The sequence below is a fragment of the Leucoraja erinacea genome, chromosome 15, assembly GCF_028641065.1.
Source record: "Leucoraja erinacea ecotype New England chromosome 15, Leri_hhj_1, whole genome shotgun sequence".
Classification (NCBI taxonomy): domain Eukaryota; kingdom Metazoa; phylum Chordata; class Chondrichthyes; order Rajiformes; family Rajidae; genus Leucoraja; species Leucoraja erinaceus.
This window is the reverse complement of record NC_073391.1, coordinates 16,293,310-16,365,398: the sequence shown is the minus strand read 5'-3', so window position 1 is coordinate 16,365,398 and position 72,089 is coordinate 16,293,310. Positions and strand designations below refer to the sequence as shown.

General features: G+C 44.0%; 1 protein-coding gene across 1 annotated transcript; it reads left to right on the top strand.

Annotated features, from left to right (window-relative positions):
- Positions 1 to 37,946: 37,946 nt before the first annotated feature.
- Positions 37,947 to 40,004, top strand: LOC129704386 (histone H4-like). Its single transcript, XM_055647470.1, has one exon. It carries the CDS (start codon positions 38,718 to 38,720, stop codon positions 39,027 to 39,029), a length of 312 nt encoding a protein of 103 aa, XP_055503445.1. The 5' UTR covers positions 37,947 to 38,717; the 3' UTR covers positions 39,030 to 40,004.
- Positions 40,005 to 72,089: the final 32,085 nt, after the last annotated feature.

Here is a 72,089-nt window from a genome sequence, read left to right as displayed (position 1 = left end):
TGACGAAATCGGCATGGTGTAATGCTATCTAATTTAGTGTGGGCTCCATCTACCGCACAATAGACTGAAAAAAGTATATGTAACAAATTGAAAATTTGCAATTGAAAAACGCAAGTAGGAAACCCAGTTTCACTTTAATCTTGCGTATTCACACCTTACAAATAGGGAGAAGAAGACGATTAGCTATCGGAAATAGGAAAGGTATTTTCAATAACATTTTAATCCATGCCCTGTGGATGATACTCAGGAGATGATCTGTCAGAATAAGCAAACAGCTGGGCCCAGGCTTTGTTGTCATCTCAGAGTACTGTCTTCTGAAGCTGGTAATCCATCAGGAACAAAGAATGCCATAATGCTTCTGAACTTGCCTGAGGATACGATAGTCAGTTATTAAGTTAAGATCAATTCTTAATATTGGGTCTTTCCTGCTCAAAGATAAAGCCATAATGCGTACTTTAGGGAATTATAGATTGAATTCAAAATAGAACAATGGATTTTTTGTGATTTGTTTTGAGTAATTTAATGCAGGAACATAGTCATCCAAGAAATGGCAAATAATACGTTACATACAAATTTAATGTAACAGCACTGTCTGTGGTCTGAAGAACCACCCGCAGGGTTCATAACGGCAATAAATTACATTAGATAATATGTTTCTGAATTGTTTGGTGTTTTAGAAAATCTAAACAAGAATTTTCATGATAGAATTCTTACAGTTAAACAAGAGAGGAAATGTTGGGCTGCAGGGAAGGCAATTGCTGTAAACTAAAGCACTGAATCCATTTATAAAGATTTATGAAGATTTATAAAATCATAAGATATAGGAGTGGAATTAGGCCATTCCGCCCATCGAGTCTAGTCTGCCATTCAATCATGGCTGATCTATCATATCACGTCATCAAAATTATAATTAAAATTATAGTTAAGTGTTGAATTGCCGATAGCTTTGGCAATATGTCAGAAAAGCACCTTTGAAAGGATTACAGTATGTACAAAATATCAATCTCAGGACAAAAGATGAAGTTAACTGCAAAACGTGATTCCGCTTTGCACGAAATTAGATCTGTTTTATGGAATTTAATGCAAGAATATTGCCATCTATGGAACGGCAAATATTATTTTACATTGAAATTTAATATAACAGCGCTGTCTGTGGTCTGAAGAACCACATTCTTATCTTAAAATAAAAAAGGGAAAAGGACATAACGAACATGGTTCATCCTCTACATGGTTTTTATTCAAAAAAGCCATGTCTATCACACTATTCCCCGTTTTAATTTGTCCTTTACATTTTTGAGGCCTTGAAAGAAGCCACTTTATGGCAAAAATCATAGAATCTGGAAATATGAATAATAGATATAGGTATGTGTGGGAAGGAGCTGCAGATGCCGGTTTAAACCGAGGATAGACACAAAAAGCTGAAGTACCTCAGTGGGTCAGACAGCATCTCTGGGGAAAAGGAATAGGTGATGTTTCAGGTCGAGGCCCGCCTTCAGATATACAGGTATGATTCTTAGTTTGAATGGATGATTCCCAGGAGGTTATAATATTGGGCCTCCCACGTCAGTGTCTACAAACTGACAAGTGCAACCGGTGGAAAGGTTTCCGCAAGCAGTACATGCAAGGGCACCTCAGGCAGAAAAGTGAAACAGAAATGGAGTGATTGTATCTGATGCCTTCATCACAAGCTCAGCAGCCATCGCCCCAACACTAAAGCAACATGACTTTGCAAAGGAAGATGACAGAGGTGACAATTTGTCAAGTTCACAAAAAACGCTCCTTTATCCTCTGTTAGTGAGAACAAAGGGAGCTATGGTGTAATACTTATAACCTAAGTATTAAGAATAAGGGGTAGGCCATTTAGAATGGAGATGAGGAAAAATCTTTTCACCCAGAGAGTTGTGAATCTGTGAAATTCTCTGCCTCAGAAGGCAGTGGAGGCCAATTCTCTAGATCCTTTCAAGAGAGAGTGAGATGGAGCTCTTAGAAATAGCGGTCAAGGGATATGGGGAGAGGGCAGGAACGGGGTACTGATTTTGGATGATCAGCCATGATCACAGTGAATGGCGGTGCCGGCTGGAAGGGCCGAATGGCCTATTCCTGCACCTAGCATCTATTGTCTAATGGTATGAACATTGACTTTTCCAATGGACTTCCACCCTCCTTTTCCTCCCCCCTCTCTTCCCACTGGGTGCACACTCACTTCTCCCACTATCCTACCCACTTTCCCCAGTCTCACTCCACCTACATCCCTCCCTCTAGATTCACATTTCACTCCTCTTCTCTCCTTATCTGATGCCTCATTCTCTCTTTCTCATCTTTAGCCTATGGTCACACATTTGCCAATCAAACCCGCTCACCTATATCCACCTATCACTTGCCAGGCCTTTTTCCGCCATAGCTCTTTTCCAGCATTCCCCCCCCCCGCCCCCCTCCACTACAATCAGACTGAAGAAGGGTCCACATCATGTCCTTTCCATGTCCTCCAGAGTTACTGCCTGACCCGTTGAGTTACTCCAGCACTTAGTGTATTTTTTTGTAAACCGGTATCTGCAGTTCCTTGTGTCTTCAAGCCATACACCTTACTGATGAGAAGATATCTATGTCCTTCATTGTCATTGGGTTGTATTCCTAGACCTCCCGCCCCAACACTGCTGTGGGCAAACCTTCACCGTTAAGACTGCTAACGTTGATATCAGATTTGCCAATATAACAAAAAATGTAACGAAGAGAAAACAAGAAAAAAAAATCAAATGTTAGGAATCTGAAATAAAATCAGTGTTTAGGAAAAATTGTTGCCCGACTAATTGTTTTTTCACACAATCTGTTCATATTAAAAATAAACAACGTTGCTTTGACCTTTGAGCCATATCTCACTGCATTAACATATTGTTTCTTTAAAATGTGGAATGGTATTTTCTTTCCATTTTTTCTCCTGTTCAGGTCTCGTGAGAATGATGGTAAAGTTATAGCAATTTTAACATTTAGATTGATGCAGTGTCTCAATTCCTCCAGCCCCTGTGCAGGCAGCTGTGGCAAATGCATTGGTGTCACTGCTTTCTGTCACATTCTTTTCTCACATTATGAAAATATATTGCCACTCCATTAAATTGTGCCACAAAAATATGAAAGAAGAACCTTGTGGTATGCGGTAGGATTGTTGGAATGAAAGCTGACACATGATCTTGGACTCCGCAATTGTAATGGCAGTGAAGCTGTCAGAATTCACCATCATTACTTCTCGAGACTGACAGCAAGGCCTGGAATGTTCAACATCTGCAGCACATGTGGAAACCTAGAAGCTTCTGACAGTGATTCCCAGCTCCTCCATAGCAGATGCAGCTTTGTAACATTGTTCAGAATTATCTGAAATTAGTGAACTGGTAAAAACCTTATTTTTGTGAAACTGTGCAGTTTATTGTGCGATGGCGCTGAGATATTATTAGACAACTGAATCCATAATTACTGCTCAGCAAATTCCTTAGACCTGAAAATGTTAATTATTTGAATATGTGAATAGTAATTCCTTCACATTTTTATTTCAAAATATTTCTTAATGATTTTACAGTTTTTATCTTAAAATATATTCTTCCAAATGGTTGAAAACTTTTGTTAAAATTGTGCTTTTTCATTACCGTATATCGACCATAGAACATAAAACAGTACAGTGTAGGAACAGGCCCTTCAGCCCATAATAACTGTGCTAAATATGATGCCAAGTTAAACTATTCTCCTCTGCTTGCACGTGATGTATATCCCCCCCATTCTCTGCATTTTCATGTGCCTATCCAAAATCCACATGAATGGCACCATCGTATCTGCCTCTACCCTGCTGCATATTTCCCTGAGAATGCAATTTGTTGACTGTAATAAAAATAGAAATTATTCCATAATTTCCGGATAGCACATGGAACAGAAAACAATACAGCGCAGGAACAGGCCTTTCACACCACAACATCCATGCCAAATATGACACAAAGTTAAACTAATTTAGACTTTAGACTTTAGAGATACAGCATTGAAACAGGCCCTTCAGACCACCCAGCCGGCGCCGACCAGCAATCGTCCCGTACACTAGCACTATCCTACACACGAGGGACAATTTACAATTTTACGCTAGCCAATTAACCTACAAACCTGTACGTCTTTGGAGTGTTGGAGGAAACCAGAGCACCTGGAGAAAACCCACATGGTCACAGGGTGAAAGTACATACTCCATACAGGCAGCCCCTGTCGTCAGGATCGGGGCCGGGTCTTTGGCGCTGTAAGGCAGCAACTCTACCACTGCGCCACTGTGCCACCTTAATCTCCTCCGGCTGCAGGTGATCCATATCCCTCCATTCTCTGCATATTCATGTGCCTATCCAGAAGTCTCTTAAAGGCGACTATCGTATCTGCCTCCACCCGACAGTATATTTCTGTGAGACTTGTTAACACTGTAATAAAAATAGAAAGTACCTATAACAAGTACTCAGCAGGTCACACTGCACATGTGGACAAAGAAACAGAGTTTATGTTTCAGGTCAATGATGTTTCATCAGGTCAATGGAAGGTACTGATGAAAGATTACTGATCTGATATGTTAACTCTGTTTCTTTCGGCAGAAATGTACGCCAAGTTATTCAGCATTCATAGCATTTTTTATTTTTATTTCAGATCTTCAGCATCTGTAATTTCCTGGCTTCCAATTGCATTTTGACAGCATAGTTGATGGATCACTTGGAATTAATCGTGACAGTAACCAAGGTCAGAAAAGGGAGAGGAAGGGTTTCTTCATACTCAATGAGAATTGTTTCCTAGGCAATTAATGCAATATCTAAGCCAAATCTCCAAAGGTTAAAAGATTTTATTTGGATTTTATTTACACAAATATTATTCAATTTAAATTAACCGTTAAAGCAAAGTTTAAAACAAGGGCAAGCAAAGATAAAATGGGGCTGAACAACATTATACTTTCAGTAAAATGTTATATTCAGAACTAATAGGTCATAAATTACAACTAATGGCTTAAGAGCAGTAAATAGGGGATATCTAGTCAGTTTTTAAATACTACTGTATTTCTTTATGCAGCTATATATCCATGGGCATGTGTCATTTAATGAGGCACTTTTGACCAATTTAATTTGGATGGGGACATGTGAGTTATAACTAAGTGAATGATTAGTCCCATATTCCTCCTCAGCGTTTTATTTTATTTTAGTAACTGAATACATTCGTAAATTCATTTCTGGAGCGTGAAGGGAGCAAGAGAGACAGCATTGGTTCATACACTGCCAACCACTTTTGGAAAATGTGCCATAAATGACAGCAAGTGACAACCGTGTGACGTGGATCAGAGTGATGAAGACTTAAAGTTCAATTGAGGTAGCGAATGGTTTCCATTAACTATTGCAACATATATTGACGTCTTGGATAAGAAAAGTTGGGGATAACGTTTGTTTCTCAAGATTAGTTTAGTTTTGTTCAGTTTAGTTTGGACATACAGTGCGACAACAGGCCCTTCGGCCCATCAAGACCAGCGCTCCCCTCACACTAGCATTATCCTACACACTAGGGGCAATTCACACTTTTTTTTTTTTTTTTTTTTTTTTTTTTTTTTAATTTTATTAGAAGTTAATACAGCACAAAACAGTACAGTGGCACCTAATTTTAGGTGCCAACTATGTAATACCGTAATCCATTCTATGTACAACCTCTAGTTTTATGTTATAAGAAGGAAGTAAGCAGGACAGGGCAATTCACACTTATTCCAAGCCAATTCACCTACAAATCTGTAGGTCATTGGAGTGTGGGAGGAAACCGAAGATCTCAGAGAAAACCCACATGGTCACAGGGAGAACGTACAAACTCTGTACAGACAGCGCCCATAGTTGGGATCAAAACGGGTCCCTGGCACTGTAAGGCAGCAACTCCACTGCTGTGACACTGTGCCACCCAGAGATAACTATTTTTTGCCAGCTAACACAGGGAGGTAATGAAGCATATATCACTCTGTGCAGTAAGTACGCAAAGGGAGACTTTAGGCTCTAAGAAAACCTTGGAAAGTGAAGCTGTGGTGAAGATCAGTTATGACTGCATGGAATAGTGGAGCAGCTAAAAAGGCCAAATAAGAATGAAGGATCGAAAAGAACATCGTTAAGCAACGGGGGAGAGTGGAGGAAGAAGGATGCCATCTTCATTTTGTCCAATCAGCGCCCCAAAGGTATAAACAGTGAATTCCCCCTCCCACAAACCTCCTCCCTCCCACCCCCACAACTTCCTGCAGCTTCATCAGCTTCCTTCTCTCCTCCCAAGTTCTGATTCAGATTCAGATTCAGATTCAATTTTAATTGTCATTGTCAGTGTACAGTACAGAGACAACAAAATGCATTTAGCATCTCCCTGGAAGAGCGACATAGCAAATGATTTGAATAAATAATAATAAGTGTCCGGGGGGGGTGGTGATTGGCAGTCACCGAGGTACGTTGTTGAGTAGAGTGACAGCCGCCGGGAAGAAGCTGTTCCTCGACCTGCTGGTTCGGCAACGGAGAGACCTGTAGCACCTCCCGGATGGTAGGAGGGTAAACAGTCCATGGTTGGGGTGAGAGCAGTCCTTGGCGATGCTGAGCGCCCTCCGCAGACATCGCTTGCTTTGGACAGACTCAATGGAGGGGAGCGTGGAACCGGTGATGCGTTGGGCATTTTTCACCACCCTCTGCAATGCCTTCCGGTCAGAGACAGAGCAGTTGCCATACCATACTGTGATGCAGTTGGTAAGGATGCTCTCGATGGTGCAGCGGTAGAAGTTCACCAGGATCTGAGGAGACAGATGGACCTTCCTCAGTCTCCTCAGGAAGAAGAGACGCTGATGAGCCTTCTTGACCAGAGTAGAGGTATTGTGGGTCCAAGAGAGGTCATCGGAGATGTTGACTCCCAGGATCCTGAAGCTAGAAACACGTTCCACCTCTGTCCCGTTAATGTGGATGGGGGTGTGCGTGCCGCCTCTGGACTTCCTGAAGTCTACAATGAGCTCCTTGGTCTTCTTGGAGTTAAAGGCCAGGTTGTTGTCAGCGCACCATGCTGCTAAGTGCTGGACCTCCTCCCTGTAGGCCAACTCATCGTTGTTGCTGATGAGGCCAATCACCGTTGTATCATCTGCATACTTGATGATGGTGTTAGTACCATGTACAGGTGTGCAGTCATAGGTGAAGAGGGAGTAGAGGAGGGGGCTCAGCACACAGCCCTGTGGAACACCAGTGTTCAGGGTGAGGGTTGAAGAGGTGTGCTTGTCTAACCTAACAGACTGGGGTCTGTTGGTTAGAAAGTCCAGTATCCAGTTGCAGAGGGAGGGGTCGATGCCCAGGTTACTGAGTTTGGTGATCAGTTTTGATGGTATAATGGTGTTGAATGCTGAGCTGTAATCGATGAACAGCATTCTTACGTAAGTGTCTCTGTTGTTGAGGTGGGAGAGGGCGGTGTGAAGTGCCGTTGAGATGGCATCCTCCGTACCCCTGTTCTTGCGGTAGGCAAACTGATAGGGATCCAGTGTGGGGGGTAGGCAGCTTTTGAGGTGTGCCAGGACCAGCCGCTCGAAGCACTTGGTGATGATGGGGGTAAGTGCAACTGGGCGGAAGTCGTTGAGGCTTGCCGCAGTGGAGTGTTTTGGCACTGGCACGATGGAGGTGGTTTTAAGGCAAGTGGGGACAACTGCTTGGGCAAGTGACAGGTTGAAGATGTCAGTCCAGACGTCTGTCAGCTGCGCAGCACAGGCCCTGAGCACGCGCCCGGGGATGCCGTCAGGGCCAGCAGCCTTACGTGCATTAGTCCTACTCAGTGCCACGTATACGTCGTAGGGGGTGAGTGTGAGGGGTTGGTGATCGGCAGGGAGCGCAGCCTTGATGGCTGTCTCTAGATTGTCCCTGTCGAAGCGGCCATAGAAGTGATTAAGCTCCTCAAGGAAGGAGGCGTCGCTGGATGTGGGGGTGGTGTTGGAGGGTCTGTAGTCGTGATGGCCTGGATGCCTTGCCACATGCGTCGGGGGTCAGAGTTGTTATTGAAGTGCTCCTCAATCCTGAGCTTATAGCAGTGCTTGGCCTTCCTGATGCCCCTCTTCAGGCTAGCCCTGGCTGAACTGTAGGCTCGAGCATCGCCTGACCTGAAAGCGGTGTCCCGTGCTTTCAGCAGTAGCCTGACCTCGCTGTTCATCCATGGCTTCTGATTTGGGAATATGGTCACCTGTTTGAGGGAGGTGACACTATTGATGGTGGAGTTTATAAAGTCCAGAACAGAGGATGTGTAGGTCCTCAACCTGAACAATTAGACATAAATTGCTGGAGTAACTCTGTGGGTCAGGAAGCACTTCTGCAGAACATGGATAAGTGATGTTTTAGGTTGGGCCTCTTCCTCAGATGGATTGTGGGAGCGGGCGAAGTTGGGAGAGAAGAGCGGCAGAACAATGCATGGCAGGTGCTAGGTAGGTACAAGCAAGGGGGTAGTGTTGATCGGCAAATGGTTGGAACAAAGATTAAAACCAAATATATGAGATATAGGATTGAAGAGTTGCGAATTGTGAAGCCAGAGGAAGGAATGTGGGTGGAGGGGATATGGGGAGGGTAGAAATAGGTGCGGATCCAGGTGAGCACAGGGGAGAGGGGCGGTGGAAGAAAGGGGGATATGGGTGAGGAAGTGGAGAGGGAGGGGGTTGTGGGGGTTAGTTAAAATTGGAGATTCAATGTTCATACCGTTGTGATATGAGGTGCTGTGCCTCCAGTTTGCCTGTGATGGAGCGATGGAGCCAGGACACAAAGGTCAGTGTGGGAATGGGAAGGGGAGTTAAAATTATTAGAAACCAGGAGATTCAGTTGGCCTTGTCAGAGCACACGTCCGCGCTTCATCTCATCTCACCGATGTACAGGAGGCCACAACAGGGACACTCCAAGTGCTCCGGTTTCCTCCCACACTCCAAAGCCATACAGGTTTGTAGGTTAATTGGCTTTGGTTAAAAAATAATACTATATTGTCCCTATTGTATTGTCCCAGTGCTAGTGTTTTGGGTGAATGCTGGTCAGCATGGACTCAGTGGCACCAAGGGCCTGTTTCCCTGCTGTATTTCTATAATAAAGTAAAGGAGACACGGATGTTGGAACAAACTCTGACAACAGTGGGGAAACCACATTTACTAAGGAAAGAGGACATCTCAGATGCCCTGGAATGGAAAGCCACATCATGGGAGCAGATGCGACAGAGACAGAGGAATTAAGAGTGGGGAATAGCATATTTGCAAGGGACAGTGTCATCCACATAACTGTGGTAGTCAGTATGTCTGCAGTAGATGTCAGTTCATACTCTGTCCCCTGTGATGGAGACAGAGATCAGGAAAAGGGGAGAGACCTCTCTAAACCTTTTTATTTCCAAATGTTAGTGAGGCATCAACCATAACTACATTTTGTCTGCTTCAACCTGAAACATTGACTATTTCTCTTCCAATAGAAAGTGGTGAATAGTCTGAAGAAGGGTTTCGGCCCGAAACGTTACCAATTTCCTTCGCGCCATGGATGCTGCTGCACCCGCTCAGTTTCTCCAGCATTTTTGTGTACCTTCGATTTTCCAGCATCTGCAGTTCCTTCTTGAACACATTTATAATAACGTCTGGTGAGTACGTACAGTGCTTTCATGTTCATCTTAGATTTTTAGGTCTCCTGATTTTTTTCTGATTTTTTAGATTAGTTTGTAGTGGGAATAAGACGACACGGAAAAATGTAATTTGTGTTAAAAGCAGCTTCTGCTTACTGTTCACAAAAGCATGGGGTGAGGAAAGGCCCCGAGGGAGGGGGTGTACAAGGCATGAGAAACGCACGGCAGGTTTTCGGCAGTGATGTTAATAGCCACAGACCTAGTCCTGGGATAGTGAGAGTCTTGTGGGATGTTTTCAGAACGCAGCTGTCGCCATGAAGTGTCAAATATTATGTGAGAGTTGTGAAGTGAAAATTAGCAAGGTCTCCAAGAGTATTGAGAGCGTGTGTGTGAAGACCAGGAGATACATAGAAGCGCAGAACAGTGCCTGTCAGAGACTGAGAGGCGGAGAAAATCTCCTGGGTGCTGGTGGAGTATATCTGAGGCTGCAGATGCAAAGTACGAAAGCAATCTTTCTTACCTTAACAATTGCAGTTAAATTATTTCTTGCTGCCTTTCAGACATGTTCCATGAAACTGCTTCTGGTATTCACGTGCCCATCTATCACGTTCTAATGTCAAACGGTCAGAGATCGGCATGATTTCTTGACCTCCCACAGGGTAGGGTGAGCTGTGGTTGTCAGCGGGTTCACAATGTTTCCCCTGCCCTTCACTATCTGTCCCAACACTGCCAAAGCAGGGCTACAGATCACCAGCCTCGCTCAGACATTTTTTCAACATTTTGCCACAGTTAGTGTCAGCTGCCACAATGCACGCACTCTTTCAGAGATGCTGATTGCTATTAAATGACATCATAGATATCTGCATATCTAGTTCACAAAGAGTAGCAGGGGTTGTGTTGCCAGCATTAATGCAAAAAGTGTGCTATATAAAGCCACGTTAACAGCTATCTACAGTGTGCAAGCCATCTGTATTTGTATTTTATAGTCATACAGAACAGACACAGGGCCAACTTGCTAAAGCTGACCAAGATGCCCCATCTACACTCATTCCACTTGCCCGCATTTGACCCATATCGCTCTCTCTCTGACTTTCCCCCACTCTAATTGTCCTGCTAGTTTTACTGTTCTCGTCCCCTCATTATCACCTCCGCCACAGCCAACAATGGAACATTGTGGGCTCTTTGGTTATTGGTGCAGGTCCTGGTCTGTTCCATCCATATCTCTAGTTTCCCTCTCCTCTGGCTCTCAGTCTGAAGAAGGGTCTCAACCCAAAACGTGACCTATTCCTTTTCTCTAGAAATGCTACCTGAACCACTCAGTTACTCCAGCATTTTGCATCTATCCCTCTAAACTTTACTTATCCGTTTTTTAACTCTATTTTAATTTAACTATTACTTATTCTCTTTTGTTGCATCCTGCATTTTCTGCTTTATTTCCAATTCCAGTTTAAAAAAAATAAAATACATCTCTTGATGCTCCTGAACACATCATCAGTGATGTAACCTGGGGTCATTGGGTGTTTTGGGTCTTTCAACATCAGACACCCTCACCTAGGCGACCCAGCCGTGGTTGATCAGACCACGACTTGTGTTCAGGTGTCATTCGCTCCTCCCCATGGATCTCTCCTGATCCAGAGCCATCTCAAGGCGCTCTCCACTGCCTCTGTGGTGTTCTTGATGGCTCTTCTCCTCGCCACTCCGTTGATACCCAGTGCGCTCAAGGCTTTGTAGAGCGATTTCCCTGCTAGACCTCTGCAGCCAACTTCGATGGGCGTAAACCTTGCTTTCCAGCCCTGCTTACGGCAGTCTATGACCAGCTCTTTGTACTTGGTCATCTAACTCTCGTGGGGCTCCTCCAGACGGTCCTCCCATGGCACTGCATTTCCAACAAGACGATGTTTTTGGTCGCCTCTGAGACCAGGAGGATCTCTGGCCTCAGGGTGGTCATGGCAATGTGCTGTGGGAACTTCAGCTGTTTCACCAGGTCTACAGAAAGCTGCCAGTCCTGTGCAGTCACCAGGTTTCCTGACGGATTCCTGGCTGCTGTGGTTCTTGGCAGCTGCACTCCGGCCTTCACGAAGGTGATCATCTGGGTGGTGGGCCGTGCTCTGAGCTGTTAATTCCTATGCTGATGGTTTCTGTAATGGGTTTAAGAACCTGGTCATGACGCCAGATGTACCGGCCCTGCCCAAGAGGGCTAGTATGGGCATGGTGGGCCGAATGGATTATTGGGCTGGCAGCTCAGTCACACAGGCCTGGTGGGCTGGCAGCTCAGTCACTCAGGCCTGGTGGGCTGGCAGCTCAGTCACTCAGGCCTGGTGGGCTGGCAGCTCAGTCACACAGACCTAGTGGGCTGGCAGCTCAGTCACTCAGGCCTGGTGGGCGGGCAGCTGAGAAACTGCCAGAAATTCTGCCCAATCTGATTGAAATCTCAGTGAAGCACTTTTTCTGGACTTTTCCTGGCCTTGCACAGGCTTTTTGGGCCAAAATGCTCCTCCTGAGCTAATACGGGCATTTTGAGCAAAAGAGACTGGTTTCTCGGCCTTGTGGGCCGATATTTGTGGTTTCACGCAGGCCAAACAACTCATTTAATTTCATTTCTATTTCCATTTCAAGCACAGGGCGGGCCAAACAACGAATTTCATTTTGTTTCATTTCCATTTTGCATTGCAGTTTCAAGCACAGGTCAGGCAAAACAACCCATTGTATTTTCATTAAGGGGTAACAAATCATTTATTGCAAGTATATTGCAGACTAACAGTTCAGTTAATTCAGATATTGATTAGTAGGACCAGATGTTACAATCCCTAAGGTTCTTCACCACAACTGACACCTGGTATTCTTGGGGGTGACCACTAGGTGATTTTGCTACCAATCAGACACATCTTCAGTTGTGTACCTCAACATCACTGGGTGTTTCGGCCTTTTATCACAAGACACCCTCAGTCGAGGCAGGCTTGCCGCAGGGTGATCAGCCCTGGGTGTGTGTCTTATGGTTAGCCTCTAGACAGTCACATGGCAGTCCAGACAGCATCTTTTCTCTTCAGCCACAGCCAGTGACTGCTCCATTCTGCTTCTTTCCTTCCATCTTCCTCTCTACCACTGGTTGGGTTGGGCTCTGGACTTGTGGCTGTTTGGGCTCTGGATTTGTGTCTGTTGGTGGGACAGAACTTGGTTGAGCTTGGCCTGGGGTGCTGATACCCTGTGGACTATGGTGGTTAACCTGGCACTGGGCTTCACTTGACTGATTTGACCTACCTCTTAGAAGGTAATGGTCAATGTGAGGCCCCACACCAAGCTCTCCCAGGCACTTTTCCTTGTCCTGGTGGATCTTGAGACCCTTCTCTGATGTTATTTTTCCCCAGCCACAGATGCAGCTTCGTAGGTTATGTCCTGCCGTGGCTGCTGCTCTATCAATTGCTGTGCAAGTTATCTTATTCATAGTCGATTCCTTCCGCAGCTTAGAATCACAGTTGTGGCCTCTCCCTCGCGATCTTCCAGATCTTCCTGACTCACGTCCAGGCATCCGGGGTTTTATAGTCCTGCCCCCCCAACCCCTGGGAAAGGGCGTTACCTTCATCATGGTGATTGACAGGTGAGAGGACCAATCAGCTGATCTCAAGATTTTTTTAACATTCATAACATTTTTATTTTTCATCGATCGGAAAAATCCTTGGGGCTGCCGCAGCGGAGGGTGACTGTGAGTAAGATGGCAAAAAATCATAGCAATATAGGGTAGCATTTTATCTAAAATTACTTAACAGCATAGACAGCAAGTGGTCAAGATGAGACTTTTAGTTGTAGAGATGTCTCACTGAAACACAATGAAACAATACTATTGAAAGTAGTTGCATGTTCCATGTTTTTATGCTGAAAGGAAACCAAAATAATCCCATTGAGGCAGTGCCAGAGTATTTGTCTGTGAAACTACCAACTGCCAATTGCATGAGAAATCATTTTGTCCCAGCAGACAGAATTCTAAACTTTAATTGCAGTATTTGGAGACTTTGTGTTCAGACCACAAACCAAGAATTCCCTTTGAACTTACACACTTTGCTTTCCCTTCATCAGAAATAAAACCCTCCTGCAATCAGTCTCCACAGAGATTTAAAGGCTTTACTTAAACACTTAAATTCCAATCCAATTGTAAACATACACAAATTTAAAAGGCTTGTTTGATGAAGGAAAGTAGGATTAAAAGTGCCAGGGTATAAGCAGGACATTTGTCAGTGGGGTTAATGAACAATGGGGGGATATCCTAATGTCATCAGCAATTTCACTGAAACAATAGAAACACATTAGATGGATAAGTCTGTATATGGTTACACTGCATGCTCAGTATCTGCAGAAAACTGATGGAACTTTGTTCAAAATCTCATATAAATGTCAACTGCCACAGTGGCTATCAGCACTACTGTGCTGCAAAACATCACCATTCATGTATGCTCACTCTCACACGGACCTGCAGTATTTTGCAGGCTTCTCCCCTGTGATGGATGACATACCAAATGTTTGGAGCAAGTGTTCATTGCCTCCGCTCTCTTTCTACCTATCTTCAGTTTGGCCAGATCAGGACATGCTTTGCACATTCCCTCACTGAAGAAAAGCCTTTTGTTAACATTACCCACCTATTAACTGTTCATAAGCAAAGCTCAATGGAAAACTGGAGAGCAGGACCTCGTATTCCGCTTTGGAAACTCACAACCCAACGGTATGAACATTGAATTCTCCAATTTAGGTAATGTCTAATAATCCTCCATTCCCGCTCCCCTGCCCCTCTCTCCCCAATACCTCCAACCCCCTTTCACCCCCATACTGCACCCATACAGCTAGACTTGCACCTATTTCTCTCCTTCCCTTCCCTTCCCTTCCCTTCCTATCCCCATCTTCCTATCCCCAACTCCCCAGCCTCCCCCTCCCCCAGCCTGTGTCCACATTTCCTGCCATACTTTGCCTGCTTCTCCCTTCTAGCTTTCTCCCTCGTCCCCACCCCCTACAATCAGTCTGAAGAAGGTTCTCGACCCGAAACAACACATATCCATGTTTTCCGGTTGAGTTACTCTAGCATTTTGTGTCCTTTTTTCAAATGAAAACAATGACATTTGCTCTATAAAAAATAAAAAAAATTCTATAACATTGCATTCCCTGTAATCCTTTTTATATAGTCGTCATTTTAGACAGAGCCTATTTCCCCATCATATGTCCCTATCTACTCTGGATCTCTGAAGAGAATGCATTGTCAGATGGTGCTTCTTCACAGCTAACCCTGCCAAACAGCCTTGTCTATTTTCTCAGTATGTACAAAAGAAGCTTTTTCCACAAGGATAGAAGATAGATTCCTCACATTAGTTCTGAAAATAACACCAAGGCTTATATTCAAATAGAGACAGAAAATACACAAAGTGCTGGAGTAACTCAGCAGGTCAGGCAGCATTTCTGGAGTATATGGATAAGTGGCATTTCAGTTTAGGACCATTCTTCAAATTGAATGTAATGGAGGAAGGGGGAGGGGGGGAGTTGGAAGACAGTTGGGGACGGAATAAATCCTGACGAGTGATAGGTGGATGCAGGTGGGGGTTGATGTTGATTGGTAGAAGGATGGCCAAAGGCCAGAGATGAAAAGACAAACAATGTAAGGTAAAGAGATAAGGAGGAGTGAAACGTGACACCAGAGGAAAGAACATAGATGGAAGGAAGGGGAGAGGGAGAAATGGGGGGCACGGGAAAGGGGGGGGGGGGGGGGGGGGTGGGTAGGGGGTGGTTGTTTGTAGGTTAGTTACATAAAGCTGCATAATTCAATGTTCATTCCATTGGGTTGTAAGCTACCCAGGTGGAATATGGTGTGCTATTTCTCCAATGTGTTCTCACTAATGCAGTGATATTTAAATAACATATGTCATGACCTCAACACCCAGACAAAATGTAGCTAATGAAAAAAAAGTTGACCCATTTGATTCATCATATACTAATCCTTGCCTATAGGGTCAGCATCAAAATATGAATTTCTCTGTACACACATAATTGATAGCGTTTGGGTATCCATAAAGGGGCTTACTCCATGTTTCAGTACTCTCTTCTATAAACATAATCCACGCCAGTATCTGTGTAGATGATCTCACCGTGAGTACTCTAGTTTCCTCCTTCATCCCAAAGACCTGCTTCTAGTTACATAAAACGCTGGCTCTAACAGAGTGGGGAGGTTGAGGAAAATGATGGGCAAATATCTGACAGGGAAATCAGTGGGGAAATGGGATTGTTCCAAGAGCCAGCTCAAACTCAATGGGCACAATGTCCTTTTTCTAAGTTGTAAAGGTATATGAGAAATATGAGAAATACTGTGCAACTTTGTTGATATATGAGAAAGATTTTGTGCGTAAGCAAAGACAAAATGAAGTGGGATTGAAATATTCAGTTATGGATGTACTAAAAACTCGACCTACGGCTGAAAAACTTTCAAATTGTTCATGTGCATGTGCTAAATTAACTGAAACATTCATAATATCTTTTTCATGAAACATCTTAAAGCATTTATTTGCCAATTAGTTCTTCACAGAATGGGTTGGATGTGTCTGTGAATAAAATAACTACATGTTATGATTTATATTGCAGGGTGAAGCACTCACTCACTCACAAAAGACAGTGGAACATAAGGTTTAACTGTTTCTGGAAGAGGTTTGATTTATATTGAAAGGGTGAGATTTCTGCTGTCTAGCCAAAAGGGATTTAGTGATGAGCTCCTGAATAAATAAGCAGGTTACCCTACATAGAAAGATCACTGATGAAACATCACAGTCTCTGCAGTGTATCCACATAGAGTAGCTTGAGTGTGTGTCAGAGTACGCAAGGGGTGACTCCTGAGTTTAGACTTTAGATTACAATGTGGAAACAGGCCCTTCGGCCCACCGGGCCTGTGCTAACCAGCGATCACCCGTTCACCAGCATTTGTGCTGTGATTAGTGCTTTGGGGTGCAAGGGAAACAGATGCAATGATTTGCAGTTTGTGTCGAGGGGTTAAGGGGGCAGTTAGGAATCAGTAATTGGCCGAATTAGGGTCAGCAATCTCTGACAGGGGATGGTGAGGATTGAGTCAGGGTTTGCATTAGGTTGTTGAATGGGAGAGGAAATAATCAGAGTCTGTGATTGGCTGAAGAAAGACACAAAATGCTGGAGTAACTCAGCAGGACAGGCAGCATCTCTGGAGAGAAAGTCGAGACCTTTCTTCAGTCTGTGATTGGCCTTTGGGGTGGGCAAGGGATGAGACAGGGGTCTACAATTGGCCTTCAGGAGTGTATAGTCTTAGCTAGTGTAATGTGCTTGAAACATTTCATGGGTGTGAAAGAGTCTACATTACTGTTGACCAGAAATTGCGTCAAATTGTTCAATTCTTTGTAAAGAAAATTACAAAGTATAAATCATCCATTGCTGCAAGTTTGAAACATCCACAATTTTACCTCCAGTGCATCTGATTAACAAATGAAAGACACCGACGAGCTCAGTGATGTTTGATGTCATGCAGTTCCTGAGGAGGTTCCATGACATGGATGCCAGCACTGACCCTGCCTCAAGAACATTGCTCAGCTATTGAAACAGCTAGACCTTGCATCCATCCTTACTCATCATATCTGCACTTCTACTGCCCCTTACCGCTCTACTACAGCTCAATATCCCACCTTACGTCACCATTAATCCACCAGTCTTTGGTGAGTGAGTCCTGCACCAATGACTGTCCATCTGTGTGTGTGTGTGTGTGTGTGTGTGTGTGTGTGTGTGTGTGTGTGTGTGTGTGTGTGTGTGTGTGTGTGTGTGTGTGTGTGTGTGTGTGTGTGTGTGTGTGTGTGTGTGTGTGTGTGTGTGTGTGTGTGTGTGTGTGTGTGTGTGTGTGTGTGCGCGCGTGTGTGTGCGTGTCTTGTCTGTTTTCTCATGTTCCAAAATGGTCTCCAAATGCACAGAGAGTGCAAAATCGATCCAACAATATACAATACAACGGTCTCCACCAACAATAGAATGATGCCACAGCACCACATATTTGACACATTTTTCCTAGTTGCAGCTGATTTCTAGACTGATATTTCTTTCAAAAACTGATGATTTATAACCATGCCTATCAGGCAATTATATACAAAAATGATCATGGAAGTCAGTGGTAAATTGACAGCTACATTAATCACCTTCATAATAATGCCAAATTTTCCAGGAAGATAAGCCTTTGTGTACACACTTGTGCACGTGTGCACACATTCTTCCAAGTGGTTGGATGGTTGGAAGAATTAATCTACAGTGTATTATCGAACACAGAAGGATTGTGTGAATGTGTGTGCGTGTGCTTATGGGACCTGTCTTTCTTTACGCCTTTGATGTGTGTGTTTGATTTGTGTGAGCACGTGTGTCTACTTGTGTCTGTGCTTGTATGTTAGTGTGAATGTGTGTGTGTGTGTTCAGATTTGTGGGTTGGTGGGTGCCTGGCAGCGGTCTGTATGTGTGTGTGTGTGTGTGTGTGTGTGTGTGTGTGTGTGTGTGTGTGTGTGTGTGTGTGTGTGTGTGTGTGTGTGTGTGTGTGTGTGTGATGTGGGTGTGTGTGTGTGTGTGCGGTGCGCTTGTGTGCGTGTGTGGCGCGGCTGTGTGTGTGTGCGCGCGCGCGCGTGTGTGTGCTGCTGTGTGGTGGCTGTGTGTGTGTGTGTGTGTGTGTGTGTGTGTGTGTGTGTGTGTGTGTGTGTGTGTGTGTGTGTGTGTGTGTGTGTGTGTGTGTGTGGTGTGTGTGTGTGTGTGTGTGTGTGTGTGAATGTGTGTGTGTGTGGGTGGCTGTGTGTGTGTGTGTGTGTGTGTGAATGTGTGTGTGTGTGTGTGTGTGTAAGTCAGTCTTTATGTGTGTGTGTGTGTGTGTGTGAGTGTGTGTGTGTGTGTGTGTGTGTGTGTGTGTGTGTGTGTGTGTGTGTGCGTGTGTGTGTGTGTGTGTGAGTGTGTGTGGTCTGAAGATGGCTGGGCCCAGAACACTGCCCAGAGGAACCTGGAAGAGCAGCAGCCACTCCAACCCCATCCCTGAACTCAGAAGCATATGTGGTTAGTGAACTGCAGGCCATTTGTCCTTTCTGCAGAAGATCTTTAATGAATCCAAACCTCCTTATCCTTTCGCAGTGATTAGCTTATGAACTAATATTCTCCTCAATAAAGCTGAAAGGCTGGTGCAAATCTGAATGAGCCTACTGTCAATATAACATTTTCAGCATGTTTAGCAAGAAAATGTGTTGTAACTCTTGTTTTTAAAACATATTGAGAGTTCCAGATAATTGGATAACTACAATGGAGGAAATTGTTTAAAATCAGCTTTAACTGTTTGTATCTTTTGCTTTGTAAGCTGGCAGATAGAGAAAATGACCAATCTCCGAAGTAGTCAAAGTCCAAGAATTAGTCTCTGGATAAAGACAAGTGCCAGCAAAGAGCTAACAAAGTACTTTGGTTACTTAGGGGTGAAGGACTTAGCTGATGATGGAAATTGGTGCACCCCATCATCTCTGATGGGTTGTTCGAAGACTTGAAAGCCGATAAGAAGGAAAGGATGGTTTAAGAGTTGATTTGTAAAGATGAAATATATTGTCAGGTGCTGGTCTCAAAATGTAATTGAAAAGCTGCCAGTTATTAGTATTTTGCAGGAATAGGAGTACCAGGTGACACTATTTTTAGACATGTATGTGGATTCTCATTTATTTCCAGATACTGTGAATCTTCCAGCTTTGAGATATGAGTATTTTGGATTACCGCATTCACATTGATTTTATTCCTTATCTAGCAACATGGACCATCTAATATTGACAACCCAGGAAGCATCCAAACTAAAGATATGAGAATGTGATAGATTTCTGACTCATTAGATGGGAGTTACAATTTCTCGCTAAACCATCTTCTTAGTTTTATCTAAATTGTGTATATTAACCGCCGCATTGCATTAAGATTTAATGCTAAGTCAACATGAGTGAAGTGCATAGAATAATCCTCACTTCCCTAAGGCTTCTATTTTGGTAAGATGATAATAACATTTGAATGTGCAGTTTTACTTATTGGATGCAGGTTTGCATATTTGCACCCGTTTTATTAAAAAAATAGATTAAAGGGCCTGTCCCACTTGGGCGTCATTTGCGCGTCATGCAGATGGCGTGCAAAGATTTTGTACATCCCAAAGTCCTGGCGCGCCACGTGCGACCATGCATCACTGCCTATGTCACCACACACCATGTGCGCGTAAAGCGCACCATGCGCACGTAATGTGCACCATGTGCGCATCACAATGCGCGCGTCGTGTGTCGTGACACGTAAATGATGTTGCGTAAATGATGCGCAAATGTCGCCCAAGTGGGACAGACCCTTAACCTTCGAGTTTAAAATCACACAAGATTAAGGAGCGGGGGAACTGAAGGAGGGGGTACAGATTCAGGCCTTTCACATACCTTCCTTTGCAGCTTTCAACTACATTGCATTTGAATCTGCTTGCAGAGTCCAATGGCAAAAGGCAGGAACAATATAAAGTATCTGACAGTGAAAAGGATCCTGTACTTCACACATCATGTGCGATTAGTGAGTTATGAAAGATCAGCCGCTTCAGCAAGCATGACCCACACCTTGCAATATTGCAACTAAGTAAAAGGATAATGTTCCCCAGTAACATCTTAAAACTTCTCATTCACTACATGAACTTCATTTAAAATATAGCAGTAAGTTAAGATGCTATCAATCATTGAATCATGTTGAAAAAGCTTTTGAATTGATCAAAAAGCCATATTCATTTCATCAGCTCATAGAGTTTGACAAATGATTGTTAGTCTCCAGAGAGTAGTGAAAGTCCATTAATTTTTATTACTGCATTTGCCTTCAATTCTTTTTATTCAGTGAGGTATAGATTACAAATGGAGACACAAGAGACTGCAGTTTCTCCATTTTATCGCTCCACTGCAAAATCTCCTCAAAGCTTGCCTACTTTGAAGAGGTTATCCTTTTTGCTCATACGTAGATTATAAAACGTAATATCATTACTAAACCAGGCTCACAAATTACAAGCAATTTCTCCACCCACAGTCATCTCCCAGATGCCCTATCACTCTGCATGCAGCCGGCAAAGATCTGCAAGGCCAAACCTGTTAGTCAAGGGCTTTCTGAACGATGCCGCCCTGTGCAATATCTTTCGGCCAAAATTAGCTTCACAAACTAAACCATGTATTAACCATCCCCTCTCCCTCTTCCCTCCACCTCCTTTCACCTATATCCCTTCCTCTGGCTTCACATTTAACTCCTCTTCATACCTTGCACTTTGTTTAATCTATTTTTCATTTTTTGCCTTTGTCAACTCATCTGCCAATCACCCCCCCTCCCCCCCCCCCCAATCCCTTCAGGATTTTGTTAAATAATTTTAAAATACATTATTGCAAATTTGACGGTATTTCGGTAAAATCTCAATTGAAATGAATGGGCTAGAGAGATGTAAGCAAACCCCACAGTTGGGCGGCACGGTGGCGCAGCGGTAAAGTTGCTGCCTTACAGTGAAAGAGACCCGGGTTCAATCCTGACTATGGGTGCTGTCTGTACAGAGTTTGTATGTTCTCCCTGTGACCTGCGTGCGTTTTCTCCAGGAGCTCCGTTTCCCCCCCACACTCCAAAGATGTTCAGCATTGTAGTCAAATTGGCTTCAGTAAAAATTGTAAATTGCCCCTAGTGTGTGTAGGATTGTGTTAGTGGACGGGGATCGCTGGTCGGTGCGGACGCAGTGGGCCGCAGAGCCTGTTTCCACTCTGTCTCTCTAAATTAAACTAAACACAACAAGGAATTTCACCAAGATCATACTCCAGAATTTGATTCCCTGCAAAGTTCTCTCACGCAGCAAACTGACAGGCTTACTGATCGGAAACTTGCTGACATTTCCAGGAATTAACAGTTTGCAGGGAAACACCCTATTTACCATTGAGGTCTGTCCCATCAAGTCCCACATAGATCATTGAAAACATTGTTGTTCAAACCTCCTCCCTGTTGCTAAAATTAGTATAGAATATATAACACGATTGCTACTGAAAATCATGGAATGAGAATATCCTGCTATTGACTTCTCTTCCATACATTTATAAATCCTACATTCACAGTTCATCTCCCACAATAGAAGTTTGAACCTCAAGGTATCACCCAGTTCATAGCCAAAATTAAATCACTCAATACAAAATCTAAATGAATTAAAACATCAAGATTCAGTCTGCAACTGTAATTAAAAAGTAAATGACATGCAAAAAGGGCACTAGATAACCTAGAAATCTGATTTTGGTCCACCCTTCCACTTGAGTAAAACTGGTATCCAAAGATTCAATGTGTTTAAGAAGGAACTATGCTGGAAAATCGAAGGTACACAAAAATGCTGGAGAAACTCAGTGGGTGCAGCAGCATCTATGGTGCGAAGGAAATAGGCAACGTTTCGGCCCAAAACATTGCTATTTCCTTTGCTCCATAGATGCTGCTTCACCCGCTGAGTTTCTCCAGCATTTTTGTGTACATCCAAAGATTCAATACGGCTTAGCACACAATAAATGTATGATGGATGTCATTAATTTGTGGCCAGAAGCTAGAGCAATATTTGCTTAAAAAAAAACCTCATAATGTTTTTTAAAAATGTCATATACTCATGAAATTGGTCACCCTGCAGGGCTTAATACATCATGTAATCATCTAATTCAGGATTCAAGTACAGAAATGACTGCTCAATTCATTGTACCTGGAGTACAGGAGAGAGCCTCAGAAATGTCAGCAGAATGTGTTACCCACATCAAAGGCACCGTGCAGGAGGTTCTTCCCACAATAGGTCTTCAGCGAGCTTTTCTCCTTCATAAGTGATTGGAACAGAATTAGGCCATTCAGCCCATCAAGTCTACTCTTGCCATTCAATCATGGCTGACCTTTCCCTCTCAGCCACATTCTCCTGCCTTCTCCCAATAACCCCTGACACCGGTACTAATCAAGAATCTATTATAACTGCCAACGAGGATTCATGTATCGGAAACTTCTTCCAAGCCAGCTCTGGGTTACGCTGCATGCTGCTGCTTTGACTGCATGTAGACTGCATTCACACTGGTTGTAGAGGTTGCCATAGCCTTCAGAGGCCTTACCCCGTAAGAAAGGCCCCGTTTATGTCAGCCCACGATTCCACATCAACCATCAAATATCCATCTATACTAATCATACATTAGTTTCCTTATAATGTAACAAGCCTGTTACCAGGCTGCAGTAACAACACCCTAAGTGATGGAAATCCCGGTTACTCGCTACACCAGGAGCAATGCCAGCATTACTTTTACAAGAGCTGAAGCTGCATGGGGTGGGGCGGTTGGGGAAAATCTTTTCTTTATCTCTTTCCTCGACTTTTTCATCGTATCTCTGTCTGAACTGCGGCTTTAACATCGTGGAGCTGGCGGTCCCTGTGTTAGGGATCGACTTCGGGAGCTACAACCACAGGGGCTTCGACCGCCTCGATTGCGGGAGCTTCTGTCACCCCGATGTGAAAGCTTCGATCGCCGACTGCGGGACTGAGGAAGTTTCGATTGCCCCAACCTCGAGAGAAAAGGGGGAAGAAGGTATAAGTTATTTGCCTTCCATCACTGTGGGGAATGTGAGGTCGCCGAAAAGACAAGATGTACGTGCTGGTGAGGATGGAGGGAGTGCCGTGAGTGCAGTGATCTTGGTGTTTGCAGGGACATGGCTCCATGGGGACATCCTGCAGTCTAGTGCAAGTGTGAACGGCTTTCTGACTGTTCGGGCGGACAGGGACTGCAGAGAAAGTGACAGCGGTCGGTGCAACTCTGATCACATCATGGTGAAGGAGCGTGTGTGTGTCCAGGACAATGAACTGATGGCTGTGGGTCTCTGCTAATGCTGTGTGCTCTGGGGATTCTCACACGCCGTTGTGGTGGCTGTTTAAGTCTATGTTTAATTTTTACTTGGTTATGTATCTTGTTGGTTTTTTGTATGACTGTTGGCAAATCAAATTCCTTGTTTGTTTACATATTTGGCTAATAAATTAATTATGGTTACCATGGTTATTTTTGCTTCTTTCCTCAGCACCCTGCTACCTTACTGGAAAAGGATGGCCCTGACTTGTTCACATCTGCGCATAATTTGCCAGACTGATACATTGTCCACGCATTCCTACTGGAAGAGTTACTTGCTGAATATTCTTCCTTACTCTCCCAGATGATCTGTTTGATGATTTTCTACCCAATCATATAACTGTAAGATGCTTCTTTAAACCAAAGATAGACACAAAAAGCTGAGTCGAGACTCAAAGCATCACCTGTTCCTTTTCTTCAGAGATGTTGGCTGACTCGCTGAGTTAAGGGCCTGCCCCACTTGGCTGTCCTTCACGCGCCATTTAAGCGACCTGGTAGCGCGTGAGTAGCGCATGGGTGAGTAGCGCGTGGGTAGTGCGTGGGTAGCGCGGAAAGGGAGCGCATGGAGTGGTGTGGACGAGTGTGGACTTCGTCCTGCACAAAATCTTCACGTGCCACCGGCCTGTCACGTAACTGACGGCCAAAGTGGGACAGCCCCAAGACCATGACGCGGCGCAATGTCCCACCTCCAACAGCAGCAGAAGCAGGCAAACGATTGCCGAGCTCGGCCTGGGGCTCAGGGCTGTTGCGGATCGGAATCTACCCCGACTCCTACTCCCAGAGTGGGGTCAAGATGACGTTTCGGGCTGAGACCCTTCTTCAGACTAAAGAAGAGTCTCGACCCGAAACATCATCCATTCCTTCTCTCCAGAGATGCTGCCTTTCCCACTGAGTTACTCCTGCATTTGTGTCTATCTTCAAATGCCGTCACGCGCTCTAGACGGCTGTGCGGATGCATGATGACGCACGTGACTGTCGCGCGATCGTCAAGCTTCAGTCACTACCGGCCTGTCACGTAAATGACGGCCAAGTGGGACGGGCCCTTTACTCTAACCTTTTGCACATCAAAAACGCATAAATAACAAATAATTTCATCTGCTGTTCTTTCCTACACAATTTATTTTTAATGTCTTTAACCATATGAAAAAAAATTGTTTGTGAGTTGTCTGCTAAAAAGCAGTTTAGAGACAATATGTGAATATTTAATTTAATGAGATCGGGTAAACGATGTTATAATCCTGAGCTGCAATAAAATGTAATACTTGATAACATTTATCCTTCTATTATTTTATTTTATTTTTGCCTTGCATTCAATTAGTATGTGCATCAAACTGCCGTCAATTGCTTATTTAACCCATGGGTTATTAACATGCACATACAGTTGGAAACTCATTATCTTAATCTCAGGAATAATTATGATGCTTTGTTAAATCAAAACTATTTACATTTAAATATGAAGCACAATTTATCGCTGACTTTATATAAAAAGTTATTGCCTTTATTGGCAGCATTTGCAAGGAAGCTAAAGTTTGCAGTACACTTTGTAACATGGCTTGTTTTGACTGCTGAAACAAATAATATATGCACTGTCCTTGTCTTCCGCTTTTGATAGAAATTAAACAAAGCAGCTTTATAACCCTGATGCTTAGCACAGTAGGATAACTAGGGAAGTAATGTTTGCAGCAGTCCAGATTGCCACAGTTACACTTTGTGCCCAAGACCAGTTTCTGAATGTGCTTATTGTCTTGGCTTACTATTAACTAGAATTCTCTCCCACTTTTGAAATTGCGACGAATGACAATTTCACATTTATTTTAGAGTCCGGTTAAAATGATCTGTGCTTCTGAGTTCTTTCATCCATTTTACATAGAAAAATAGAAACATAGAAAATAGGTGCAGGAGTAGGCCATTCGGCCCTTCAAGCCTACACCGCCATTCGATATGATCATGGCTGATCATCCAACTCAGTATCCCATCCCTGCCTTCTCTCCATACCCCCTGATCCCTTTAGCCACAAGGGCCATATCTAACTCTCTCTTAAATATAGCCAATGAACTGGCCTCAACTACCTTCTGTGGCAGAGAATTCCACAGATTCACCACTCTCTGTGTAAAAAATGATTTTCTCACCTCGGTCCTAAAATACTTCCCTCTTATCCTTAAACTGTGACCCCTAGTTCTGGACTTCCCCAACATTGGGAATAATCTTCCTGCATCTAGCCTGTCCAACCCCTTAAGAATTCTCTAATTTTCTATAAGATCCGCCCTCAATTTTGTCGCAATCCAGGTGGATTCCAGTCTTCTGTATGTCACTCTAACAGGAACAGGCTCAAGGCGATGGACAAGGTCCTCTGTTTTTAGCATGGATGAAGGCACGAGGACCAAGGAACTTGAGGACCAAGGCAGTCAATGGATGTGTCTTGAAGACAGTCAGCATTAGGGTCAAAGATGTGCTAAAGGTCCTAACGAGTATGAAGGTAGACAAATCCAATAGACCTGATCAGATATATCCATGGACACTGTGGGAAGTAGAGAGGAAATTGCAGTTACCCTGGCTGAGATCTTTGATGTAATCATTATCACGGGTGCGGTGCTGGAAGAGGTGGTTGTATTTTGGGAAGTCAAACCACGGCAGGACCTGCACAGTGAATGGCAGGGCTCTGGGGTTGTTGTAGATCGGAGGGATCTAGGAGCATAGGTACATGGTTCCTTGAAAGTAGCATCACAAGTACATAGTGTGGACAAAACGGCTTTCAGCCCTGGACTTGAACAGTCAAAGTATTGAGTATAGAAGTTGGGAAGTCATGTTACAGGTGTCAAAATATTGGAGAGGCTACGTTTATAGTGTTGTGTTCAATTTTGGCCATCCTGTTGTAGGGAATATGTTGTTAAGGTAGAGAGTGTGCAGACAAGAAGCTAATCTGCATGAAAGGAGAAATTGGATAAATTAATCTTCTAAATAGAGATGCTGCAGAAATAACTACATCAAAAGCATTTTGCTTTATTTCATTCCTCTCATGCCGTCACCAACCTGGTAATGCTGACAATCCCCGAGGTCCATATAAGGAGCTTGAGTGCTGTGTCACATATCACATCTCCAGAACATTACATATTGAAAACAAGATGTGAACAAACATGTGTAAGAAGGAACTACAGGTACTGGTTTAAACCGAAGATAGACACAAAATGTTGGAGTAACTCAGGGACAGGCAGCATCCCTGGAGAGAAGGAATGGGTGATGTTTCGGGCTGAGAACCTTCTACAGTTCGAAGAAGGGTCTCGACCTGAAACGTCACCCATTCCTTCTCTCCAGAGACGCTGCCTGATTTACTCCAGCATTTTGTGTCTCATGAGAACAAACGTGTTTGGAGAAGGAATTCTGGGATGGAGAGGTGGATTAGTGGGGAAGAGAAAACATGGAGATGGGGTGATAGTAGACAGTGGTTAGATTACTCGGCCACAGGCTAGCACAGCACATGCAAGAATGAATAATACTGACTATTATGCTCCACGTGTAGTGAAGAGAAGATGAGAGCAGATAGAGATGGGGTGTTGTCTGTCATCCACCAGATCCTCTTCAAAAACAGCAATTGGAGCTCCCAAAGTGACTTTTTGCACGAGAATGCCATTCTGTGTGAAACTGTTTCAACTGCAGTTTCTGTATAAACTAGGCATTAAGCCATATATAGGCAATTTCTGCAATTTACACTGGACAGGCCTCCTTAAACCATTCCTTTATCAGTCCTCCACACATGTTCATTGATTTACTAAAAGCTTGCAGCATTTCCTGCTTTTTCACACGAACTAATAGCCTTACTTACTGCATTATCATGATTAAAGGAATTGTGCCAGATTCCAATAAATCACCTTGTCAAGATTCAGAGAGTGTCAAATGTTGTAGTAGTCCTCCTTTCCTCAAAATACAATGAGTGGGGGTGGTTGTTGACGATTGTACAATGTCCAAGTCTATCACATCTCCTCAGAATCCAAGCAGTCTGTTAATTGCCAAGTATCATTCATGATACAGGAGTGCTAGCCTATGACCATTTGTAGAAAAAAACTAACAATCTGTTCTTGGCATTATCATCATCGTCAAGTACACCACGAACAACTTTATGGACATCACCCTTGACCAGAACTCAACTAACCAGCTATATAAATGCCTGAAGAAGGGTTTCGGCTCGAAATGTTGCCTATTTCCTTCGCTCCATAGATGCTGCTGCACCCGCTGAGTTTCTCCAACTTTTTTGTGTACCTTCGATTTTCCAGCATCTGCAGTTACTTCTTAAACAGCTATATAAATGCGATGGCCACAAGGACAGATCAGGGCTGGATATGTGTTGGAAGAAACTGCAGACACAAAATGCTGGAGTAACTCAGGGGACAAACAGCACCTCTGAAGAGAAAGAATGGGTGACGTTTCGGGTCGAGACCTTTCTTCAGACAGTCTGGAGAGAGCCATCCAGAGATGCTGCCTGTCCCGCTCAGTTACTCCAGCATTTTGTGTCTATCTTCAGAGCTGGATATCCTGTGGTGAGTAACTCACCTTCTGTCATACACAAGGCAAAGTCCAGAATGCGATGGAATAGTCTCCACTTGCCTGGATGGTAGTAACTTCAATAATACTCAAGTTTGACAACATTCAGGACAAAACAACCTTTCTGCCCCATTCACCAGTCTAGACATGTATTCCCTGCAGCAATAATACACCATGGCAACATTTTGTATCAGCTACAAAATGCATTTAGTTGCTCCTAAAATCTACCTCGAGACCGCTCCCAAACCCACAAACTCTATCAAATAGGAGGATTAGGTTTACAAGCACGAGGTAAACTACCATCTACAGGTTCTCCTCCAAGTCACATGCCATCCTGAATTCAAAATGTAGCATTTTCACTGGGTCTAATCCAAGAAACTTCCTATCAAACAGATTTAACTGCATTTCCACAGGGGACTGAAGGATTGGCAATATATCTAGGGCAACACAGTGATACAGCAGCAGAGTAACTGCCTTACAGCACCAGAGACCCAAGTTTGATCCTGATTACCAGAGCTGTCTGTATGGAGTTTGTACGTTCTCCCTGTGACTGCGTGGATTTTCTCCAGGAGCTCCGGTTTCCTTCCTCATTTCAAAGACGTACAGGTTTGTAGGTTAATTGGCTTCAATAAAATTGTAAAATTATCCCTAATGTGTAGAATAGTGTGAGTGTATAGGGTGATCACTGGTTGGTGCGGGATTGTTAGGCCGAAGGGCCTGTTTCCGAGCTGTATCTCTAAAGTCTAATCTAGCCTTGCCAAAATATTACATATTTTTTTAATTGTACAAACAAAATGTTATATTTTTTCTGTTAAACTAATTATAATTGGCTTCCGCTATGAGGTGCAATGTCCCTATTTGATCCATATCTAATTCAGAGAGTTTGGTTCAAATAGCGTGACTGGAATGGGAAAATGTCTCAGCTGCCAAGACTAACATCAATTCCTCACAATCACGCATTTCACTTATGTTTGAATGATTGAGAACTTCTGTAATGAAACCATCGCTCTCCTAGGGGTTATGGGCCAAAGGCAGGAGAATTGGATTGAGAGGAAGCGATAGATCAGCCATGATTGAATGGCAGCGTAGATTTGATGGGCCGAATGGCCTAGTTCTGCTCCTAGAACTTAGGAACTTACGATTTTACCAATTAAATAATAATTGGGTTTGTAACCCCAGAAATATTGTAAGAGATGAAACTGTAACTAAGCAATGGACGCCTGAGTAATTTGTTGCATGTTCATTTGTAAATTTAAAAAAAAAACTCAAATGGCATGGTTCTCATTCAGTATGAGTTTCCTGTTCCTTTACCAATTAAGCAGAGATAGATTAACACCTCAGGGGTGCATATCAGTCATTTGCCTGATGGCTCTCAGGCAGATTTCCTCCTGAGCTCTATCAGTCTGGCTGATCAAGGGCCTTCTTACATGAGAGCTCTTCTTTATCTTATTTTGGCATGTGGGGAGCAGTTATCTGCTTTACATCTCTTTTACGCAAAGCTCCGGTGCTCTAATCATGGAACTGTGATGCCAATAGCTACAGACTAATCTGCAGAGTGAACAAGATCTTCAAACGGAGGTGCAGTAGATAGACCAAGGCCTCTGTCAGATAAATAAAACCAACGATTCAAGGATATCAATGAGGTTAAACAATTCTTTCTCCTTCGAATGTTGAGATATGCAACGTCAGTGTAGTTAAAGTAAAATATGATAGCGCATGAACATAAACTTTAGATACTGAATCATAGACATTGCAACAAAAATGAACACAAAATAAAGTTATTTAGGCTGAAACAATAGTTCAAGATAATATTGTGCAACAAGACCATGCTCAATATGTCAATTAAGGAAATATTATGATATTATAGTGCTGGAGAGCGAGAATGTCCATGGGTAATGAAGAACATAATACATTTGGTTTGAGTCAAGAAGCAACAATGATGCAGCTTCCTATTGGGGAATATTGCTTGAAGTTTATTATCATCACGTACTAAGGTAGAGTGAAAGGCTTTGTTTACATGCTATCTGATCAAATCATATAAAACTATACATAAATACAATCAAGCCAAACTCAAGCACAATAGGTAGAGCAAAGAGAGAACATAGTTCTGGTATGGGGTAGAGGTGAAATGAACATAGGTGAAAAAAAGCTTTTCCTGACTCTGGTGGTACATGCCTTCAATCTTTTCCATCTTCTGCCTAACAGGAGCAGAGAGAAAGAATAACTGGGATGTGCCAAGCCTTTCATTATGTTGGCTGCTTTTCTGAGGCAGCATGATGTGTAGATGGAGTCAATGGTAGGGAATCCGGTATCTTGGTGTTGGACAGGGCTACAACCATAATTCTGCAATTTCTATAGGCAGAGCTGTGATGCAACTCACCCATCATGTTTCCGATGGTGCATCTGTGGAAGTTTGTAAGAGTCATTGGAGACATGCCAAGTTTCTTCAAACTCCTCAAGAAGTAGAGGAATTTGTGTGCCTTGAAGAAGGGTCTCGACGCAAAACGTCGCCTATTCATTCTCTCCATAGATGCTGCCTCACCCGCTGAGTTTCTCCAGCATTTTTTTGTCTACTTTCGATTTTTCCAGCATATGCAGTTCCTTCTTAAACTTGACTGTTACTTAAATGTGATTGGTTCACAGCACATCATTGGTAATATTAACACCAAGGAACTTAAAGCAATCACTCATTTCTATTTAGGCACCATTGATACTGATTGGGACGTACTCCATCACATTTTCTGAAGTCGATAATGATTCTTTAGCCCATAAAAAAATCAACGGGAGATACTGCATATGTTAATGAGGAGTGGCAGTATTTTAGACATTCTAATTCAAAATTATTTGGGACAATAACAGAATGAATGGCAAAAGATGGGAGAAATGTCTGAAATATGATAAGGAGAATCTATTTCAATTGGATGATTCCAGGCCAATGATGACAATAGTGTAGTTGAATCTTATTCGGTGGAATGCAATGGTCAAATGTTTCATGTGTCAATGGTACATACAGCATGTTAGATCAATATTCAAATACAAACATGGATGAAATTGATAAACTGAGTAGGGGTATGTAGAGGTAGATGTGTGTAGGGGTGTCCTGTATCTCAATACTGTGGATCGCTTGATTGTAGTCATATATAGTAAGGTATTTTCATTGACTGGATAAAATGTGACAAAAAGCTTTTCCCTCTATCTCAGTGTAGGTGACAATAAAAAATTAAACAAATCTAATGTTTGATGGTGCCATTTAAGACAGGATATACATGCTCTTAATGTTTGTTGGTTTAAAGTAGCGAGAAATGGTCTTACAACATTGAAAACTGGATTGATATTTTTTTGTGTGGATAGGAACTGCAGATGCTGGTTTAAACTGAAGACTGGCACAAAAAGCTGGAGTAACTCAGCGAGTCAGACAGCATCGCTGGTGAAAAGGAATGGGTGATGTTTCGGGTCGAGACCCTTCTTTAGTCTGAGAATCAGGGGAAAAGGGAAACAAGAGATATATATGGTGATATTGAGAGATATAGAACAAGTGAATGAATGATATGCAAAAATGGAACTATGGTCGAGAAAACAGCAGGCAAGGAAACAGGCATTTTTTTTTTTGCCTGAATGCAACTTTCTGGGCATCACAATGGGCACTGGAGTAACATAGCACAAACACAGAGTTTCAAATCATAGATGAGTGCACATCTTATTTTGTATCTGATAGCTTTCAATAGGATAAATAAATCGTAACTGTTCCCATAGGCAGAAGGAGCCGAGAAAACATGATAAAGGAAGAAAGCAAGAGAAAACATCTTTATGCAGTGAGTGGTGATGAACTACAACCCACTGTCTGTAATGTTCGTGGAAAAACGAGTCAAGCAGTCCTTTCAAAAGGGAATTGAATAGGCACTTGAGGAGAAATAATTTACAGGGCTACAGGGAAAAAGCTGGGGAATGGGATGGAATTGATTGCTCTACTGCGAGCCAGCATGGGCCGAATGGTCGTTTCTTGTGCCATAATAATGATGTTTTAATTCAGTAGAGTTTCTTAATAATTTATGATCTTTATGAATTTAAACTAACCTTTAATAACCTCTATATTGAAGAATGGAACAAAAGTCTATTGAGTTTGCTTAGCTCCACTCGAAAAGTGTAGATTTATTCTGCTCTGACCTCTTTATGTTAAGACTGAATACCCAATTGTTGTGGCATTCCTAATTGGCAATACCCTTGCTATTCGCACTGAATGAGGTGTTTAATGCAAGAAAAACAGTGTTCGTTCTTCAGTAAATATCATGTAGCGCACTGGAATGAATACTAATGTGAGGAAGTTGGCTGCGGAGAAAGACAATGAAGTCCCTTGTGTTAATGATTCAAGGTCTTATTTTTCATGCATTGAGAAAATAAACATGGTTCCTTGGAACATTCTGCATAAGATTATTTGCAAACAAAAATTATTTTACTTGTGATACTTACCGGAACTAAATTAAGTCAAGCAATAAGAGTGAACATTATCTTTGAGAGAAATATTTTCCTAACCTGGGCTGAAATTTAACAGATTTTACCCACCTGATTAATTCTACCGCTTAAAATATACAGTAATACAAAGCACTGTACACACTTAAATTTGGTGTAGAACACAAAGTGCTGGAGGAACTCAATGGGTCAGGCAGCATTGCTGGAGGACATGGATAGGCAATGTTATAGGTCGGGACCCAGGCTGCATCTCTGGAGGACAAGGATGAGCAATGTTTCAGGACGGGACCTCTCTTCAGACTGAAAAAGGATTCTGACCCAAAATATTGCCTATTCTTGTCCTCCAGAGATGCTGCCTCACCCCGCTGAGTTACTCCAGCACTTTGTGTTCTACTTAAAATATAATGTTATTGTTTGTTATAATTTGTTATGTGTAGGAAGGAACTGCAGATACCACCACAGGGTGGCGCCAGCAATGGCTGCCTCGCCAACGCTCTGTCTGTCCCTTCCTTTTTTGTTGTTTTAAAGTATGTGTTAAATGTATGTTTTAGTGTTCTTTAGCTTGTTTTATGTGGGGGGTGGGGGGAGTTGGGGAAAACTTTTTTTTAATCTCTCACCTCGATGGAGATGTGATTTTTTTCGGTATCGTATCTCCCTCCGCACTACGACCTAACATCGTGGAGTTGGTGACCTCTACTGGAGACCGACTTTGGGAGCTCCAACCGCGCGCGGGAGCCTGCGGGACTTACCATCGTGGAGCTGGCGATCCCTTTGACAGGGATCGACCTCAGAGCTCCAACAGCTAGAGCCTGCGGACTTTAACATTGTGGAGCTCACGGTCCCTGGTTGGAGACTGACCTTTGGGAGCTCCAGGCCGTGGGAGCTTCGACCGCCCCGATCACGGGAGCTTCGACCGCCCCAATGCGGGAGATTTGATCGGCCCGACGCGGGAACTTCGATCGCCGGCTGCGGGAGCATTGGTCGCCCCAACAGATGGTCCGACTGCCCCGACCACGGGAGAATAAAGAGGGAAGAAAAAGGCCTTCCATCACAGTGAGGAATGTGGGGAATCTGCTGTGGTGGATGTTTATGTTAACTTTTATGTAGTTGTGTTTCTTGTTGCTTTTTTTTAGTATGGCTGTATGGTAATATGAATATTACTGTACCTTGATTGGTACATGTGACAATAAAAGACCTTTGAAACCTTTGAAACCTTTGAAAATGAAGATAGAACCAAAATGCTGGAGTAACTAAAAATGCGGGACAGGCAGCATCTCTGGAGAGAAATGGGTAACGTTTCGGCTCAAGACCCTTCTTCAGACTGATGTCAGGGAAGAGGAAGATACATAGATAAGGAAGTGTAAGGTGTGAATCCAGGACAAAGAGGATCAGGGAAAATGTGGCATAGATCATTGTTAGCTGGGAGAAGTTAACAACAAAGCAAACAGAGATAAAATGTAGTCGGGGACAGTCAGACTGGTCTGAGAAGGGGGAGGGATGATGAGAGAGGGAAAGCAAGGGTTACTTTAAGTTAGAGAAGTTAATATTCATACTGCTGGGGTCTAAGCTGCCCAAACGAAATACTGTTTGAGGTGCTGTTCCTCCAATTTATGCTGGGCCTCACTCTGACATTGGAGGAGGCCAAGGGCAGAGCGGAGGTGTTCAGTGAAACGATCGCCAAGCCTGCGCTTGGTCTCGCTGATATACAGCAGTCCACACCTGGAACAGCGGATTGTGGCTTAATCCACAGTAATTTCTCAGATCTATAACATCAGATCAATCTTAGAACAATTCCTTTGTCATGGGCATAGCTGATTATATATCATATCACCACTTTACTTAATTAAATGTCAGCTGAACATAATTAGTTTATAGACTCCCAACCAACGTATTTTACATCATCTTGAAGTGCCCAGGCCGGAGGTGATGCAGGGTAGGACAGGTACCCCCACATCAATTAAATGCTGGGATATGTCTCTTGCCGGAGTCACCCATTAGTGTATAAGACTGTTGATCAGACTATTTACAGTATCTGATCTTTAACAATGCCCGTAGAGCTGGCAAACATTTCAAAGCACTATTGAAAATGCTAATCAAGTATGTATTTGAGATAAACTCAATGTAATCTAACTACAAAGATGTGCCTAATGGAACTCCTTTGACAGATAATCAGGAAACAAAGGAATAAAATAATTTTCTACAAGAAAACTTTAGAATAAACTCAGCCGACCTGTCTCTAAAGTTACTTCACAGAAAACCATAAACAGTAAGCATTAAGTTCTTGGGTCGGTGTGATGGCACAGAGAAAGAGTTGATGCCTTACAATGCCAGGGTCCCAGGTTCGATCCTGACAGTGGGTGCTGTCTGTAAGGAGTTTGTACGTTCTCCCCGTGACCATGTGGATTTTCCCCCGGTGCTCTGGTTTTCTCAGACACTCCAAAGACTTTTCTCTGGAACTGTTGCACTACTGGTACATAACATGTCATTGAGCTGGAAAGTGTGCACAGAAGATTTATATGGACTGTTGTCAGGAATTGAAGGGCTGAGCTACAGGCAAAGATTGGGCAGGCCAGGACTTTATTCCATGGAGCCCAGGAGACTGAGGAGTGGTCTTATTGAAATGTCTAAAATCACGGGAAGAATAGATAGGGCAAATACACAGAGTCTTTTACCCAGGGTAGTGGTGTCAAAAACAAAAACAATGTTAAAGGTGGCAACTTTTCACCAGATGGTGGTGGGTATATGGAACGAGTCGTTGAAGCAGATACTATAATAGCATTTAAAAGGCACTTGGACAGGTACATTGATCGGAAAGGGTTGGAGGGATGTGGGCCAAACACAGCAAAATGGGACCAGGTTAGACAGGGCACTTTCGTTGGCATAGATGAGTTGGGCTGAAGGGCCTGTTTCTGTGCTCTGTGACTCTCAACTCTGAGACTGTAGGACTATGATCAATATGTAAACCTTGCAATTGGTTTCTATGCATGCAATGCTACACCAGCAAAAGATAAATCTAGTTCAGAGGATAAAGAATGCAAACTTCCGCCTTCCCCGATTGCCTCACCATACTTTGCCTGTTGCTTATTTTACACACAAAGAACTACAACACAGAAACAGGCCATTTGGTCCAGACTGACTCTACCTGCAATTATGCTCCAGGTAAGCTATCACTCATTGTAATTTATCTGATAGCTTCTGCTTATTTCTCCTTCCTATAATTACATAGTTTTCCCTTAATTTCTTCTGTTATAAGTTCACACTTTCATAAGTTACAGGAACAGAATTTTCCCATCACGTCTACTCCCCCAATCAATCAATGCTGCTCTATCTTTCCCTCTCAAACCCCATTCTTCTGCCTTCTCCCCCTAACCCCTGACACCCGTACCAATCATTGTTCTATGTGTAAATATATTTGCTTTTGCTACTTTTGTGATAGCTTGCTACACAATCTTAACATTCTTTGGATAAAGAAGCCATATTCACATTCCCTGTTGTATTTATTTATGACTATTTTATATTTAAAGCCTTTTGAATTGGACACAGGCACAGCAGGGAACAATATTTCTGTATGCCTTATTAAGTTTTGTATTATCTTAATGGTCTTCAGTCATTATTTAGTAGAATGCAAAGTGCTCCAGGCTGTTTAGTCTTCTCTGATAAATACATCCTCCTATCTCCTGTGAATCCTTTTAGTACGTTTTCAAATAACTCTTTATCCTTCCTGTTACATGGCAACCAGACTACATAAAGTTGTCCATGAAGTCTATGCTAGCTTTCATACAGATTTAACACAATGTCACTGCTTTTCAGTTCTATTTTTTTAAGAAGTGTGCCTGATTTTCCATTGTTATATCTTATTAATCTGCATTTCTATTTTCAATGAGTTGTTTCTTTCCACTGCATATCCCTTAATCCATTTTCCTTGCTGCCTATTTAGCCTCTTATTGCCTGTTTTTGTTGTACTAAAGCCTGGCTGTATTCAGCGCAAATGAAAGATAGACACAAAATGCTGGAGTTACTCAGCGGGACAGGCAGCATCTCTGGAGAGAAGGAAGAATCTGTGTCTATCTTCATTTTGTGTCTATCTTCGGTTTTAACCAGCAGTTCCTTCCTACACATTCAGCGCAAATCAAATACAATGCAAAGAAAAATCATAAACGATCAAAAATCTTATGTGAAATTATGTTAGGGTTCTTTGTACTCAAAAATGTGCTAAAATGGGTCAAGAGTGATTTTGCTTCAAAACCTTCCTCAAAGTACCCAAACCATCACTTTGCAACTAAAGGAAGGCAGCAGCTCTTTCTTTGCACACTTCTCTTTGTACTCCAGCAACAGCAACAAACATTGTGGGTGCCAAGGCTGAGACAAAGGGTTAGGAAGAGACAGCTCTGACTTTGAATCAGATTGTCTTTCAAGTTCTGGGGTGTATGAGTTACATAGCAGGAGGGGGCCTTGTGTACATGGCCTTGGTTGTGGGAATGGATGGATGGAAGACCTAGCAATTGCAATTAAACAGAAGTCTGGGAGGAGGTAGCTATTGGCAGTCTCCACGAGGAGAGAGACTTTCCACAGTGGTGGATTTGTGGAATTCATTGCCACAGAAGGCTGTGGAGGCCAAGTCAATTGATAATTTTAAAGCAGAGATAGATAGATTCTGATAGATAGTCTTAAGAAGGGTTTCGGCCCGAAACGTTGCCTATTTCCTTTGCTCCATAGATGCTGTTGCACCCGCTGAGTTTCTCCAGCTTTTTTGTGTACCATAGATAGATTCTTGATTAGTACGGGTGTCAGGGGTTATGGGGAGAAGGCAGGAGGGAGGGATAGATCAGCCATGACTGAATGGTGGAGTAGGCGTTGTGGGCTGAATGGCCTAATTCTGCTCCTATCACTTATGAACTTATGAACAATGCAAAAAAAGCAGAAAGAAATATCATGTCATCACAAAATGTGTCATCGGGGGGATTTTTTACAAAAACGGATTTTATGCAGCAGTCAGAATGTGTAAACAAGATGCCACTCACCTGCAAGTTGATTCGGTAACTGATGAAGTCATTTCTCCATGTGTTATCCATGTATTATCAGAGCAGGTGCAAAGCAGGATGTGAGAGATCGTAATGTGTCATCTGGGCTCACTCAGATGGATATAGATATGCTATATTCCTGGTTATGATTGCTGAGTGGAGAGGATAACTTGGCTTTATTGTCAACAATGATTTTGTAGTCTTCTTGAGAGAAGCATGAATCATCATGGAGTCCCTTACAGCCTGAGTAAATTATACTTATGAACTGCGCTGAGCTAAGAGATGTTTATATTTATTTATTTTATTCATTTAGGGCGGCACGGTGGCGCAGCGGTAGAGTTATTGGCAGTCTCCACGAGGAGAGAGACTTTCCACAGTGGTGGATTTGTGGAATTCATTGCCTGACAGTGCTTACAACGCCAGAGACCCGGGTTGGATCCCGACTACAGGTGCTGTCTGCATTGTTTGTATATTCTCTCCCTGACTGCATGTGCTTTCTCCGAGATCTTCGGTTTCCTCCCACACTCCAATGACGTACGGGTTTGTAGGTTAATTGGCTTGGTTTAAACGTAAATTGTACCTAGGTCAGTGTTAATATGCGGGGATCACAGGTCGGTGCGGACTCGGTGGGTCGATGGGCCTGTTTCCGCGCTATATTTCTAAAGTAAAAAATATACTAAACTATCTGATGTATTGTATTGTATTGTATTGTATTCAAATTTATTGTCATTGTCTCAATTAGAGACAACGAAATGAATTTCCCTTTACAGTCAGTATCATAAAAATGAAATAAATAATAAATATTAAAACATATTAAAAAAAAAAAATAGAATTTAAAAAAAAGCACAAACACAGAAAGTCCACGACACAACACAACACAGTGGCACCAAGGTGAGGAAGGCACCATTGTCCAGCCAGCCTCCCCTCCGATCTTCCCAGATGTTCATCCGTGGTCGGGGCCTTCCGAGCACCCGCAGTCGCCGCCCCGGATGGCCCGATGTTCAGGCCCTCACGCCGGGCTAGTGGAACGCCGACGCCGATCCCCGACGGTGAACATCCTCCCCCTCAGCATTGTCCGTGCCTCCTCCTCAGCGGCCCGGACCTCCAGATCAGCCGCCTCCCGCAGCCGGAGTCCGCAGCTCCCGATGAGCAGCAACTCGAGTGAAACAGCATCATGTCTGGTCGAGGGAAAGGAGGCAAAGGATTAGGAAAAGGCGGAGCAAAGCGGCACCGCAAAGTGCTTCGCGATAACATCCAGGGCATCACCAAGCCAGCTATCCGCCGCCTGGCCCGGCGTGGTGGGGTTAAGCGGATCTCGGGTTTGATCTACGAGGAGACCCGCGGGGTGTTGAAGGTTTTCCTGGAGAATGTGATCAGGGACGTGGTCACCTACACCGAGCACGCCAAGCGCAAGACGGTCACTGCCATGGATGTGGTGTACGCTTTGAAACGACAGGGCCGCACTCTCTACGGCTTCGGCGGCTAAATAACTACCCCCTTTATTCCAACACGAAACGAGCAGGCATCTCTGTCAAGGCACAAAAATCTGTGGGCTGGGAGAGTTGTGAAGCCATCAAAGAAAGTGAGGGATAGGACAGTTTTCCACTCGAGCACCCCCAAACAAAGAAGATTGCAAAATGTGATGAACACTGCCCAGTCCATCATGGATACTGACCTCCCCACCATTGCAGGGATCTACTGGAGTCGCTGCCTCAAAATGGTAGCCAGCATTATCAGAGACCCACACCACAGTGGCCACACTCTCATTTCACTCCTGCCATCGAGAAGAAAGTATGGGGGCCTGAAAACTGTAATGTCCAGTTTCAGGAGCAGCTTCTTCCCTACAGCCATCAGGCTATTAAACACTACAACCTCCGAATAAGCTTCAGACTACATATATATAGACACACAGACACATAGTTGAGTTTAGTTTAGAGATACAGCGCAGGAAAAGGCCCTTCAGCTCACTGAGTCCTCACCGACCAACGATCCCCACACGTTAACAGTAACTACACACACTAAGTACAATTTACATTTACACCAAGCCAATTAGCCTACAAACCTGTACTTCTGCTGCAGTTGTACAGGGTCTTGGTGAGACCACACCTGGAGTATTGCGTACAGTTTTGGTCTCCAAATTTGAGGAGGGACATTATTGCCATAGAGGGAGTGCAGAGACGGTTCACCAGACTGATTCCTGGGATGTCAGGACTGTCTTATAAAGAAAGACTGGATAGACTTGGTTTATACTCTCTAGAATTTAGGAGATTGAGAGGGGATCTTATAGAAACTTACAAAATTCTTAAGGGGTTGGACAGGCTAGATGCAGGAAGATTGTTCCCAATGTTGGGGAAGTCCAGGACAAGGGGTCACAGCTTAAGGATAAGGGGGAAATCCTTTAAAACCGAGATGAGAAGAACTTTTTTTCAACCAGAGAGTGGTCAATCTCTGGAACTCTCTGCCACGGAGGGTAGTCGAGGCCAGTTCATTGGCTATATTTAAGAAGGAGTTAGATGTGGCCCTTGTGGCTAAGGGGATCAGAGGGTATGGAGAGAAGGCAGGTACGGGATACTGAGTTGGATGATCAGCCATGATCATATTGAATGGCAGTGCAGGCTCGAAGGGCCGAATGGCCTACTCCTGCACCTAATTCCTATGTTTCTATGTTTCTATGTCTTTGGAGTGTCGGAGGAAACCGAAGATCTCGGAGAAAGCTTACACAGGTCACAGGGAGAACGTACAAACTCCATACAGACAGCACCCGTAGTCAGGATCGAACCCGGGACCCGTGTCTCTGCCACTGTAAGGCAGCAACTCTACTGCCTTACATATACATGTAAGAATGTAACTGTTTCCGTTTCGGGACATACATCTATAAAATACCATTGACTCTTGACACCCAGCAGGTGCTGGTGGCTGTGGGATCCAGCTGTTCTGTCAACATGTGGACCAGATGCTGCTGCTGCTGCTGCTGCTGGACCCCAGCAATAGCCCACACTGACCCTGCCACCAGGGTGTAGCCCGGAGCCGATATCTCAACGCTGTGGCTGTACTGCTTAGCCTGGCCCACCCAACAGCAGTCCTGCCAGGCAGCTCCTCGCACCAAGCGTAAGGGCAGTTCATTGCTGGATTCACGCCAGGTTTCCAGCACAGCAGCAGTGTTAGCAACACACTGCACAATGCAGCATTGAATACTTTCACCACTGATTCCTTTCAACCTTTTATTCCTTGGAATGCATAAAGCGGGGAACCAAGGAACTAACTGTCGTGAAGTCCTGCCAATAATTAGAAGTCATTATTTCTTTATTGCCATTTTTCTGTCAGCAATTCCTGCATGACTTTTAGAAATTCACCCTACAATTGAGGTAAAGACTTCTGCCCAGCCAAACATCACAATCACATTTGCCATGCTCCAGCCATCAGACTGCATTCCTTTGCCTGGTCACATGCATACGCACACATAACACGGTCCAATCTACCAGTTCATTGTGACTTATTTAAAACGTGCGTTTTCAGTCCAACAAGATCAGGGCTGTTCTCCTCTTTAAATCTGATATGGTCAGCAATCATCTCTCTCTTTTCAATTTGAACTGTCATGTTTTAAGGTGTCACTGAATGCCACACTTTCAAGATGCTGAGGAAATCAGAGAGATGCAGTTTTATGGGAATTTCATTATTCTCCTGGCTATGTTACCAAGAACTATTGGATATCAGTATTGGTTTAATATTGTCACATTTACAGTGAAAACCTTTTGTCTACGTGCTATCCAAACAAAGTAGATAAACCTAATGACATCCTTCCTAATGCAGGATAACCAAAACTGACCACAGTACTCCAAGTGTGTCTCACCAATGTCTAGTACAACTGTAACCTTACATCCCAACTTCTATACCCCTGTCCTAACTGATGAAGACCAATGTACCAAATGACTTTTGGACCATCTTATGACCCCCACTTTCAGGGAACAGTGTATCTGCACTCCTACATCCCTCTGCTCTACAACACTCCCCGGGGCACTACTGTTCATGGTGAAGGTCCTCCCTAGTTTGAATTCCCAAAATGCAACAGTTCATTTATCTGCATTAAACTCCATTAGCCATTCCTCAGCCCACTTGTCCAGCTGACCAAGATCCTGCTGTAACTTTTGATAACCATCTTCATTTCAGTGTAATCTGCAAACTTACTAATCATGTCTTGTACGTTGTTGATATAAAGCACAAACACCAATGGGCCCAGCACTGATTCCTGACACCAATCATCACAGGCCTCCAGTCAGACAAAGACCTTTCATCCACCATATTTTGCTTCCTCCAATTGAAGCCAATTCTATATCCAATTTGCTAGCTCTCCGTGGATCCCATGCGATCTAACCTTCCAGAGCAGCCTACAATTCTGAATCTTATCAAAGGCCTTGCTGAAGTCCATATAGACAACATCCGTGGCTTTGCCTTTGTCAACGTTGTTAGTTACCAATTGAAAAAACTCAATCAAATTGATTTAGTCATTATCTCCCACATATAAAACCATGCTGACTGTCCTTAATCAGCCCCCGTCTGTCCAAATGCATATATATCCTATCCCTCAGAATAATCATCACCAATAAATTACCTGCCACAGATGTTAGGCTCATCATGGTCTACAGTTTCCATGATGGTTATATTCATCTCGTACCATTGACAAAATGTTGAAGAGATTTTATTCAGGTTTCTGCAGAATTGTTACAGGATGTTGTTATCAAACATGCATCTATATCCTTATCAACATCACAATCGATGGTTGAAGATCAAATTGTATGAGTCACTTGTGCTTCAGTGTGTAAACCATGTTGCAAGATTAGATCTATTTGCATTGCTTTGCAGGGTGTAACATGGAATGTGGTAGGTACATCATAATTCCAAAACAGAGAGATGCCAGCCCACATATTGGTTAGCTCTCAATAGGTGTTGGGGGTGTATTCCTTAAAGGGCATTGAAATCCACATAGAAACTTCCAAGAAGTCCAAGGCTTTCTTTGGGTCTGCTTTGCAAATCTTGAAAACAAATAACCACAAACTGTAGTCACAGAAATCTTGAACAAAGGCTCTCAACCTGAAATATCGTCTATCCATTCCCTCAACAGATGCTTTCTGACTTGCTGAATTATATCAGCACTTTGGTTTTTCACCATAATCTGTGCTAGGCTTCAGTTTGTTCAGGTGCTTACTTTTGAAACTGAGAGCCCATTTTTAGGATGTTGGAAGGTCCTTATGACAAATCAGCTATTCGTACCTCCTTCCACTCCCAATTGTTCAGTGCTGCCCGCTCCTGCCATAAACCCCACTCAGGATTTCAGCTGACATCACAGCCGGCCAAATGTACCCATTTTCTGTGAGCCATTCTCAAATACCTCCAGCCCTCTGAAAGAGGTGAATGTAAGATGGTACAGAACACAGAACATAGTACAGGAACAGGTCCTTTAGCACACAATGTCCATGCCAACATGATGCCAAGACCATCTCTTGACTGCTTGCACACACTCCATATCCTTTCATACCCTGCATGTCCATGTGCCTATCCAAGGCATAGGACAGGTTTGGACCAAACGCGGGCAGGTAGGACAAGTGTAGCTGGGACATGTTGGCCAGTGTGGGCAAGTTGGGATGAAGGGCCTGTTGTCACACTGTATCACACTATGACTTTCAATAAAGTGGACAAGCTTTTCCCTTTGAGAATAGGGAAGATTCAAACAAGAGGACATGACTTCAGAATTAAGGGACAGAAGTTTAGGGGTAATATGAGGGGGAACTTTTTTACTCAGAGAGTGGTAGTGGTGTGGAATGAGCTTCCAGTGGAAGTGGTGGAGGCAGGTTCATTGGTATCATTTAAAAATAAATTGGATAGGCATATGGATGAGAAGGGAATGGAGGGTTATGGTATGAGTGCAGGCAGGTGGGACTAAGGGGGAAAAAAGTTGTTCGGCACGGACTTGTAGGGCCGAGATGGCCTGTTTCCGTGCTGTAATTGTTATATGGTTATATGGTTATATGGTTAAAGTGGTGAAACGCTTATTGAAATTGGTACTATAGGCTATGTTTATCTGTGCCACTGGATGGGTAAGAAATTTAAATTATGATAACTGCTGTACTTCATTAATAAATAAATTTGGATCAGCAGACCAACTTGTGATGGTGCTTAGCTCGCCTCCCTGGGCGTATGATCAGCACTAGGATCTCAGTCACTTTTCAGTGTCCAGGCCAGATGATGGTCCCAATCATCTGATGCTAATGATCCCAATCACCCCATTCACTTCAAAGACCACTCACGATCATTGAGATATTTCTGGCTCTCTTCCTTTCCGAAAGTACCCTGGACTCCAGCAACATGACGAGCAACAGCATCACCTGCAGGGAACTATGCCCCTGAATCAAGGGAGCCCCCAACCCACCTCGGCAAGCTATAAACAGTTGCGAGAGATTTTAAATACTGTATCTATGCATGGTATTCAGAAACATTTGTAAACTATTTTTATGCAGAAATAAACAATGAAAATATTTTATAAACAGAAAATTTAAATTTAAACAGTTACAACAATAAAGTATTTCACCTTTGAACTAAATATAATTTTCTTTTAGCGCTTTCTTATCTGTGGTTCTACTGTAAAAAATGCATGTATATAAGTGACCCTTAAGAACAGTGTATCATGTGCTGTGACGTTTGATACATTTGACACACCAGACACTGCTGCTGATTCACAACGACTTCCTTCAAAAATAAAGCTGTTCTGTTACAAGCTCTGTCTTTGTTATTTGCCTATGCAAGAAACAACATTAAAGAGTATTAACCGATGCCACCTCACTTTTCCCACAGACGTCAATGGAGTCACAGATACTAGGGAAGGACCCAAGAGCTGATTCTCCAAGGAGGTATCTCAGCCAAGACTGAGCCCTGTCAAGAACTGGCAGATTAGCTTTCCTGATCAATGCTTCAATGTTACTTTATTGTCACATGTACCCCACATACAGTGAAATTCTTTCTTGATATACAGAAATTAAAAAATAAATCTTACTATTCATAGGCACAATCATGCTTAAACACAAGAATATAAGAATAGTAGATTACACTGGGACAGTACACAAGAACTAATTCTGAATTCAACTAATTCAGACCTAATGCATTTGTTGTAGTTATGGACCTACTTCCTTTTACCAGCAATAACTGAGCTACTCTTTGTCAAACTTTGCAGCTGCAGCTGCAGCAAAGTAAATTGCTCACCGTTTTTGACTGTGAAGGCAATGTCCATGGATGTCTCCAAGAGCAATGCAAATTGGAAACGCATTACGTTTGCCAGAGAATTTCATGTCTCTAGATTCAGAGAATTTCTAATGTAGTCCAGGCTGTCACCTCTCTTGCTAACCCCACAATATTGACAGTGACAATCTCTGCTGAAAGGTACATTAGATAAATCTACTCACTAAGCAGTGTCTGTGCAGTCTGTTCGATAGTCACAGCGGAATTGTGACCTTCAAACACAGAGACACATAAAAATGGCAAACTGTGTAGGAGTGTAATGAATATGATTGTCATGGCGTCATAGTGATACAATGTGGAAACAGGCCCTTCGGCCCAACTTGCCCACACCGGCCAACATGCCCCAGCTACACTGGTCCCACGTGTCCGCGTTTGGTCCATATCCCTCCAAACCTCCTGTCCTTTTGTGTATTTTGCTTTATCCAAAGTCATGAATTGGTCATGCTATTTTTTTTTTTAATGCATTTTTTAAAAAACATTTCTTGATGATTTCTCTGATCTTTGGAGTGCAGTTCAATCATAGCTGTCACCTCCTTTAAATTATCCCCCCCAAAAAAAATCATTATTCAAATGTGAGGACTGTAACAAGTCGCAAGGAGGCAAACAGTCCATCGTGTCTTCACTTGTTTTTTGTTTTAGAAATTTGAAATACTTTCCACCATCTCCTTTTTATCTCCTCATCTTCAAATGTGTATCTAGTTTCCTGTAAATGATAGAAGTGCCGATTTTCATTGCATTGAATCATTGTGTAAAGTGGGTCAAGCAGGATTTCACTTGCCCGTTCTGGATCTCGGCCAGGAAGAATTCCATATGCAGGTTGGTTTCTAATTTGCATCTACTGCCTTTTAAGTCTACCCACGAAAATGTAAACAGCAAGTTGAAACAGGGCTATTTATAAGAATCTCCAGCCACACCAACAGAAGTCTCTGGATAGCCATTTTTGTCTGGTTGACATTTCTCTGGAGTCATGTTATGGCTGCCTTAAAAAAAAATCTTTCACACAAAGTGGACGTTAGAGTACTGACTTTTGGCTGCAGTTTCAATCTGCCTCTTTGCTGCCTGCAGTACAAGCAGAGATAGAACAGTCGCTGAAGTTTGATGCAATCACAAATACATCTCATAAATGCCTCTATTTCTTCAGAGGTTTGAATGCAGATGGTATGTTGCCAACCATTCTATCACATTTCTATGGGTGTTTAATGGAGAGCCTACTGATGCGTTGCTTTAGAGACTGGTTTGATATCTTAAACACACAAGCATGAAGGAGGCTGCAGGAATGGTGGACATTGCCCGCTGTATCATGAGTATTGACCTCCCCCCTCCCCACCTTCTGAAGGGATCTACAGGAGGTGCTGCTTCAAGAAAGCAGCTAACATCATCAAAGACACACATAACCCTAGCCACACTCTCATTTCACTTCTACCATCAGAAAGATGATGGGGGAGCTTTGGGACTGTTACCTCAGGTTCAATAAAAACTTCATCCCATTAATATCAGACTCTTATACCTCACTGCACAACTCTTACAACATATCTCAGCAAGGAACCACTACTGACTTTGTTTACATTGTACTACACATTTCAGTTTACACTATTATGGTCTGATTACCGAGTATAACTGCTAATTTATTGTGTTATTGTTTATTGCATATTTATTTGGGGTGTTTTGCATTAATCTGCCAGCAAAGCTGCAACAAGTAAGAAGTTGATTTTTGTCCCCTGTGTGTATGACAATTAAACTCTTGACTGTCAAACTTGATAATAAAGCTGCCAACACAGAGGCGTGCAAGCTACAGAATATGGCGAGGGAGGTTTTACAGCTTGTGAATGGTTCACAGCAGGACCCCATCCCTCAATGTGACAGGAGCAGGAAGTGGCAAAACTGCACTTCAACAAGTAGCCTACTCCCTATAAACGCCAGGCCCTCCGGCCGGAGGAGAGAAGGGAGAGGGTAAGAGAACAAGAGAAAGAGTAAGAAAAAGAGAAAAAAGGAGGAAGAGATGGAGAAAGAGAAGGAAGGAAGGGAGGAAAAGAGAGAGAGAGAGCGAGAGAGAAAGTGCGGCATCTCCCCGCTAGTTGAGTTGAGGAAAACGGAGACACTGGGACAAAGCCATGACCACCAGCACTACCATGTGGTCAAGACTGGGCTGCCAGGCAGAAACCCTAGACAGCTAACGCCTCTACTGAAGCTAAGACTGAGTGGCTAGAGCAAGCCTGAGACTTTCTGCCCAGGATAATAAGGGACTGTGCCACTAATGCATGTGGTGAGGCAGAGTTAGACAGGGAAGTGGCATCTTGAGGCACAAGCTTCTCTTTTGGAGCCAAAGACAATGTCATTTTGATTTGATATGACACTGTGCCCCAGTTGGTTGCATTATGAACCTGTTGCTCCATCGGTTTGCATCGGTATGTACTGATAAAACAAAGACTTCTCTCCTCTGCATGTTTTTCTCTAGGCCGGTTAAAATCCTGGTAGATACTAGTAAGGAAGTCTGAGCTTGCAGTAAAGTCAGGCAATGAACACCACTGGTGCCTGAGCAGATCTCAGTGGACCAGAATTCTGAATCTCTAAGATCAGCCTGGCCAAACAAATCATCTGCAGTATACACAGAGCTCTTTGGGGGTGGCACGGTGGCGCAGCCGTAGAGTTGTTGCCTTACAGCACCAGAGACCCGGGTTCGATCCTGACTATGTTGTATTTATGAGTCTGTGAAGCTGCTGCAAGAAATAATTGAATTGTTCCATTGTCCGCACATATGACAATGAAACACTTTTGACTCTTGACTCTTGACCTGAATTAATGCTCTTGTTCTCCTGACATTATCTCCTGTCTAGACTGGCCTGCAAGGAAGAGATGTGAATGCATTTGTAAGATGCAGAGGGACACAAAATGGCAAGGGAGGATTATGATTACTAGAGTTCAACACATGCAAGATAATGAAGAAATTGGTGGGAGTTAGGAGCATACTTTAACCACACTGCACTGATCAATAGAAACATTCTTGCATTGCAGTAATGCCAATGGAGAATAATTCTCTCTGTCGTCTGTGCTGCTGGTCAGTGATCAGTTTGTTACGATACCTTCCCAGTCACTTGCAATCCTCTTTGGCTGAGATGTCCAATGCACCATTAGAGATATGGGGGTTGGTGGGAAGGCATGAATGCTTCCTGGATATGCTCGCCTGGATAAGCCGGGAAGCTCTGTGAGAGTCATGTTTTTTACTTCCCCAGTGCTGTTAACCCCATCCAGCTTTGTATTTTATCTTGTGTTTTATGACTGTTGGCAGATCATTTCCCTCCTAGGATAAATAAAGTTCTATCATATCGTATCGTACGAAACATCCATTTTTGTCTGCAATTGTATGTTTACATTGTATGTAGGCTAACCTGTTACAGTACCAACAGACAAGCTGCACCTTCAATCCGAGAGGTGCTGATGCCATTAAATTAATAAAGCAGATATTTGATGTTGGACCCTTACGTTATAACAACATAGATAGTCAAAGCTTAATGGGAACACAAAGAAGTGCAGATGCTGGAAATATTGCACAAAGTGCTGGAGTAACACCGTGGATCAGGCAGCATCTATGGAAGAAATGGACAGGTAACATTCCGTATTGGGTTCCTTCATCAGACTCCTGACCCAAAACGTCGTCAGTCCATTCCCTCCACGGATGCTGCCTGGCCTGCTGCGTTACGCCAGCAGTTTGTGTTTTCCTAAAATTCAATGTTATTTGCTCAATCTGAGTTTTAGAAAGTGGAAGTGTTGTATGAGAGACTCTGAGAAAGTAAACTGATAGAAGTTCCCATTTTATTTTCCTTTTGTTTGCAGTTAAGGCACTGGAGCCAGTTGTACGTTGGCCAAGTCCTTAAAACCCCATGGATCAAACGCATATTTTCAGTTAAAACGAATCCAAACTATGCAAGATTTCCACTTATCTAATGAGGCGTCTGTGTTAACTGTCTTTCACACATTCTCCAAAACAAGGTGTGAAATCCTTGGAATGGATTTACAATGTGTTACAATTCTTGCAAACAACCCCCAAGAATCACGAGTTAGATTTTCCACTGTATAGAATAAATAGTAAATGACAGGATTGTTAAATAGAATATCATGGATGGAGATGAAAATGCTGGCGTAACTCAGCAGGACAGGCAGCATCTCTGGAGAGAAGGAATGGGTTATGTTTCAGATGGAAACCCTTCTTCAGACCCCCACATCATAGATGAAGACTAGTCAAGTCTGCAATGACTCTTTCAGAAAGCGATCCAATTTCAATCTCAAGTGTCCTGCATTGCTTTGTCCTTCTAGTTCATCCTGCTACATTCATGGGTAATTCATTCAAGCATTCTAACACAGCTGAATGGAAAATAATTGTAAGTGACAAACATGCTTAATGCCGAGCCCTTATGTAATGTGGGTTTGACCCGATGAAGTTATTGAGCAGCTCCCTAACTGTAAGTATTTCTCTCTTGTCTCTTTATTCCTAATAGGCCTTTTTCACGGGGCGACTTGACACAAGATGTATCCAGAGTGAAGTGGTCGTGGTCTAGCATGATATCACACAATATAACGGGGGGGTAGACAAAGAGTTCCCACGGTACTCGGCATTCCTGTTATTTGTGCGAGTGACTTGTCCGTCTCCCGAGCGTTCCCGTTAAATCTTGAATGACATTGTAAACTGTCAAGTGTAATTAAATCATCACGTGGCACAAATGATGACACTTTTTTTTTTCACACACTATAAATATCCTCCCGTGGTTGAATTGGTATATACACACACAAAGCAGAGTTTTACTGTGTATGTGGGAGACACAGATGGAGTGAGCACAGTTACTCGGTCTTTACTGTGTGTAGGAGAGGGGGAGAAATAGACGTACACTCACAGAGGCAGAGTCTCTCAGCCTGTGTGAGAGGGAGGGAGGGAGGGAGAGAGAGAGAGGCACTGACCACCGGGCTGGTTGTCGGGGCTGGCGTGTTGCGTTTCACAGACCGAACTTGGGACGGGACTGGAGTTGGGAGGGAAAGGTGGGGGAGTCGAGGGAGCGGAGGGGGAGACAGATGGGGGTGTCTTCATTTAGTGGCGGTGGGTGTCTGTCACTGAAACAGGCAGGTGAGGTTTCACATCCACCTTGTATGTGCCTCTCTCTCTCTCTCTCTCTCTCTCTCCCCTCCCTCCCTCTCACACAGGCATGAATGGATGAACTCCGCGGGCCAGGCAGCATCTACGGAGGGAAATGGACAGGCGACCCATTCTTCAGGCTGCCTTATGTCTCTCTCCCCCCCCTCCCCCCAACTCCCACCCACACACACGAATGCTGGAGAAAATCAGCGGGTGCAGCGGGGCCGAAACGTTGTCTATTTCCTTCGTTCCATAGATGCTGCTGCACCCGCTGAGTTTCTCCAGCATTCGCGTGTGTGGGTGGGAGTTGGGGGGGGAGAGAGACATAAGGCAGCCTGAAGAATGGGTCGCCTGTCCATTTCCCTCCGTAAATGCTGCCTGGCCTGCGGAGTTCCCTCCAGTCATGCCTGTGTGAGAGGGAGGGAGGGAGGGAGGGAGAGAGAGAGAGGCACACACAAGGTGGATGTGAAATCTCACCTGCCAGTTTCAGTGACAGACACCAGCCGCCAGTAAATGAAGACACCCTCATCTGTCTCCCCCTCCTCTCCCTCGACTCCTCCACCTTTCCCTCCCAACTCCAGTCCCGTCCCGACCCCCTGGGAAACTGAAGGGAGCAACAATTAACTGCTTCCTTCCCGCTGAGTTAAAGAGTTCCCACGGTAGTAAGACGATGTTAGTTGCGCCCAAGTTTAAATTTCCAACGTGTGTTTCAGAGTAAATCAAAAACTGTCTGAATCAGCAAGTTAGACACAAAATGCTGGAGTAACTCAGCGGGCCAAGCAGCATCTCTGGAGAAAAGGAATAGATTCCATTTTTGGTCGGGACCCTTCTTCGGGATGATTGTAGGGGGGAACTGGAAGCAAGAAAAGACCGGGACAAATCAGGGCCAACAACAGATTACCTCAGCAGGGTATTTTGAAGAGGGGTCCCGACCCGAAATGTCGCCTAACCCTTTCCTCCAGAGATGCTGCCTGACCCACTGAGTCACTCCAGCACTTTATGTCTATATTTGGTTCCCTGATAGGCCAATTGTTGGCTAGGGATAGTGTGATCCCAAGAGGGAACCATCGTTGCAAACCTTGGACTGGTTAAACCGACAGTTACTGCATGGGGGAGGGGGGAGGGGGCAGGAGGGGGTGGGCGGGGGAGAGAGAGAGTGTGTGTAAATTATCTAAAATTAAATAATTCAATGTTCATAGTGAACACGGACACAAAATGTTGGTGTAACTCAGCAGGTAAGTCAGATCTGGGAAGAAAAACATAAAAAGCTGGAGTAAGTCAGCGTGTCAGGCAGCATCTCTGGAGAAAAAGAATAGGTGGCGATTCGAATCGGAACCCTTCTTCAGACATCCTAATCGGAATTGTGTCTGAAGATGTGTCTCGTCCCGAAGCATCACCTATTTTTCTTCAGAGATGCTGCTTGACTCGCTGAGTTACTCCAGCTTTTTGTCTGTCTTCGCTTTAAACCAGCATGTGCAGTTCACTCCTTTACACGGATCTCTGGAGAACATTGATAGGTAGCGTTCCGGTCCCTGCTTCGGAAAGGCATCGATCGCTGGTCGGCGAGGACTCCGAGCTGTATCTCTCAAAGAAGTACATGTGAAAAATTTCTCACGGACCATAAAAATGCGGGACCTTTCAGTAAAGTCCCTTTTAAAGATTATAGTTATTTTCTTGAATCACATTAACATAACTCATGAATAAGTTGATGTCCATATGCTGATGCAAATCTTTATTTTTTAAATTCAATCCCACAGAAGACAATTTTTACTCACCTTCTGTCCCCTCTGTCCAGCTTTCGGGTTCACCATTCGCAGGAGTTCCCACGGTACACGCAAGAGCCAGTACGGATATCGCACTGGCCACTACGTGCATATAATGTTGCAATATTCAACCACAAGTGTATAAGTCACTCTTGGAGAAATTCAAGCTTGTTTGAATTTTCTCCCGAGTCACTAAGTTACACGAGTACCTGCCATTAGCGCCACGGTGGTCCACGAATGCCGTACGGTTATCGCAAGAGGTTCCCACGATGTTCAACTTTGGTTAACTCTTGCGTCAAGTCGCCCCGTGAAAAAGGGGTTTAACAGAGGAAGTCTGTATTTACAATGTTAAACTCCTGAATGGGAAATACGCTTGCACATTGTATCCTGAGCAGAACTCTTAAGTACATTTTCACAAACCTTTAATGGCAACATCAAACACAGCACATGAACTGGCTCTTCTGGCCATTAAGTATGGTTAGTTTAGTTTAGTTTAGAGATACAGAGTGGAAACAGGCCCTTCGGCCCACCGAGTCCGCGCCGGCCAGCGATCCCTGTGCATTAACACTATCCGACACACACTTGGGACGATTTACACGTACACCAAGCCAATTAACCTACATACCTGTACGTCTTTGGAGTGTGGGAGGAAACAAAAGATCTTAGAGAAAACCCACGCGGTCACAGGGAGAACATACAAATTCCGTACAGGCAGCATCTGTAGTCGGGATTGAACCCAGGTCTCCGGCGCTGCAAGTGCTGTAATGGGCCCACTTAATCGTTTTTTCAGGTGACTGTCAAGTTGCCGGCAGTCGCCTGAAAAACTGGCAACTGAAACGGCGAATGTCAGAGTGGAACACACACACACATCGCTTCCTTCACCAGCCCGTTATGCAGGCGGGGGACAGGGCAAGCGGGGGGAGCGCTGTCTGAGTGAAATTAGCACGGTGCAAAGCCAATGTGATACAGACACACCCCGCGATGAACAGGAAGGTTGCCGCTGTAATTTAGATGGCTAAGCACAGTGTACGGGAAGTCCTTTAAAAGAGGGGGGAGAGGGGGGGGGGGGGGAGGGGGGAGGTAGAGGGGGGGGGGAGGGGGGGGGAAGGAGTGAAGACAACTTTTAAGAAGCCAGAGATACACGGTGAAGCTCGGCGGACATTAACATTACCGGTCGGTTATCTTTGGTTCTGAAAACTACTGCTTACGTTGTTTTCCCCAATGAGCCAATGAAATTCACGCTCAGCACCGGCTACAACCTACGAGAACCAACAAGAACCTTCAACCTCATGGCAACCCACTAGGACCTCCTGGCGACCCACCTACGGCACGAGTATTCTCAAAATGGAAACGTTTGTAACTGTCAAACAACTGATTTCCAAAGGATACTTCATGGCAAGCATCGACTATTCAGTACCCATTCAAAAGGATCATCGCAGATACCTGAAATTTACCTGGATGGGGCAACAATGACAGTTTAAAGCATTGCCTAATGGGTTAACATCAGCCCCAAGATTATTCACCAAGATACTAAAACCAGCCTTGGCAATATTAAGAAAACAAAAACATATTGTCATGGCATATCTTGATGATATCTTAATAGTAGGCAAAACCATGGAATTGGCTAAATCAGCTGTGTCAGCTACCAAACAATTGTTTGAAACCTTGGGATTTGTCTTACATCCAGATAAATCTAAGTTGATGCCATCCACAACCATGGACTATCTGGGATTCACAATTAACTCAGTCCACATGTCTGTAACTTTGCCAAAAAACAAAGCAGCAGAATTGGCACAAACATGTAACAATTTAATGGTCAACGATCGACCAACCATTCGACAAGTGGCGAGAGTAATTGGAAAGATGGTAGCAGCATTCCCAGCTACACAATTTAGACCTCTGCACTATCAAAACTTACAAAGAGCGAAAGTGCAGGCATTAAAACGACATGCAGGTCACTTTGACCGGGTCATGAAATTACCCACTGAAGCAATATCAGTGTTACAGTGGTGGGTAGAGAACATTTGGCATAGTTCCAGCCCTATCATCATCATTAACCCTATGTTAATTATTCAAACAGATGCCAGTGCTCAAGGCTGGGGAGCAACTAATTCCATATCCAGCACAGGTGGCAGATGGACTAACCTAGAGTCATTGTTACTACTTACACTAGGCATGAATTATCTGGAAATGTTGGGTGCATTTTATGGATTAAAAGCATATTCAACAAATATGCATCACTTGCATGTTCGGTTACAAATAGACAACACCATGGTGGTGGCCTATATTAACCATATGGGCGGCATAAAATTGATATCATGTGACAAATTGGTCAACACAATCTGGCAATGGTGCGTCGACAGACATATTTGGCTATCAGCAACTTACCTACCAGGTAAGCTAAATATAGTGGCAGACACCAGGTCACGCAAATTCAATGATAACACCGAATGGATGTTAAATCCCAATGTATTTGCTAAAATTACCAAACAATATGGTATGCCAGATATCGAACTATTTGCATCCAGACTAAATCACCAGGTTCCAATGTATGTCGCTTGGGATCCAGACCCTGAGGCAGCAGCGGTAGATGCGTTCGCACTGGACTGGGGAAATTTCTTCTTTTATGCATTTCCTCCCTTCTGCCTCATCAGTCGGGTACTACGCAAAATAAAAATGGACTCTGCTTCAGGTATTTTGATAGTACCCGACTGGCCTACACAGCCATGGTTCCCAGTGCTCCTCGACATGGTCATCGAGACCCCAATAACTTTCCCCAGTAGCCCAGAATTGCTAACTCACCCAGTATCTGGCATAAGCCACCCATGCCACGATATAATTTTACTTCGGAGTCACGTGAGTGATTCCGTGAAGATCCCAGCCCCAGTGCGCATGTGCGGCATAATCGCACAGCTGTGCAGAACGCGGCCAGCGGGAGTCGGCAGCTCCCGCATCCAAGGAACGTGAGGTAAGTACTTACCTTAATTGGGCCTTGTGGTTTTTGCTCCAGGGGGAGCAAAGTAGAGAGGCAGCGGCCCCGTTTCGACTCCAGCGAAGGAGCCGACAGTGGAGGGGGAAAGGCGCTAACCGGACCGCAAACGCTGCGGACCGCTGCAAGGAGCTGCGCTGATGCCGGTCCACTGAACAGCTGTTTGGTGAACAGCAGCGGACCGGCGGGAAATTTAAAAACCCGACCGGCAGCCCTGCAGACTCCTGACAAGGAGAATCGCCGCCCGGGAACCGCTACAATGCCGCCTGAAAAACGGCAGGCAGCCTCTACATACAGGTAAGACAAAAATCTTCCCAATTTAACAGGTTCTACAGGAGCCAACTTCCTCCAAAACTGGAACAGGTTGGAGACAGCAAAAATAAGTATGTCTGTCTCCCCAAGCCAGAGGAGGTCATGGAGTTCAAAACCTCCAGGAAAAAAGGGGCACTGGCTGAATGCCAAGGGAGCTGACACTCCTACCCCAGTGCTATTGCACTAGCCATCTCCCTTGACGAGGGATTGATGCAACAGCGGAGTTTGAGCTATGCCTCCTCCAATTTATAGCACACCCTTTTGCTCCCTCTTTTGAGGCTAGCTAAGGAGGCCAGGGCTGGGCTGGCTTAAACGCTGGGCAGGCGGACGAGAACAGCAGTATGCCAGGGGAGCAGGATCAGGAAGAGCTACTGGGTGTCGTGGGCCACTACATGGCTCCTCCACGCGACCATCTTCCCAACAAAGCCCTGCAGGAGCAGGCCTTTATAGAGGAAATCCGCAGGCAGCTGGGTCAGCAGACTCGCAGACAAGCAGCGAATTCTGAAGCTCCTAACAGAAGGGTCAAGATGTTACCGCCTTTGCTCGTTTTTTCCACGGATCATACTCACCTGGCAGGCGAGACGCCATGATCACCAAGGTGGTTCTCCCAGGATGAGACTATCCCGTTGCACTACCAGGGTGCTGACGCCTAAGATGTTCCCAAATTTGGGATACTCGACTGAACAATGGTGCATATAGACCTGCCCGCAACCCCAAATATACGGGGCTATGCAAACCGCTGCTGCGGGAAGAGAGGCAGCTAAACCTGTGCGCCGCATGAGGGCAGGCCATGGAACGAGCAGGACATCGCATCCAACACCCAGCTGGCAGCACCCCTGGGCATCCACCAGCAATATCAAACAAGGACTGGTGAAAGCCTGGCGACCGCTTCACATTACCCCCAAAGTTCTTTTTTAGACGGGGCCCAGAGCGGAGCCGTGGGAAAATGCGCCGCCCCACCGACAGCACCAGCATACCAGCAAACTAGGCCTTCATGAAAAAACAATAAACATGGAGGTAGGTAGTCTGGTTCCTCCCAGTTTACACTAAATAAGGGTGTTCTACTAACTGCGGGGGGGGGGGGGGGGGGCATACACTTGTTGATAAAGCATGGGATGCTGTCACAAATAACTAAAATATACTCAACAGTATTAGAGGATAAAAACGAATTCAAATTGGGCATATTACCGCCAGTTCAGCAATGCGCCCAAAGGGCATTTTCTCCTTCTAAGAAAAGAGAAGTGAGAAGGTCAAGCTGAACTAGAAAGGCTCATTACTAAACGGATCATGGGAGTAAACATGAACCATTGGAATTTGTATCGAATATATTCACAAAAACTACAAAAGATGGTGAATGTAGCATCATCATTGATCTAATATCACTAAATAAATCTGTTGAGTATATACACTTTAAGATGGAGACGGGTTTTTGTCACTGCCAGACATCTGATCTCCCAAGGATACCTATGGGGAGCATTGATATGGAAGATGCTAACTATCTTATACCCATACACTAGGATCACTATAGATACCTAAACAATTTTACCTGGATAATGGATATCCCGGTTAGGGCAACCATGGGAGCATAGAGCATTCCCTATGGACTAACCTCAGCCCTAAACTATTATAAATATTAAAAACGGCCATGAAAATATTAAGAAAACAAGCATAATCATGGCATATATTGGATGATATCCTCATATTAGGGGAAACAAAGGAATTAGCTGTGGCAGCAGTTCTAGCTACGAAACAGCTCCCTAAAGCTCTGAGGTTTATCCCACGCCCAGATAAACCAGAATTGAAGCGTTAACTACCAAGGATTATCTGGGCTTCAATAATAATTCCGTCCATATGACTGTTACTTTGCCAAGGTACTTGGGTCACTATAATCAAATCATGAATGTACCCATTGAAGCTATATCACAATTAAGGTGGTGGTTAGACATATATTTGGCATAGTTTTCAGCCCTATTATCATCACCAATCCCAACTTGGTTATTAAAAACCGATGCCAGTACTTTAGGCTGGGGAGCAACTAAACTCCATATCCAGCACAGGTAACAGATGGACCAATTCACAAACATCGTTACTACACATACCGGGCATCAACTACTTGGGATTGGTGATCGCCCATTGGGCTAAAAAGCATATGCATTTCAAATGCAGCACGTACATATGTGGTTACGGATTGATAATACTATGGTGGTGGCTTATATCAACCATATGGGGAGCATAATAATCATTGTTGTGCAACAAATTGGTCAAACAAATCTGGCAATGGTGTGTCAAAAGACATTTTAACTATCAGCTGCCTATGTCCTAGGAAGCTAGAACACAGTGGGAGACACCATGTCACGGGGTAAAATTTATGATTACATTGAATAGATGTCAAACCCAAAATATCTGCTAAAGGTATTAAGCAGTTTGAAAGCCAGATATCAATTTGGTTGCACAAGACGGAATCACCAGTAACCTATGTATGTGACTTAGGAACCAGATTAGAGGCAGCAGCGATAGATGCCTACACGCTGGAAGGGGGAATTTCTGCTTTGCCTTCCTCCCTTCTGCCTCATCAGACGGGCACTTCGCAATACAGATGGGAGTCTCCGAGATATTGAACGTGCCCGACCGGCCTACACAGCCATGGTTCCCAGTTCATCACGACACGGTGGGCGAGTCACCTATGTATTTCCCTAGTGGACCATGGTTGCTGACTCAACCCAGTATCAGGCACAAGCCACCCATGCCAGGGAAACATCAAACTCCTGGGTGCAGGGTTTGAATAGACCTTACCAGGGACTGGGATTATCTAAGGAACCATTACCACCATGTCGGCATCCCTGCGAACAGTCACTAAAAGCTAACATGGGTAAAATACTGCCACGACGCAGGGACAACATACCGAACTATTCAACCACTGACGTATTGGAGTTCCTGGAACATCTACACCATGACTAAAAGGTGAGTTACAGTGCCGTAAATACAGCACGGAGGGCCTTATCTGCTTATCTAAAACAGCATGACAGCAGAGCATGGGATACCATCCACTGAAGGTAAACTTATGAAGGGCAACTATAATAATAAGCCCCAAAAACCCAGGTATACCCATGTATGGGATATTGGTGTGATATTGACATATCTCAGAGAATGGCACCAGCCAGATCCCTCAGCTTGCTTAATCTATGTTAAAAACGCTCATGCTTATGGCTCTCGTACACGCTCACAGAGTGCGGTCACTCCATAAAACTAGACTGGATAACATGGAGATTACCCCAGACGCATCACGTTCATATTCTAGGTCTGGTAAAATCCAACTCGCAGGTATATGGGACTAGGCGAGATTATGAGTTCGGCACGAACTAGTAGGGTCGAGATCGCCTGTGTTTTCCGTGCTGTAATCGTTATATGGCTATATGGACCAGGAACGCCCAATTCACTGGTGGGATTCCGGGCCTACCCACCAGAGTCCAGGTTGAGTGTGGTGACCCATCTACTACTATATATAGACACAACCCACAATCTAAGAGGGAGAGGAAAGCCTATGGGTCAACCACAGAAACCCCAAGACGTGGTACGAGCCAAACCACTCCAAGGTGGCTCAAACAGGTACTGAAAGCTGCCGGAATAGATAATAATACATTTAATCCCATTCCACTAGGGCAGCATTGGTATCAGCGGCTGAACGAATGGACATCCCGGTTGACCACATTCTCAATACGACAGAATGGTCAAGGGAACGACGTTCAGAACATTTTTTATTATAAACCGTTGATAAACCTGATTTAATTGCAGAAAGAATATTACAAACTGCAATATTAATTTAAGCTCAGGGGAGCTCTTTATGTTGTTATTGTTAACAAATACCTTTCTGTTTCTTGTGAAAGCAGATCCACTGGTTGATTACGATAACACTTCCTCCCTCAAAAACTTCGGCAGTGAGTGAAATAAAAACTGTTACACGGTTTGAAATCACAGACCTTTGAAGTCTTCACGGAATCACTCACGTGACTCCGAAGTAAAATAGTAAGATTAAACGAGTACTTACCAGTATGAAGTTTGATCTGTATTTTATGAGGAGTTACGGTGAGGTATTACGTGCCCGCCGCTCCCACCCTCATTATATAGATCAAACTAATAAACTGATGTCTCATGATCTTTACTATCTTACTTCAAATATTGTGTCTATCCTGTGATTTCACACCGCTGCTTCGAAGTATGCCGCACATGCGCACTGGGGCTGGGATCTTCACGTAATACCTCACCGTAACTCCTCATAAAATACAGATCAAACTTCATACTGGTAAGTACTCGTTTAATCTTACTATTAAACTCCTGGGTTGCAGATTTTGAAAAGGCCTCTTCTGGGCCTGGGATTGTCAGAACACACCATCAACACCATGACAGCATCCCACCGCGTATCCACAAGGAAACAATACTTGTCAAGTATCAAGAAGTGGGAAAAATACTGTTCAGACACAGGAACCACATACTCAACTACAACTGTAACCAATGTACTGGAGTTCCTGGCAGGCCTTCACCATAATGAAGGACTCAGCTACAGTGCCATTAATACAGCCAGAAGTGCTCTGTCTGCCTATTTAATTCAGGCACCAGGTCAACAGGCCATGGGATCCCACCCGCTGATGATCAAGCTCATGAGAGGGATATTTAACTCCAATCCCCCCAGACCTAGGTATACCCAAATCTGGGATGTCAGTGTGGTCCTGACATACCTCAGGGGATGGTCACCAGCTAGGTCCCTTACCCTGGAACAATTAACTCTGAAGACGGTCATGCTGATGTCATTTGTGTCAGCACAAAGAGTCCAGTCACTTCACCTATTACGATTGGACAACACAATCGTAACTCCAGACCATGTCTCATTTACTATCCAGGGGCTGGTCAAGCAGAGCAGGCCAGGAACACCAAACCCAGTCATGGAATTCCGGGCTTACCCACCAGAACCACAGTTATGTGCAATGACCCACCTACTGTACTATAGACACAACTAAAATCCATCGAGGAAGTGAAAAAGCCTTATGGGTCAGCCACAAGAAACCTTATGGTCGGGTGACGAGCCAAACCATTTCAAGATGGCTCAAGCAGGTGCTGAAAGCCGCTGGTATAAATACTAACATGTATAAATCTCACTCCACCAGGGCAGCATCCACGTCTGCGGCTAAGAGAATGGACGTACCAATAGACCACATCCTGGTTACAGCGGGGTGGTCTGGGGAAAGAACGTTTCAAACTTTTTAAATAAGCCGTTGGCAGAACCTGCATCATTTGCAGAGAAAATATTAGAATCTGCAAATATATAATATAGCCCGGGGGAGCAATTTGTTTTTTGTTATTGTTAATAAACACCATTATTGTTTTTACAAACAGATTCATGGTTGATTACGATAACATACTTCCTCCCTCGAACGACTTCGGCAGTGAGTGAAGTATGAACTGTTACACGGTTTGAAATCACAGAGCTTTAAAATCTTCACGTAGTCACTCACATGACTCCGAAGTAAAATAGTAAGATTAAACGAGAACTTACCAGTTTGAAGTTTGATCTGTATTTTATGAGGAGTTACGATGAGGAATTACGTGCCCTCCGCTCCCACCCTCAATAATAGAGATCAACTGGTATCTAAGTTCTCCTTTTCTTTACTATATTTATTTCAATTATTGTGTCTTTCTGTGATTCCACACCACTGCTTTGAAGTATGTCGCGCATGCGTGCTGGACGGATTCTTCACGTAATTCCTCATCGTAACTCCTCATAAAATACAGATCAAACTTCAAACTGGTAAGTTCTTATTTAATCTTACTATTAACTGATTGATTCCCAATCTGCAGTGAATTGCACTTTGTGAGATCTGCTTATGGGGCACCTCAGAGCCAAACTGTTCACAGCAAAAGCTGCACTTGCTCTAATGAAGTCTCACCATCGATTTTATGGTGTGGTCAACAGGTCATATACAGCATCCAACCCAGATAATTGAATTAGCAGCTTGCCAACTATGCAGGCCGGCTGTGCTGATGGAAACATTCAACGCACGCGTGTTGGAATACACTCAAGTGCACTGTTTATCAATATATGGACCTAGGATATCTGATGGGTGAAGTGTCGTCCCTACTAGCTATCGAAGGAACTCACTTTGGCTATTCTGACATGAATTTATAACGCGTTGATGGTAAACGCGCACCTGCATAAACTGCCGCCAATAGTCTCCAAACGAGGTACCCCAAGGCCTTGTTCATAATAGCCAGAGCCTTCAACCAGGCCAATCTCACAAACACACGTATCCTGTCTCATCAGAAGCCCAAACACCCTTGAACACTGCGACACAACCATCAAAGACAGCTACTGCTCTATGTCACAAATGCACTTTGGAAAACCCAACCCAACCACCTGCCTGTGCTTCTATTCTCTGGTTACAAGCAGAAGCTGAAGTGGAAGGATCCAGTACAGAAAGTCGTACTGTGTTGGTCTGAAGAAACAGGTGAGATTCTTTGTGATCGTTTTGAACCGATGATCCACATTTAAGGATTCTGCAGCCATCTGTAGTGAGCTTGCCACTGCTGTTACAGACTTCATCAGTTAAATGTGCAGAGGACTTTGTGCCAAAGAGGCAAGATGAATGTTTCCCAACTGGAAACCACTGATGAACTGTGAGGTTTCAGATTAAGTCCAAGTCTGCAGCGTTCAAATCAAGTAAGTCCAAGTTACACAAGAAATCTATTTATGACCTTTGCCAAGCCATTGAGGATGCCGAGATGGAATTCTGAACCAAACTAGAGTCCCAGAATGACCTTTGGTAGATAGACTACACTCTGGTGAGAATGGACAGAGGATGGAATGAGGAAGCGAGGGGAAGAGAGTTCACAGTGGGGGTACAGGATTCAGGCTTCCCAAAAGATTTACAGATACTTGACAAGAGGGGCTGAAGACGCGTTGTTAAGATAGATATGTTGGGACAAGTGATTCGGGAATTCCTGCTTCTTTCATGCGAATGGTATGTTAGCTTTCATTGCAAAAGGATTTGAGTATAGGAGCAGGGAGGTTCTACTGCAGTTGTACAGGGTCTTGGTGAGACCACACCTGGAGTATTGCGTACAGTTTTGGTCTCCAAATCTGAGGAAGGACATTATTGCCATAGAGGGAGTGCAGAGACGATTCACCAGACTGATTCCTGGGATGTCAGGACTGTCTTACGAAGAAAGACTGGATAGACTTGGTTTATACTCTCTAGAATTTAGGAGATTGAGAGGGGATCTTATAGAAACTTACAAAATTCTTAAGGGGTTGGACAGGCTAGATGCAGGAAGATTGCTCCCGATGTTGGGGAAGTCCAGGACAAGGGGTCACAGCTTAAGGATAAGGGGGAAATCCTTTAAAACCGAGATGAGAAGAACTTTTTTCACACAGAGAGTGGTGAGTCTCTGGAACTCTCTGCCACAGAGGGTAGTTGAGGCCAGTTCATTGGCTATATTTAAGAGGGAGTTAGATGTGGCCCTTGTGGCTCAGGGGATCAGGGGGTATGGAGAGAGAAGGCAGGTACGGGATACTGAGTTGGATGATCAGCCATGATCATATTGAATGGCGGTGCAGGCTCGAAGGGCCGAATGGCCTACTCCTGCACCTAATTTCTATGTTTCTATGTTTCTATGAGATGAGAAGAACTTTTTTCACACAGAGAGTGGTGAATCTCTGGAACTCTCTGCCACAGAGGGTAGTTGAGGCCAGTTCATTGGCTATATTTAAGAGGGAGTTAGATGTGGCTAAGGGGATCAGGGGGTATGGAGAGAAGGCAGGTACGGGATATTGAGTTTGATGATCAGCCATGATCATATTGAATGGCGGTGCAGGCTCGAAGGGCCGAATGGCCTACTCCTGCACCTAATTTCTATGTTTCTATGTTTCTATGAGATGAGAAGAACTTTTTTTCACACAGAGAGTGGTGAATCTCTGGAACTCTCTGCCACAGAGGGTAGTTGAGGCCAGTTCATTGGCTATATTTAAGAGGGAGTTAGATGTGGCTAAGGGGATCAGGGGGTATGGAGAGAAGGCAGGTACGGGATACTGAGTTGGATGATCAGCCATGATCATATTGAACGGCGGTGCAGGCTTGAAGGGCCGAATGGCCTACTCCTGCACCTAATTTCTATGTTTCTATGTTTCTATGTTTCTCAATGTCTGAGAAACCCTTGCATCAGCTTTAAGTTCCAAAATAGGTAAAAGGGAGGCAAAGTATGTCATTGAAAATTCCCACCTCCCCCTGACGAGAATGGAATAGAATGGAATTCTTTATTCTCACATGTGACAAGGAACAGTGCATACCCAAAGTATGCAAATTGCGGCCACCTACGGCACTGACAAAGTTCCAAAGTACGCCGGCTCCTCATTTGTTCTCCCTCCCCCACAGTGGTCCCCCCAACACCAGGATCTCCATTGATCTGCCCCAACCCCCACCCCACCCCCCCCTCACAGCGGTTCCCTCACGACCTCATCGGCCTCCGACCGCAGGTCGACCTGCGAGGCATCGCTGTAGCCGCGAGGCTTCACCACCGCTGAGGCTGCACTGCCACCGCAGCCCCATCGCCACCACTGCCGCCCCATCGCCGTGTGACCTCACCCCTGCCGTAGCTCCATCGGCTCAGGCAGGCTTTGCCGCCCAGCTTTTCCACAGCCTCCTGGGACAGTCGGGCACACTGGTCCGGCAAGACAGAACCCACATACACTGCAATATCTGCCACCATAAAAATGCATCAGAAACAATGCACAACATGATGAGGATATATTTTCTACATTTATATGGTTAACACCCAGCTGCTTCCTCAAGCACTCCAGGGGATGAATTCTGAGGCAATTGTTTCTGCACTTTAGCCAAAAGTAACATCCAGGTTCAGTAATAGCCGCTTTCCAACAACCATCAGGCTATTGAACCCTCTAATCTCCAACTAAACCCTGAACTACGAACTGCCTGTATGCGCTAGGGACTTTGGGCATTATTTTCTTTTTGCACTATATTGAGTTTTTTAAATTTATTGAAGCTTTTATTTTATTTTTGTTTGCTTATTATATTATCTATTGGCTAGTGTATTTACAAACCCGTTGTGGTGCTACTGAAGAAAGATGAGCATTGTTAAGCATCGTCAAAATATGACGATATGTCCAAGTGTGAGCTATGCAGAAAGAATTTCACTGTGCAGTGTATACGTGACAGTAAAGAGCCATTGAACCCTTGAAAGCATTCTTGATTTTACTTCGGAGTCACGTGAGTGACTTCGTGAAGAACCCCGCTTCCACGCATGCGTGTCATATCGCTACACGCATTCTACGAGTCAAACAGGAGGGGGAGGACGTCCCCTGCAACGGGAGAGTACTAAAGGACCAGCAAAAGGCAGGTAAGGTCTCTACATTTTACATTTCAGGTGAAAATGGATAGAGTTACCAGAAAACGGCTTGCAAAGAAGCTGCCAGACAAACGAGTGGAAAACACCAGTGAACGGCAGGAACAGCAGCCACCGAGTATGGACATTCCGACTGAAGTACCAGCTGTGCCAGAAACAGTTCTGGCAACACCAAAACCTATGGCCAAGACGGGAGGGAAAGTTCGCAGAAAGACGCATCACTTAGAGAAACCCGACTTTTTCCCGCAACGGCAGACCAGCCCGTGTCAATATACTACGGCTGAGGAGCGCGGGCTGCAATCAACCCGCTATGAATGGGTGCATTCAGAGCACTCAAAAGACGCCACGGACCGGGGACACACTAAGGAACTCAGTGGTCAGCGCCCCAAGGAAGCAAGCCCACAAGCCGACACTTGTGAGTACCAGGGTCGGGAGCAGCTGGGATATACTAGGGCAGAGCAAATTGCTGGAAGCCTGCATGAGCTGGGGCAGTTTAAAATGCCTAGTGCAGCCCAGCACAGGGAGCGGTTAAAGGAGCTGCTCGTGGAGCTCATTAATAGTGGCAGTCCCGAAAAGGAGACTTGCCAGAGTGAGCAGGCAAGCCCTATTAGGGTACCCCATGAGGGACCCCCACAAATTTCAGACTCCTCGGAGGAGAGTGGGCAGGACCCTGAGGGGCCAGAGCCTGACAATACGGAGGCACATGATCCTAATAAGGCAGGGACTCTGCTGGACATGGTTGCCACGTACTTTATGCCAAGTCAAACTGGGGTAGACTTGGATCCCCGGATGGCAGCCAGTATCAACTATATGTCTGGCCATAAACTACAGCAAGACGTATTCACCGAAACGCTGGCCAGACATCTGCCACCAGGGAATTGTGAGGCATTGCAAGTGCCTGCTGTGAACCAATCCATCTGGCAACATATGGGGAGGACCATTCGGAATCAAGACCTAAAAATTCAGAGAGCACTCAAGGGACTGACAGCGGGAATCACGGCGTACACCCACACATTGGACAAGACAGAGCTTACAAAGAATCACCAGGATGCGCTCGCTCTGTTCTGCAATGTGCAGTACGAACTGCAGGCAGAAGACGGCTAGTACATCAACTCTGTTGTTTGGTAAAGATCTGACCGCACAAGTCAAAAAACTTGACGAGGAAGCGAAAACACTTGGGCTCATTAAGGCCAGTGCGAAGGCATATTTTGGAGCAAGGTACCAGCCATACGCAAGACCCAAGAATGTGGCTCACACCAGCCGTTCTGTCAAACCTCAGCATTACCAACCGCAGCCTTTTTTAGGATATGGCCAGGGCCGGCCACCCTGGAAGACACGGAAGCCTCAACCTCACAATCAAACCCGCAAGAACATCAAACCGGAACCCCCCTTTTTCAAGAAACCCAAAAAATAAGTAAACCACCAGTAACCATGGAGGTAGGTGGGTATGGTTCTGCTATAAATAAGGGTCCCACTATGGTGGGGGGGAGGTTGCAATACTATAGTTATGAATGGGGTAGAATCACTACAGACTCATATATTCTTAGCAGTATTCAAGGTTATCTTATAGAATTTATTTATCCCCATAAACCCCCAGTACAACATACACCTCAAAGGACTTTTGTCCTTGCTAAAGAGGAACTATTTAAAGCCCATGGGGAGCTACTAAGGTTGTCCTCTAAAGGTGTGATTGAGCGTACTGTTCATGAAAAATTGGAATTTGTATCTAACATCTTCATTAGAAATAAAAAAGATGGGGGTTGCAGGATTATTATTGACCTTTCTACATTGAACACTTTTGTTCAACATATTCACTTTAAAATGGATACTTTTATTACTGCTAAAGAATTAGTATCAACAGGTTTCTATATGGCAAGCATTGATTTAAAAGATGCTTATTATACAGTACCCATTAGCAGGGATCACAGACGGTATTTGAAGTTTAATTGGATGGGGGAACTTTGGCAGTATAGAGCCTTACCAAATGGGCTCACATCTGCTCCTAGGTTATTTACAAAAATACTTAAACCCGCTTTGGCGTTGTTACGTAAACAAAGCCATACGGTGATGGCATATTTAGATGACATCTTTATTGTGGGCTCTACTTATGAATTGGCATATCAAACAGTGCGCGCCACTAAACTTTTGTTTGAACAACTAGGGTTTGTCATCCATCCAATTAAATGTAATTTGATACCAGCAACTAATATGGATTATTTGGGGTTCACCATTAACACGGTCACTATGTTAATAACCTTACCTATAAATAAAGCTGCAGCCTTGCAGGAGGATTGCAGCGTGCTTCTTAACACCGTCAGACCTTCCATTAGACGGGTAGCCCGAATAATTGGGAAGATTGTGGCCACTTTTCCGGCCACACACATTATCAAAATTTGCAAAGAGCCAAAATTAGAGCACTCAAAATTAATAAAGGTCATTTTGATAGACCTATGGAGCTGCCTATGGAAGCTATCATTGAGCTACAGTGGTGGGTTCAGAATATTAGGTATTGCTCAAACCCCATTATTATTGACAACCCGTCTATGGTATTACAAACAGATGCCAGCGCCATTGGTTGGGGAGCAACTAACTCTGTTTCTAGTTGTGGAGGGAGATGGAAGGAAGAAGAGTCAGTTTTGCTTAATTCACATGGAATTAATTACCTAGAAATGTTAGGGGCATTTTATGGCCTTAAGTCATATTGCTCAGCTATTAACCACCAGCATGTACGATTACAAATTGATAATACCACCACAGTAGCATATATCAATCATATGGGTGGAAACATTTCGACATCTTGTGATCAATTGGCTAATTTAATTTGGCAGTGGTGTATCCAAAGAAATATATGGATATCGGCTACTTACCTTCCAGGTAAGCTAAATTTGGTGGCAGACACCAGGTCACGTAAATTTAATGAGAACACGGAATGGATGTTAAATAAAGATATATTTGCAAAAATTACAGCAAAATATGGTAGACCAGATATTGATTTGTTTGCATCTAGGTTGAATCACCAATTACCAAGGTATGTTTCTTGGGAACCAGACCCTGGGGCAGAAGCTACAGATGCTTTCTCTTTGCATTGGGGGAATTGTTTCTTTTATGCTTTTCCCCCGTTCTGCCTCATCAATCGGGTACTAAGGAAAATTCAACAAGACTCGGCATCTGGGATTCTCATAGTACCCGATTGGCCTACTCAACCGTGGTATTCTGTCATACACGGGATGGTATTAGAACCATGTTCCCTCATTGAAAATAGTTCAAAATTATTAACTCATCCAGTAACAGGGGATAGCCATCCATGCCATAAGACTATGGATCTATTGATTTGTAGAGTCTAAAAGACCCACTACACGGCATGGGGCTCTCAGACAGGACAATGAATCTGATCTCATCGGCTCAAAGACTATCAACAAGGAAGCAGTACCTTGGACACATAAAGAAATGGGCCTTATTCTGCTTCCGCAACAACTTGGACCAGAGGGCCAACAACATTCCGGCTGTATTAGAATTCTTAACAAGCCTTCATCATGATAACCGTTTGGGCTACAGTGCCATCAATAGTGCAAGAAGTGCACTTTCCAATTATCTGGCACAAGGATTGGAGCGGAATACGGTGGGATCACACCCCCTGGTAATCAAATTGATGAGGGGCATATTTAATGCAAATCCTCCGAAAGCCAGGTACTCCGAAATCTGGGATGTGGGTGTTGTTCTCAATATGCTGAGGGGCTGGTCGCCCATTACGGCTTTGTCACTCCAGAAACTTACCATGAAGATGGTGATGCTTATGGCACTGGTTACCGCTCAAAGAGTCCAGTCCTTAAGTAAACTAAGACTGGACTTCATGATCACCTCACCCGAGAAACTGGTATTTATCATCCAGGAGTTAATCAAACAAAACAGACCAGGTTCATCGGGTCAAGTGATCATATTCAGGTCCTATCCATATGATGAACAACTATGTATTGTGAGGCACATCCGTTTCTACATCAATTATACGAACAGCATACGAGGTCAGGAAAAGGCTTTGCTGATCAGCTACAAGAAGCCGCACAAAAGGGTCACGACCCAAACTATTTCAAGGTGGCTCAAAATTGTCCTAAAGATGGCAGGGATAGATACTGATGTGTTTAAATCTCATTCCACCAGGGCTGCCGCAACATCCGCAGCGAAAATGCTGGAGGTACCCACGGACCAGATACTTAGACTGGCAGGATGGTCATCCGAGAGGACATTTCAAAGGTTTTATAATAAACCAGTTTTGGAGCCATCATCATCATCATTTTCAGAAACTATTTTAGGTTCAACTATATAATTTGCCCTAGAAAATACAGGGCTATGATTTACTTTAATAAATTTAGTTTTTGTTTCTTACCATACAAGTTTTGTATAAGTGTGTGTTTTTAAACTTACTAATGATGCTTTCTCCCAATGCCCAAGGCAGTTGTGAAGCATGGACTCGTTCCACGGCATGAGGTCACAGAGCTTTGAAATCTTCACGAAGTCACTCACGTGACTCCGAAGTAAATTAGTAAGATTAAACAAGAACTTACCAGTTTGAAGTTTGATCTGTATTTTATGAGGAGTTACGATGAGGGATTTCGTGCCCTCCGCTCCCACCCTCTCATGATCATATCACAAACTGGTATATCTTTGATAATCTTACTATCTTAGGTCATTATAGGTTTCTGTGACCTCACACCGCTGCTTTGAAGAATGACACGCATGCGTGGAAGCGGGGTTCTTCACGAAATCCCTCATCGTAACTCCTCATAAAATACAGATCAAACTTCAAACTGGTAAGTTCTCGTTTAATCTTACTATTTTCTTGACTAACTCCAGTTAGTCAAAGGCCATGCCCTTTTATTCTGCTGTTCTTGGAAAAATAAAAATGCATGTCATGGTTGATATTATATAGTCCCCTTTGTAATCCTAAAATCAGGAATTGTTTCACCTCCCAACCTTGCCTTCCTCAATGAGTGGAATACTGGACGTGGTGACCCGGAACATGCTTTGGAACTTGGCACAACTCAATACCTAATGCAGGAGACATCACAGCCTTGTGTTCTGTCACTACTATCTTCTCCAAATGGAAAATCACATCTGATCACCAATTCCAAAGAAAAAAGCTGTATGTGAATCCATCATACACAAATGTATACACTCCCAGGAGGGTTAGAATGATAGCTTTTTCACACAAAGGGTGGCGGGTGGTGGGTGCATGGAACGAGCTGCCAGGGGAGGAGGTTGAGGCTGGGACTATCGCAACCTTGAAAAAACAGTTAGATAGGTATGTGGATAGGACAGGTTTTGAGGCATATGGGCCAAACACAGGCAGGTGGGACTAGTATGGCTGGAACATGTTGGCCAGTGTGGGCAAGTTGGGCCAAAGGGCCTGTTTCCACGCTGTATGACTCAATGACTCTATGGGCATGTCCCGAGGTGACTTTTTAGGCGATTACAGGAGACTATGCAGTCGCCACATGTTCACCTTCATGATCATGTGTAGTTCCTGCATTCTCTGAACGTCGTGGCTTCATTCTGGTCAACATGTTGAAAAATAAGTGGCGACCAGAATGAAGCCGCCATGGACAGTAGCGAGAATTCTCGTGCCGTAGGTGCAGTGGAAGTGGGTCGCCAGGAGGTCGTAGGTTCTCGTAGGTTGTCGCCGGTGCTGACCGGTGAATTTCATTGGCTCATTGGGGAAAAATAAACTTAAACGGTAGTTTTCAGAACCAAGGATAACCGACCGGTAACGTTAATGTCCGCCGAGCTTCACAGCCGTGTATCTCTGGCTTCTTAAAAGTTGTCTCCACTCAGTTTCCCCACCCCGTCTCCCACTTCTCCCCCTTCTCCCCCCCCCCCTCGTCCCCCCTCTTTTAAAGGAAGTGACCCTTCCCGTACACTGTGCTTTCACCGTTTTAATTACAGCGCCAACCTTCCTGTTCATCGTGGTGTGTGTCTGTATCACATTGGCATTGCACCGTGTGAATTACACTCAAACAGTGCTCCTCCACTTGCCCTGTCCCCCGCCTGCATAACTGGCTGGTGAAGGAAGCAACGTGTGTGTGTGTGTGCTCTACTCTGACAGTTGCCGTTCTAGTCACCAAGTATTCACCAAACCGGCTACGACTTGACAGTCGCCGGCAGTCGCCTGAAAAATCGCCTAAGTGGGACAGGCCCATAAGACTCTAAAAGGACTATATTTGAGAAATAGGATTTAGTTCACCTTTGAAGAGACTCAAGCCTTTAGCAAGATATGTTGAGACAATGAACCTGAAAAAGGATATCCTGACATTAGATATCTGAAATTGAATTGAGTTTCATTTCCCAATTCCCTTTGCCTCGAATCGTGCAAAAGGTCTCATAAAACCTTACTTAATCAGAAGGAACTATCCGGCCAGTACAATTAGCTTCCTTTGAATCTGAAGAAATGAATTTCATGCTGAATCATGGCTTCGCAAATCTCCAGTGCTCCCTCTTTTGGAAAGCACAGTTGATCATTTTGAATAAACTGCCATAGTGCCATTGAGCTGCAGCGCGTGGAATCTCACAGCGTGGAAGCCCAACTTGTCCATGCCAACCATTTGCTCCTGCTTGGCCCATATCCCGCTAACCCATTCGAGACTCAAGACCGCACTACAGGTTACATCAAAAGGCATGATCAAATCAAGGGCCTTGTAATTTTATATAAAGGTAGACACAAAATGCTGGAGTAACTCAGCGGGACATGCAGCATCTCTGGAGAGAAGGAATGGGAGATGTTTCGGGTCGAGACCCTTCTTCAGACTTCTTCACATAATTTTGTGAACTGTGAATTTAGCAGCTCACGTTTGTTCATCTCGTGATCTAACAAAATTAATTTGTTGGATACAGATACAAAGAATCTCCACTCATTCAAGAAGTAACAGTATGCTCCGGGCAAGCAGCAATTTCAATGGGCTTGAAATGACCTTTTATTACGTGTTTTTTTCTTGCCAAAGAGGTTCTGTCTTTCTTGATCAATCTTGGCAAACATTTGAATGAGTTCACATCCACCACCTGCTTATTTGAGTGGCATAGGGGGTGGGCTGGGGGTTATTTATCAGGGGAGGGTGGAAAGGCCTTTTACAAATGTTCTCTTGGAGACCACAAACAAGCATTCACATTTAGCACCGTCTCGTTGCTTGTCTAATTTCAATGACGGCAGTCTTCATAAAATCAGAATGTAAACAATTGCCTGGAAAATTAGTCTAAATGTTTAAAAATTATTTTAAAAAAGCAACCAAGCTGAATTCCAAAACCGTTTTAATCTCTCGGCCGAAAATGGAATGCTATATTGTTTAGGAAGTTACAATTTCATCTGCAACTAATTAACTTAACTGTCTTATTTTATTGTTTACATGTGGTAGGAATGGTGCAATAGCACATCGTGGCAAAATCTAACTCACTCTGCCAAATAGTTACAGCTTCCCCCCCCCCCCCCCCCCCCCCTCCCCCCCCCCCCTCTTCACTGAAAGGAAGGAAGCAATGAAAATAAATCATTCAGACTGGAAAATCAAAAAGTGAGCGATAGAGTGATAAACAACACAAATATTGCTGGGAGAGGTAACAGAGAGGCTTTACTCACAGTTCTAATGGGTGCTAACTTGCTTGACTATACCAGCATTGCTCCAATTT

Coding starts and splice junctions, on each gene's coding strand:
- LOC129704386 (XM_055647470.1), top strand. CDS start 38,718: ATGTCTGGTCGAGGGAAAGGAGGCAAAGGATTAGGAAAAGGCGGAGCA.